The sequence below is a fragment of the Rhinolophus ferrumequinum genome, chromosome 5 (assembly GCF_004115265.2).
Source record: "Rhinolophus ferrumequinum isolate MPI-CBG mRhiFer1 chromosome 5, mRhiFer1_v1.p, whole genome shotgun sequence".
Taxonomy (NCBI): domain Eukaryota; kingdom Metazoa; phylum Chordata; class Mammalia; order Chiroptera; family Rhinolophidae; genus Rhinolophus; species Rhinolophus ferrumequinum.
Window position 1 is genome coordinate 1,734,552 of NC_046288.1, and position 72,089 is coordinate 1,806,640.

Consider the following 72,089-nt stretch of genomic DNA (forward strand, 5'->3'; position numbering starts at 1 on the left):
GAACAGAAGAGATTCTTGTCCTAATAGAAATGATTCCCATGATTTAAGGCCTGTCCAAAAGCCCTCTGTGTTCTGACGTGCCTGAATTACTCATTCTTTAAGGGTCTTTTGTAGTTTTGTTTAACAAAAACATTGTTAAAATATTATATTTTTATTTAGAGAGAGAGAGAGAGAGAGAGAGAGAAGGCTGGGACTGTTGGTGACCCTAATTACTATTCTACACTTATTTACAGCCTTTTTGTGTGTGTCTTGGGCAAACTGTTTAATCTCTCTGTGCCTCAGTTTCTTCACCCGTAAAATAAGTGATGATAATTGCTTACTTTATCAATTCTAAGATAAACATTTCCCCCATATTTTAATATCTCTGAAATCAGAGTACACGTCTCCATTGACAATCAAAAGGCATTGTGCCCTAGATTAATCGGCAGCATTTTTCTTAGTGGTGCATAAAATAATGGTGTGTCTTATACTGATGATGTCTTAAACCTGGTGAAATATGATAATGATACCTATGTCCTAGGGTTTTGCGGGGGTTAACTGAAGCAAGAAACAAAACGCTTAGAATCATGACTATTTAATATTAATCACTTAATAAACACAATCTATTAGTATTCTAATCTGTGGATGGATTATACATTAACTAGTCCCTCTTTGCTGGACCTTTAGATTGTCTCCAATATTCTTACCATTATATACTGCATTGAATCTTTGTATGTAAATCTTTATGTGCATCTCTATATCTATCCTAAAATCTATCCTAAAAGTGGAATTACTAGGACAAAAAGCATGAACATATCGAAGAGATACACTTATAACCATGGTGACTAGAAAGTCAGTCAAACCTGCGTTAGAATCACCACTTACCCTGTGATCTCGTTCATTTACTTAACCTTCCTACATCTCAGTTTTTGCACCTATAAAATGGGAATAATAATTACATTCACAGGCACATCGTGAGGTTCCAATAAAATGACGCAGTTAGACACAATACAGTACTGGGCTATCGTAAGTTCAAAATCAATGTAAGCTATTTTTATTAGGACACTGAGACACCAGCCGCACAGCACAGCTTCATACAGGCTTTGGAGGAGTATGTGCTGCATTATGTAAAACCACTGGTTTTCAACAGTGACCCCGTGTGGCCATAATAGAAAGAGCAGAAGCAGAAAACTGCTGCTTCTGGTTTATCAGTTCTTTCTCCCGGTTGACAGGACTGTCCATCTGGATGGCAGAAGCCTGTGCCTGAGATAGACAGACTTGGGGAAGGGATAATGAATATGAGAGCCTCAGTGATTTAAATATTGAAAGATGATCTATTTAGATAGCGTAGATAAATATGAACCGGCGAAAGAGTTCACCATCATTCCTATAGAAACAGCATAGGAAAATTTGATCTCTCCACATAATATAACCATGAGAAGTCACTTTGGCAATTTTATTTGTACCTTAGAAATCCAGGGAAACTCTAAGACTGAATGTCAGTCAACGGTTAGGATTGGCATGCTGTCAACCAAGCTCTAATTCATGAAAGGCCTCTGGCTTCAACATCAGGAGAAGTGAGGTGGCCTAGTATTTATAAATACAACCAAAAGTGTTTATATAATGAGCACATTGAATATATGAAATAACTGGCTTGTCAGCTGATGAATTTACATATTTCATAAATTTTATTTCAGAGAACATTATGTCAATCTTAATTCCATGGTTTCTACAATCTACTCTAATGATTAAATAAAAGAAATATGATTTTAAAATAAGCTTTTACTTTCTTTAGCCTATAAATATCTAGAACCTATAGAGCTGCAAGTAACAATTGAAAATTACTTTTGGTAGCAAAACCATAGAAACCCAAAGATATGGATGTGATTGATCAGTCAATTATAATAAATTTAGAATATATAATTATAAAGCTTTATATGATTTTTAAAGTCAATTGACCATATTTAAGAATTTATATAATAACTGCATTAACCAAGTTATACGGAAGACCTAAAGAACTTAGTTACCTCATTTTCCCCCTGTATATGTATGTGTATATATATATATATATATATATATATATATATATATATATATATATTTTGTACCATATATATATATATATATATATATATATGGTACAAAATTAAAAGGGTGCATAAAAAGGTAGACAGTAAAAAGTCTCCCTGCCTCCCCTAATCATTAGATACTCAATTCATCTCTGAAGCAAACTGTAGATCTGAAGGCATTTTACATTTTTAATGAAGTATTTTAAATCTTAAAAATAAAATTTAGAATTATAATATGATTAAAATCTTAAAAAATTCAAAGATATAAAAAGCATAAACAGTCCTCTTTCCACACTTGTCTTCCCGCCTTTCAGTTTTTTCTCCAAAGTCAACCAAGTCAACTATCCAGAGATAGTCAGTACACATATAGGCAAATGTGTGTGTGTGTGGATGTGTGTGTGTGTATACGGTGCTCTAGCCCTTGTTGTTTTACTTAGCAATTTTAACAATATATCTTAAAGATAGTTCCAGATTAGTAAATAAACACCCTCCTCATTCACTTAGGTTATTTCTTATCTCTTGCTATAAGAAATCAGCTGCAAGTTTGAGCTAGTATATCTATACATTCATAGGAGTAGAATTGCTGGATGAAAGCTTATATGCATTTGTAATTCTGACATTTATTGCCAAACTATCTGAAGGACATTTTTAAAAGGTGTTCTTCAAGTAGTTCAAAAAAACTCAGACATAGTTTACACTTTAATTTTATTACAAATCCTGGTTTCATAAATAATGGAATGGGAAATACACCCCTGGAGGGTTTTGAAAAAGGAATGGCATTATCACAACATTTTAGCCAGTGGGCTGAGAACAGACTGAGCATGGTAGAAGGAGACGAACCAGTCAAGAGGTTATAACAAAAATATAGGTGAACTGAATGCAGCAATATATAAAAGGGATTATATACCATGACCCAGTGTGATTATTGCAGGAATGCAAGATTGGTTTAATGCCTAAAGATCAATTAATATAATATACCATATTAAAGGAATAAAACCCAAAATCATCTTGATAGCTACAGGGGGAAAATCCCACAACATTTGACAAAATCCAAGACGCTTTCATGATAAAAATGCTTAACAAAAAAATAAAAAAACAGAGGAGAACTTCTTCAGTCTGGTAAAGGGCATCCGCATTAACACCCACAAGTAACATCATACATTAGGGTGAAAAACTGAATGCTTTTCCACTAAGGACATGAACTACATAAGGATGTGCATTCTCACTACTTCAACGCTGTATTGGAGGTACTAGCCAGAATAGGTAGGCAAGAAAATAAAGTAAAGCTTCCAGATTGTAAAGGAAGAAGTAAAACTGTCTCTCTTTGTAGATGACATGATTTTGTATACACAAAAATCTAAGGAAGCTAAAAACAAACAAAACCCCAACAAACTATTAGAACTAATAAATGAGTCAGCAAGGTTATATGATACAATATCAATATACAAAAATCAATTGTATTTATATACACTATCAACAAACAATGCAAAAACAAAATTGAGAAAACAATTCTGTTTATAATAGCATCACAAAGAATAAAGTACTTATAAATAAATTTAATAAAAGTATAAGGCTTATACACCAAAAACTGGAAAACATTTGAAAAAAAATAATGAAGACCTAAATAAATGGAAGGGCTTCCCATGTTCATGTTTTAAAAATTTAATATTGTTAGGATGACAATACTCCTGAAATTGATCTAAAGATTCAACACAATCCTTATCAAAATATTTTTTTGGCAGCAATGACAAGCTGATCCTAAAATTGATGTGGAAATGCAGAGAACCTTAGTAGTGAAAACAATCTTGGAAAAGAAGAACAAAATTGGAGGACTCACACGTCTCAACTTTAAAACTTACTCTAAAACTACAGTAATCAAGATAGTGTGGTACTGGCATAAGGATAAACATATAGGTCAATGAAATAGAATTGAGAATCCAGAAATAAATCCAGTTGTCTATAATCAACTGACCTTAGTAAATACACCAGTACCATTTAATGGGGGAAAGAAGAATCTTTTCAATGAATAGTACTGGGACAATTGGATATCCACATCCAAAAAATGAAGTTGGACCCCTACCTCATACCATACACAAAAAGTAACACAAAATGGATCAAAGATCTAAATGTAAGAGTTGAAAATATAAAAGACTTAGAAGAAAACATAGAGGTAAATCTTCACAATCTTGAGTTAGGCTATGTTTCTTAAATATGACACTAAAAGCACAAGCAATAAAAGAAAACATAGAGAAATTGGATTCCATCAAAATTAACTTTTATGTTTCAAAGGATACCATCATGAAAGTGAAATTCAACACACAGAATGGGGTAAAATATTTGCAAATCATATATCTGATAAGGGACTTATATCTAGAATACATAAAGAATCTTAAAACTAATAAAAAGACAAATAATCAAACTTAAAAATATCCAATCTGCATAAACATGTCTAATAAACATGTCTCCAAAGAAAACACACAAATAGCCAATAATCACATGAAGAGAGCTCACCATTCAGTGGGGAAATGCAAATCAAAAGTGAGAAACCACTTCATATCCATTAGAATGACTATCATTAAAACAAAACAAAACAAAACAAAAAACAGAAAACAGAAAATAAAAGTGTTGGCAAGAATGTGCAGAAATTGGAACCTGTGTACGCTACTAGTGGGAATGAAAATGGTGCACCTGCTTAGGAAAATAGCCTGGCAGTTCCTCAAAAGATTAAACATAGAGTCAGCAATTCCACTACTAGGTATACATCCTAGAGAAGTGAAAACATATGTTCACACAAAAACTTATACATGAAGGTTCATAGCAGCATTATTTATAACTAAAGGATGTAAACAACCCAAATGTCCATTAACTAATAAGTGGATAGCCTTGTGTGGCATATCCATTGTTAAAAACAAGGCAACAGGCCCAAAATGGATTTTATGCTGGCCACATGTCACTAAATGTAGACTTAACTACAGTTTCAGCTCTTCCAGAAATGGAATCAAACCAGTCAATCAGGGATCGCCTGATCAGCACTAGTTAGGTAATCTGCTGATAGACCCCTGCCATCTCTAAAGAGAGGAGCTTTGCAATAACCAACCCACTTTTTTGCCTACTATAACTTCCTTGTTTCTGCTCACTTCTGCCTACAGATGTCTTTCATTTTGTACAGCTCCTCAGAGTTCCTTTCTGTCTCCTAGATCGAATGCTTCCGAATTCGAATTAATTATTGCTCAAATAAACTCTTAAACATTTTAATGTGCCTCAGTTTATCCTTTAACACCATACAATGGAATATTATTTGGCCGTAGAAAGGAATCAAGTACTGAAAGATGCTACAACCTGGATGAGCCTTGAACCTATTATACCAAGTGAAAGAAGCCAGTCACAAAGAAACAAGGTATTGCATGATTCCGTTTATACGAAATGTCTAGAATAGGCAATTCCATAGAGGCAGAGATAGATAAGTGGTTATTAAGGGCTGGGGGTAGTGTGGCGATTGGGGTGAGACCACTAATGGACTTCTTTTGGAAATGATGAAGTGTCCTAAAAATAATTGTGGTGATTGTCGCACAACTTTGTGACCATACTAAACACCATTGAATGGTGCACCTTAAGAGGTGAGTTGTTTAGTATGTGAATTAAATCTCAATTAACTTGTTACAAGAAAAAGAAAAAGGGAAAATAAACCCTGTAGCAGACAACCTAAGTTTAACTCCCATCTCTAACCCCTGACTGGCTGTGTAACGTTAGGAGTGTTAGTTGTGTATGCTTTAGTCTCCTCATCAATAAATGGAGATAACAGTAGCTCCTGCCTCACAGGGTTGTAAGGATTAAGAGTCAATACATGCAACGCACTTAGAACAGTGTCTGGTAAAGAAAACATGGTGTCACTTATACTCGAGATTCCCAAGTCGGTCAGTACTGCTTCTTCATGACCTTGCTTTTTGTTTTTCTTGTCACGACTATTCGAAAGAGTAGGTGGCATGCTCAAACTATTGGTGTCTCCTTTTATAGAACTGTCGGAGAGTGTAAATAAAACACATCTGAAGGCTCAGGCGTCTGCATTCGGGACTTCATTTCTTTTTTAAGCGAACCTCTTTCGCCTAGTTTGACCCTCTAGGCTTCCCATGCTGTTCGCCTCAGCGCGCATGCGCAGAAGCCGTGTGCCCTTTCGTCTTAGTGTTTGTTACATCGGCAATGGCGGCGCGCGGTGTGGGGCTGTTGACCCATTTACCGCTTCGTGCTCAGAGAAGTCAAGTCCTGCGTCCTATCCACAGGCTTCTCAGTTGCCCAGGAACTGTGGCCGCAGACGCCAGGAAAGAAGAGCAGTCCTCCGGGAGCGCGGAGACAGGTAATGGTGCCGTGTCCTCGGCTTACTGTGGAGCCCCCACCCGGTGCAGGCGAGGGAAGGGGGAGGAGATGGGGATCGCGGGCGAACGCGTGGCCCGTGGCGATGGCCGTGGAACCTTTGGCAGTAGGGTGAGGCTGTGTCCCGGGCTCCTGATCTCGCTGGGGGAACCTAAGGCGGCCCACCGTTGCTCACGGTGCTGGGGGTGTGTGGGACGCCGTTTTCTTGGCGGACTCCTGTGCCCAGTATTGAAATTATTTGAACCTCTGTGAAGCTCAGGTCAAGAAGTAACAGTGATGCCACATACCAGTAAGTTACTTCATCATCTCAAATGTACCTGATTTTCACACTCACAAGTTGCTGATGGAAGCCAAGTATACGGAAGCCTTGAGGGCTCTACCTATGAAATTTACTGCCCTTGACTGTATTCTTTTAGCCATTTTCAGCAAAATCAACCTGGTAACATATATACACCCACGGGACCAGGCTATTGTGCTGCAGACGTTCTAAATTTATTATTGAGAAGCCCAATATTATTGAACCCCTCTTGTGCCCAAGAGCTGTGTATACGTTGTGTACAATTCTTAAAACAATCTAGCAAGAAATATGTCACTGTTTCCATTTTACAGATGTAGAAAGAGGCTAAAAAGAGTTAAATGACTTGTGCAATGTCACGTAGTTGAGTTAATTTAGACCTCGAGTGGAGCTGTTAAACAAAATGTGTTGGTTTCTACCATTTCTTGGAGCCATAGCTTTAAGACATGGAATTTTTTCTGGGAGTAGTTCTAAAATAGGCTAAACAAATATAATATTTTCCCCTAAAATAAGTGATAGGATTTATTCCCCTAAAATAAGTGTTACTTACTATGACATTTCATTCAAATACTGATTGGATTGTATTTAGTAGAAGCTGCTTCTGTTAAAAATTGTTAAATAACTGGAAATTTGAGTAAGGATTCTTCCAAAGAAGCTATTGTAATTTAACATTTGTATAGTGGTTTAAATTTGAATTTTCATATGCTCTTTGAGAAATAAAACTCTGTAAAGTAGGTATAGAAGGAATTATTGTTACTCCATTTTATAGAAGAAACAGCCTAGTCCAAGTGTCTATTTCAAACTTGCCCAGCTAATCAGTACCTAAGATAAGAGTAAAACCTGATTCCAATGCTATACTCTTCACTTATTGCAACTTTGTTGTTTTACTTAGGAAATGTGTTTCATTTTGTATTGTTAGGATAATATAACTGGCTAAGTATTCAGGGACCCTTGTGAAGCATAACAAGTAACAAAATCCGCATTTGCTTTTTCTTTTTTTAAAAAACAAGGTAACTACACCTTGTACTCACTTAGAAACATATAATTTTATAATTGAAAGGAACTGGAGAAATACCCAATTTAGCTTTTAACTCAAGGTGAGAACTTGTTGCCAAAACATTAGTAACGTTTTCTGATAACAAGGAACACAATTTCACAAATCAGCCAATTTCATTTGGTCAAGCTCTAATGTTTGAAAAATGTTTATAATGAACTAAAACCGACTAATTTCCCATTTCCGTGTTAATCTTAGTTTTAACCTATCTTTCATCTGAGTAGTGGAAAGAACCCTGATTTAGGAATAAGAATATGTAGTATATTATTCAGGATTCTTTTGGGTACGGGTCACAAACTAACATAAGTTAGCTTAAGTAGAAAAGGGAAGATATACCAACCCATGTAAGCAAACTCCAGAAAGAGACATAGGTGCTTTAAGATTGGATAGATGTGCTCAGTGTGAGGTGTTTTCCTCAGCTGTTATTTGGTGGCCTCATTATCTCAGGTTCTACATGGGGGTGTTAATGGTGGGGGGGATGGCCACCAGCAGCTCCATGTACTCATGCTCAAAGCTTTCTCTAAATGAAAGAATAAAAAGAATCTTTTACCTGAACTTGAAAAATTCTAAGAAACAGCTTTTGACTGATCAGACACCCGCCCTTTGGGCCATGAGGAGCTTTCCAAAATAGCAAAATAGTCTGATAATCCTGGCCTACCTCATGGGGCGAAGATAAGTAGGTAAGTGTGCTGGGGAGGATAACTGTACCGAGAACCCTATACAAGCAGGGTTGTGCTGTTACAGAACAAGGGAGGATGCAGCTGACCCACAGCTAAATTCTGCAAGACGCTACCCAGCTTATGAGATGCTGGACTTTGTGCAGTGTTTGTCCTTCAGTAGTGATACCTGCTCTGTCTATCTCAAAGAGTTACTGTGAGATTCCGAAGACAGTGTATATGTGAAGGTGCTAGAAAAACTATTAAGTGCTGCACAAATAGAAGGTTCTCTGTTTTATTTGAGGACAGCTCTCATTAGTTTTTTTCCAGGCTGTAAACCTCCACTTGAGGGTTTCCAGGAGGGAATTCCCGCCCATTCTCAGGAATTTTTTTCGCTTTCCCATTCCCAAATTCTGAGATATAAACTTTTCAGTTCTCCAAGATGAAGTGTTTCCACAAAGTGACGGCCGATACTACCAACCACCTGGGTTCAAGGAGCTGATTTTCCTGATTTCCCGACCAACTTTTCTTGGGATTCGAGAACGGAAAAGCAAAAAAGATTCCAGAGAACGGGCGGGAATTCCCACCCGGAAACCCTAGCGATAAATAGGAAAAATGTCTAAGAGATACATTGTGAGTAGTACGTTTATTTCCCATTGTGGGTATTGTGGGGTTCAAGGAGCCAATTTTCCTGATTTCCCGATCAACTTTTCTCAAAATTCGGGAATGGGAAAGTGAAAAAAATTCCTGAGAACGAGCAGGAATTCCCGCCTGGAAACCCTACTCCACTCTATGTACAGTTATCAGTTTCAAGACCTTTTATTTCTTCTCTCTGGATGCTCTGTGGTTCATTCGTATCTTTTATGTCCAGAGCAGAACATATACTCCATATGTGGCCTGACTAATAAATAGTAAAGAAGTGCTGTTAACCCTTGAATTTAGATTTTTAAAAACATTTGTCTGAATAAAGCCAAAATTTTATATATGTCTGTTCTCTCCCTATTTTAGCTCAGAAGTTAAGACACACTTTGAGAGATTTTGACCTTTCATCAAATCAAACTTCTAGGCCTCTTATATAACTATTATTAGGTTGATTTTTCCCCCCATAATGTGCTGTGTCTTTGTTGTTTTTAATTCTAAATGCAAGGCAGTGTTTAGTCTTTAAATGCAAGACAGTATTTAGTCTTATTTTTGTGTGTGTTAGTTTATGCTTACCAGATTATATTATCAAGACCATTGCAAATTTGAGTCTGTCATAAAATATTAGTACTTACTAGTTTTTCCTCTCGACTTTGTGATTGTAGATTTGATACGCGTTTTGTGAGATGATAAACTTAAACTACCAGAACTTTTGACCCCTCCTTCACAACTTTGTCATGTCTACGTCATTCTTACCTACTGTTGGTCAAGGCCAGCTGTTAATGTTTTAGATTCTGCCTATCCCATTTTCTCAAGCACATTGCTCCATCTTTTATCAAACGTCTGTGTCTTAATCTCATATTCAGTTCCTGCTCCTCCCCAGTAATCCAGCTGCAGGGGTATACTTGCGTAAAAGTGCAAAGACATTATATACAGATGACATTGCCGTATTGCTTGTAATAGTGGAAAAGGTAAACCACTTAAATATTTATCAGTAGAGGACTGGCTAAACTATGATAAGTATACAAGAATACTTAATACAATTATTTTTAAAAGGAGGTAAATACAGAGGGTGCCAAAAAAATGTATACACATTTTAAGAAAGGAAAAAACTGTATTAAAATTGTAATACTCAATATATACTAATAACAAAAGATGAATACAAGTCATGTGTATACATTTTTTAGCACCCCCGGTATATATCTACTGACATACTGAAAGATAACCCCAATGTATTAAATTTTTCAAAGCATGTTACAGAGCAGAATATATAGTACGATTTTACTAATTTCAATTGTGTAAACAGTGTTTGTGGAGAGATACAAATGTATATGTTTATATATGCTTTGGAAAATGTCTGGAAAAGGAAGTGCCAAATTAATGTTCGGGTATTGTTGGATGGGGAGAACCCGGGGAAGAATTTTACTTTTGCTTCATAAAATTTTACAACTTTACTTTTACAATAAGCAGTTGGACATCAGTCTAGTTTCGGTAAATATCAGAGACAGGAATATATAGGTGGTAATTACAACTGGAAAAGTGGGTAAGGTGGTCCAGGCAAAGCCTATACCATAAAAAAAGAAGGAAGTAGGGAGCAGTTGGAAGGACTATCGTAGACTGGTATCAAAGTGAGTAAGAACATGGGGGAGAGATGTTCTTCCACATTGTTAAGTAAATGCAGCACCATGAATTACATTCTTTCGTAGATGTTGAAATAAGGTAATACAGAGGTGGAAGAGATTCTACCATGGAGAGTGAGCAGTCTTTACAGCCCTGAGCAAAATTTGGAGGATGAATGGGAGTTTGAGAGGCAGAAAATGAGAAGGTGGGCATTGCAGCCAGAGATCAGAAGACATTAATAGTCCATAGTGTGTGTGAAGAGGACCATGAGTGAACAGTGCAAAAGGAGGAAATGGTAGGAATTGACATTGATGAGGAGAGATGGGACAAGATGCCAGTAACTTCACACCCATGCTGTGGAGTGGTCTTGAACCTGGTGGGGAAGCCACTGAAGGGTTTTAAGCAGGGAAATCAAAGACTAAGACTTTTAAAATTACACATTTTGTAACGATTACTTTGGCAGCCATGTAGAGAATGGCTTGAGAAGGACAAGACTAGAGTGAATGAGACTGTTTAGGAATCAAGCTATTGTGGTGACACAGGCCTGAAATAAGCGATTGATGTTAAAGGATTGGCATCCAGAATGGAGATGAGGACACATGCTTAAGAGAGAGATTTTCAGCATCTAGCACAGGGAGTGTAGGAAAGCCATTCAGTACTACATGTTTGATCCGTCGTGAGAAATGGAGAGTAAGTCAGGGCGCTGAGTTCTCTGGTTTGCCAAGAGAAACGTGCCCTTAGGTCAGTGCTACTGAACGGTTTAGGGCTAACCAGCCTTATTGTCGTGAACCCACATTTCTTTGTCATGTCTAAGAGGATGGCTTGGAGTTTGCTGAAATCAAGGTGCAGTATTTTGCTGTATTTCTTTTATCCATCCGTTTTGTAATAACCTTTTGAAAGAAAAATGAGGCTTAAAAAAAAAGCCTCTGTTGATTTCCATGCATTAGTTACCTTTTCTATTTAATCGCTTTGGAATTTTGTTGAGGATATTGATACAAGACATGATGGTTTATAATCTCCAGAATCTGTCATTCCAGAGTGTTAGAAAAAGCGCTTTTAAGTCACTCAACTAGAGGTTAAATTTCTTGGGGGGAAAAATGAGTTCCTAAGATTTAGTGTTTGGCTTTAATATACTCTTAGAACTTGACTGATTTCTTTACTCCTTATACTTGGTTCATTTGTTAATCTTTTTTGTTGTTGTCAGTGGATTAGTCAAGAAGATGAAATTAGAATAAAGTTGGTTTTAGTTAGATATCAAATTCTTGTATATCTTATCAAAATATGTTTTAAATTTTACATGGGTATGTGTGTTTGTGTGTTACAAATGATTTTGTCTCATTCATAGGCTCTGAAGACAGGACTCCCAAAAAGAGATTCTCTGAGGTACAAAAAGAAAGACGAGAACAGGCACAGCGGAGTGTTTTAATACATTTCCCAAATAAAATCAGTGAAAAAAAGTTTCTCAAATATTTGTCCCAACATGGACCTATTAATAATCATTTCTTCTATGAAAGCTTTGTAAGTATTTGAAAAACTGTAACTTACTCTTTGTTGTTGTTATTTCTTGCTCTCTTGTCTCTTTGCAGTATGGTAAAATTAGATTTTCTTTTGCTATCGTACATCTTTCCGTACCTAAATTTCTTTAATGAGGTTGGTTTTTTTTGGATATGAGAATAGGAATCCTTATAGGAGTATGACAGAATTATAAGCAGTTTGTAGCTGAAGGATTCCATTATTTGAATACTTTAAATAATCCCATTATCTTAGATAAAGATAAAGGTCCAGTGGGAGGGATCTTTGTTTTGCTTTTCAATTTTCTGTTTCAGCATTCTTTTCAGCTTCTTTTGACTATTACCATTTTACAATGTTCCTTCTCTTAATCTGCTTATAATGGTTAAAACCAGTGCTTGTGTTAGAAGCAAATCATTTGTAAATTTTAAAAATTAATATTTTTTCACATTATAATTGCTTTGAAATATGAATTAAAATACTACGTTAAATAGATCATTTTGCTGTGCTCTGTTTTTATGTTTTGGTATAGGGTCTTTATGCTGTTGTAGAATTTTGTCAAAAGGAAAGTGTAGCTTCACTGCAGAGTGTGACTCGAACCCCGAGTATGGGCACAGAGGCTGCGATTCCATTCAGATCACGGTGCTTCCATTTAAAGTTGAAGAATGCATCAAACCAGACTTCAGAACAATCATGTATAACACGTAGTAATCAGTCACCTCCTTCAAGCAAGAAGCTTTTCGAATTACTTTGTGATGCAGAAAGTGTAAGTTTATAGGTATACTCCCCTAACTTTTAAAAATATGTGTATATTTGACATTATTTTGTATAAGTCCTTATTATTAAATATTTAAACTATAGAATACGTTGAAAGAAACGTGAAATAATCCTTCCTCACTCCCTGCCATACATCCCATTGTACTTCTCAGAAGTAACCACGTTTTTCCAAAGTTTTGGGCCTTTGGAATATTCAGGATTTCTTTTGTCAATATAATGACATAACTTGCACATGGCCTTGTTCTCAAATTTTAAAATATCTTATTTCTGGTTTTATCTCTCTCTCTTTTTTTTTTTTTTTGCTCTAATAATGCTTACTATATTAGTTTTGGTTTTTTCTTAGACTTGTCAGCGGTTTAGCTAGTTTAGTAGTAGTCCTTTCAAAGAATGAATTCATAGTTTTATTTATCATGATACTGTTTTTTGGTTCGATTTTCTAATTTTTAACATTTTACTTCTGACCTTTTATATTTTCTTTATTTTTGGTTGAATGCTTAGTTCAGTTATTCTTAATATTATGTTCAAATGTGGGCATATAAGGCTGTGATTTGTATTTTAAATATTTTACTCCAGTGCACACCGTTAAAATGTGATCATTTTAGCATCAGTCTTGTTTGAAGTATTGCTTATTCCTGGTGTTTCTTGCCTTTAGCATGAATTCTTCTGTCCCCCCAACTCCTTTTAAAATGTCTATTTTTGTGGTTGTTTTGACCTTTTCGGGAGCATTTTACTATTTTCATTTTCCTAAAACAATACTTTATACTCATCACTTAAGAAAAGTAGTAGTTTTAATTTTATTTTGCTAGTGTTATCATTCCTCAGTGCTTTCTAAAGGGTGTTTTTTAAAATGTACTTTTAAGGCTGAAATAAAAAAAGATTGCATATTTTTAAGGTTGGTCTCCAAAACCATTAAATCTTTAGTAGTAAAATGACAATTATTTTATATGACCTGTACATTTTCTGTATTTTGTTGTTTTTGATTTGGCCAGCTAGATAGATGATCAGCTAAACACTCTGTTGAAGGAATTCCAGCTAACAGAGGAGAACACCAAGCTCCGATATTTTACCTGTTCTCTCATTGAAGACATAGCAGCTGCATATTTTCCAGACTGTGCAGTCAGACCGTTTGGCTCTTCAGTGAACGGTTTTGGGAAATTAGGATGTGATTTGGACATGTTTTTGGATCTGGATGAAATTGGAAAATTCAGCGATCACAAGGTAGTTATATTTCTTTAGATCACTGAAATTAAGATATTTGAAAAGCTGACTGAATAAAATTATAACTGTTGATTTCTAAAGTTAGTAAACATTGTGATTATAGAATATGGTCTATTTGATATTGATTCTTTGGAATTGTAAGTATTTCTTTGTGTTTGTCTAATATATGATCTTTTTTGGTGAATATTCTGTTCATATGCAGTAAAATAGTTGTTTTTTCAAGAGTTCAGAAATTTTTCATTAGGCCAAGTTTACTTTTTATGTTATTCAAATTAACTGTATTTTAACTATTTTTTTTAAAATCTGTGTGATCTAGTTATTGAAATATTTTGAAATCGCATGATTTTTGTCCTTGTTAATTTCTCCTTAGAATTCATTTGATTTTTTTTCTCAAAGGTATCTTAGGTACATATAGGTATATAGGTGTATGATTATTATGTCTTCTTATTGGGTTCATTTATCATTAAATTATGTCCATTATCTCTGTAAATGCTTTTTTCTTAAATTCTTTTTTGTTTGTTTAGATGGCCACTTACTAGTTACTTCACATATCTTCTTCTATATCTTTATTTTCAGCCTTTATGTATGTTGTTATATTTTAGGTATATCCCTCAAAGGTGCTCCCACAGTCCCATATAAACTCTCACTTAGATTATTACAACAACATCTTGCTCTCTTTATCTTATTTCTTGTGTCATGCCTTGGTATTCCAACCTTTAGTCTGTGCTAGAGTTATCTTAAAACACGGTTTGGGTTTTCTCACAAACTTAGAATTATTTGTCTCTTTGGCGTAGTATTGAAATGATCTGCCTCTTAATTTTAGTAATCATTTTTCATTACGTATTTGCACACAACTAGTTTTTCAATTATATCATTTAGTTATCATTTCCAGACTTACAGAATATGAGTAACAACGAAACACTTGTTCTGTCCCTTCAGAGAGGAGTGCTCTTTTCCTCCATTCCCTGACGGTTTCTTGTAGCTTTCAAGTCCTGATTACCTTCTTGAAACCATCCTTAATTTTTTTTTCTCCAGTCCAGGCAAAATTAATCACTTTTTAAAAGTATCTTGCTTGTATTTCTGTCTGCAAATCTCACGTGATGTTTAGTTAGTAATATGTGTCTCACTATTTCATAAGCTCGGATAGGACAGGAACCACGTCTGTTAATTTTCCTATCCCACATAGTGCGTGGCGTAATTAATATGCTCAGGATACACTTACTGAATTGAAACTGACCAAGGAATACTAAACACATCAAAATGAAATGGATCAATCTTATACTAACATGTACTTGAAGTTATATGAAATTCCTGGGAAAGATACTTAAATCGTGCTAGGCTATTTTCAATAAAAGACTTCACCGAATAACCAAGGAGCATAGTAATGTATTGTAATGGTTACAATCTAGGTTCTGGAGCCAAACTGCTTTAGTAATTCTACTTACTAGCTGTCTGATCCTGGTCAGTTATTTACCATCTCTGTGCCTCAACTGTCCTAGCTGTAAAATTTGGACATTGTTGTAGCACCTGTCTCATTCGATGCCTGAGAGGATTGATTGAGCTCATATATGTAAAACAGGACAGTGCTTAGCACTTTGTAAGTGTTCAAATGTTGACCACCGTCAGCAGTAATAGTATTAATATGTCATTATTACACAAGTAGGAAACAGAGAGATCTTTTCTGTTGGAAGCAAAGGGAGGAATTGGAAACTTGTAGTTGGATCTTAGATTTCGGAACTGCAGGTAGTATTTAGAAAAAGATATTTTAAAAGATAGTGCTCCAGTCTCATCAGACAATATTATTTTGTGTGTAGGTTTAACTTCCTCAATGTTGTTATGAATGGATACTTTGAAACATTTGTTTAAGGTAACAGCTTTGCTAATAGAAACATTAGAAGTGAAATACAATGAAAAACGGATACACTTTTAAACATCCAGTGAATCTTCATCCACTACTTTGTGCAGTTGTGAGCTCTTCCTCCTTTCACCTCTGGTGCTTTGTGTGTGTTTTGGCGCCCGTGTGTGTTTTGGCGCCCCAGCGTAGTTTGTAATTTGCTTTGTGCTGGTTTTATTCTGCAGTCTGAGTTGGGGCAGCTGCGAAGAGTGTTCGGCCCTGTCTGTCTTACAGCACCTTGTAGACTGTCCTGTGCAGCACAGGCACTAAACGATGCTGTGCTAATGACTACACGAAAGTTACCTACTATACCTGTCAGTTCTCATAATGTTTTAATGTGTGAAAGATGCTTACGTATGAAATCTGTATCCCAACTTATCACAAAAATCATTTTAGCACAAAATGCTAAGCGAAAATCTGCCTTTGCTCTTTCCTTTAGTTTTCCTTTTGCTATAATAATAGGTTTCAATATCCTAGAGGAGTTAGGTAACAGAAGTAAAAATTGGTGGCTAAGTACCATTTTCTGGTACCTAAATTATTCCTGTGGGTCAAGGTGCTTTTCCTATGTTTTGTCTTTTATTAGATACTGGCATAATGCTAGAGAGATCAGGAGGAACATGCCATAATATTTTAAAATTTTACCTGAAACTAAGTCGTGCTAGAAGGAATAGCAAAATAATAAATGTTTATTGATTTAGTTGTCTATGAAGAATTTTTCTAATTTTTATTTATCTGATAGAGGAGAGTAATTTTTGAGAGGATCGTATCTTTGCTCACAATAGATGTGTTTTTATTATCTGTCCTTTCATAATTGCACTGTTTTATTCGTGTGCAGAATCCACTTATCTAATTACCTCATGTGATTCTCCACCTCTTATCATGTCAGCCAGATTAGGCTAGGTTATGCTTTGGTAATAAACAACTCCCAAATCTCAGTGGCTTAACACATCCACTGGTTATCTCTTACTGGGACTGTGTGGCCAGAGCAGGTCAGCAGAGACACTCTAGATATTTATCTCTCAAGCACTCAGGCTGACCAGGGTTTCATCACTGAAGCAGTGGAAAGGCAAAGTGGACGATTGAGCTCTGGCTCTTTAAGCTTCCACCTGGAAGTGATGCTGAAGCCTCTGCTCACATTTCATTGGCAGAGCAAGTCATGTGACTGTGCTTAACTTCAGAGGGGCAGGAATGTGAGTGATACTATAAATGTCAGAAAAGCTGTAACAACTGTCACATTCCTGCTCATCACAGTTTCGCCATTTTCCTGGCTCTACTTACATTACTCAGATCTGTTTTTCTCTGGTGTCATTTCCATTTCTATTACCGCAATGATTTTATTCTCTCATTTATATTATTTACTTTTTGAAACATCTCATTGTCTTCTTTCTTCTGAGTGTTTCTAACCTTTCCTTTGTATCTGAGTCCAGCCTTACTCCCCTCCTGTCTAGTCTGATGCTACTTGCCCTATTGCCTTTCTTTTGCCATCCTGAAATGATTTGACCCCAAATATGTCTTTTTCTTCCCGATCTGCTTAATTTTAATAGAGGGTGTTTCTCTTTCTTTGCTTTTCCATTAAGGCGCTCCATACTTTGTTTGTTCCTCCTTTCATATAAATTGGTGTGTGTTTGTGTTTTAAAATAGAATGGACTAGGACAATGAAAGTTATAAAGATGTTGCAACAAAAAGGGGCTAAGTTAGATTTTTGAAATTTTAATGATTTTAAAGGAAATCTATTTTTTATTTTCTTTAATATAAAAGTTTCCTAGTAAATAGAAATCTGTATAGATAACAGAAATCAATAGAGAAAAAAGTAACATGTTGATTTGTGGAGATTGTTTGTATACATGTCACATTTGTATAGTTTTTAAATTTTTTTTTTCCTGATTTAAAGTAATAGTTACAAAAATGTATAATGTGAATATCTTTGAAGGTCCCACTACCTGCAGAGATAACTGTTGTGGATAGTTTGATTGGTTTTATCCTGGATTTTTACCCTTTGCATATAGAAATGCTTTTCGTTAAACAAAAATTTAATCCTTATAGACTATAACTTAATCTGTACAGATTATTACTTGATTTTTTTTCCAGTTAATACTGTCTTGGCAATTCAATCTACTGAATCTTTTTCAATGGCTGCAGAATATTCCGTGGAATGAATGTACCATAGTTTACTTAACCAGTCCTTTATTTGTTAGACAGTTAGGGTGGTACCTTTTTTCCCACCTTTATTGACAACTATATTAGATGATACTCTTTGGTTGTACATGACAGAAACCAACCCAAACTAGCTTAAACAAAGGAAAGAAAGAAGTAGAGGAAGCATCATAGAACCCAGGTCAGGAATGTAGATGAGTCCTAGGAAAGGACTAGAACTAGGAAGGGTAAACTCTCCAGAGCCCTTGAAGTGTTTTCTCTCCATAAATTTGCTTTAGTTATCTTTCTCCCCTTCTCTCTCCTCTCCCTCTCTCCCCATGGATTTTCTTTACGTTTTCATCCTTGTGGTATTGGATATGCCTGCCTCAAAGCTTCTGAGTCACATATTTCAGCCACATGGTTGCCTCTGAACCTGAGTTCCGATTCCTAGTAGAGAGCTCTGGATGAATGTGAGTGGTGCGCTCCTCCAGTGCTCGGATCAGCTGCCCACGCTCGGTCCACTCAGGTGGGAGTAAGGGGGTAGGTCTCCATGTTATACATTGCTGGAGTCTGAATCTTTTTAGTAGGAACGAGTTCTAGGAGAGGTGGTGGTTGTGGGTAGGGAGCCTAATTCAGCTCGATAGAACTCTTAAAAGGTGCCTGCCACACAAATAATGCTGCAGTGAGTGAACAGCTTTGAAATGGACTCATTTATGCAAGTATCCCTTTGGGATAATGTCCTGGTGTTTTAATAGCTAGTCAAAGTATTATACTTTTAAAGTTTCAGTAGACGTTGAAGTTGTCCAAAAAGTATGTCCCGGTTAACACTCCCACTGATAGGCTGGGCATGTTCCCCTACACACACCAATGCTGGTCCTGTAAGCCTTTTAGTCTTTGCCAGACTGAGAGAGGGATAATCGCATCGCTGTTTTAATTTTTTTAGTTTGTAGAAAGCAAGAGCATCTTTTACTATGTTTCTTAGCCATTTTTATTCTATTTCTTACTCTTTTTTGCCCATTTTAGAATTAGGTGGGTTTCCTCCCTGTCATTTGTATAAATGCTTCATAAATTAGGGAAATTAGCCCTTTCTGTGATATGTCTTACTTTGTCTTTTATCTACTAGTGAATATATGCTTTGCGTTAAGATGGCTTTAAGTTTTATTTAATCATATTTCTTTTGTGTGTTGTCATGCTTAGAAAATCCTTTTGCGTCCTGCTTAGAGAATCCTTTTCACCCGTTGTCTTCTCGTACTTTCCTGGTAAAACTTTCTACATTTAAGTCTTTGATCCGTGTTGAATTTACTTTGGTGTTTGTACCAAAGTAGGGATCTAGTTATTTTTGGGGTTTTTTGTTTTTAATGGTCGCTTGACTCATTTGTTGAATAGTAATTTTCCCCTAGTAATTCGCAGAGTTTATTTTATTAAATATTTAATTCCTGTATATGGTTAAGTCTGTTTATACTGTCTATTTTCTTCTGTTGATCTGCTGTTCTCGTGCAGGTGCTGTCAAGTCTGCTTTTGGCTGTGTTTTGGTTTTGTTTGTTTGTTTGGTTTTTGCCAGAAATCAGGTTGAATTTCCTTTTGTGAAAGTTTATGTACGAAATTCCTATTTATAAAACGCTCCTATTTACCAATGTTTTTATTATTCAGACCTTAGGAAATTTTCTGATGGAATTTCAAGTGAAAAATGTTCCTTCAGAAAGAATTGCAACTCAGAAGATCCTGTCCGTGATAGGAGAATGCCTTGACCACTTTGGCCCTGGTTGTGTGGGTGTACAAAAAATACTAAACGCTCGATGTCCGCTTGTGAGGTTCTCACACCAGGCCTCTGGATTTCAGTGTGATCTGACTACTAACAATAGGTATGGTCTTTAAAGTTCATCATCCTCAGTGTGAATATTATAAGGTGTTAGCATCATTTTTCTTGTCCAGAACAGTCTAGTGGCTTTGGACTCTTAGACATACTTTAATAATTTTTTAAAGATTTGCACACTTAGATTGAAATACAGGAAATACTTTCTCTTATGTGTATCAGTGTTTTGGTATTCAAAAAAAAATGTTAGGATATGGTGTTAAAATGTTATCATACCTAACTAATAACATCTTCTGGAAAAACTGTATTTCATTGTTCTTGCTTATGTAGCCTGAAAACAACATAAGAGTACCTATAGCATACAGTCTTCTTTATATAGTCTTCTAAATATACTTAGAAAATGAAGTAACAACTTGAGTTTGAGCTCTGAATTACCTCCAGATATAATCAGCTTTGTGTTCTAAATAAATACGGTGTTTGCATAAGTCAGAGTTTCCTAAGCAGCTTTAAGACTGCATAGTTTTTCTTTAGCATATTTTTATTCTATTATCCTAGCAACCTGTTTGCTTAAAAAAATGGGTTGAGAATGACACCTGATTACTTTTTTTTGGTTCTCAATAGGGAAAAAAATCTTGAGTTTATTTTTTAACTCTAGTATTCTTATTCTCATTGCATGCATTTGATTTCACTATATCATTTGTTACATAAATAATCGTAACTAAAAATAGATTGAGAAAATCCTTTCTAGAGCAGTTTTGATTAAAATAGTTCTGATTAATAATTCTTTGCATTGTAACATTCTGAATATAGAAAATGGACTCTGAAGTTTGATTTCTTAATAGACGCTTTATCTTTGTGGGTTTTTCAGTAATTGACTTAGGTAATTTGGCTGAACTCGAAGACATTTATACTTTCTTGGTAAAATAAGTAGAATGTTTTCCTCCGTTTTCAGGCTAACGTGTCTACCAAAAGACTAGCTAACTAAGGTGTGAAACTGAGGCGCAAAGCTTCTCATTTACAAATGCATCTCTGTCTTTATTGATAATTATTAAAGAGCATGTATGTAGCGTGTTTCACTTATTCTTGAAGTCATGTTTAGGAACTTTGATTTAAAAATTCTGAGTTTTAGAACTACATCGTGATTGTCAGTATTTAAAAGAATATTTTAATGGTAATGAGTATTTGATATTCAACCATTTACATTACATTTTATATTGCAAATACAGAACACTTGATGTCTGATCATGATGTTCTGAATACGTTCAGATGTAGGAAGACATTTAGACATCTTTCCAGGTGTGTGTTTTATTCTATCGTGGGATCATAATTTGGGGGTTGAAAATTCTTTTATTTTTCTCCTTTGAAGGATTGCCTTGAAAAGTTCTGAACTCCTTTATATATATGGTGCCTTGGATTCACGAGTGAGAGCCTTGGTGTTCAGTATCCGGTGTTGGGCTCGCGCACATTCCTTAACGAGTAGTATTCCTGGTGCTTGGATTACAAATTTCTCCCTTACAATGATGGTCATCTTTTTTCTCCAGAAGAGATCACCCCCTATTCTTCCCACACTAGACTACCTAAAATCCCTAGCAGGTAAGACTAGTAGCAGTCTCTCTATTTCCTCTTTCTCACGTTTTGAATGAATATAATTTCCATCTGTTATCAAAGTCATGTGTGTTTATTAGTCATATAATTTGTCTTCTGTGTATTTAAAGCCTTGTGAATCGAAAATTTAAAGTGCGTTTTATTTTTTTAATGCCCACTAGAGGTCATGAGAGCAGATGATTTGCCAAGCTGAGGACGTTAGAATTTTTTCAGTGTTCTGTCTTACTTGTGTCAGTTGGCAGGTAGTTTACAACAGGCATGAGCCTCTCCCTTAGTTGATTAAGTTTGGAATGACTTTGGGGAAAAAGAAACATATCTCGGATACAGCTTGTGATTAGATCACAGCTTCAAAGATGCCTTTCTAAAGCTGAACCTATTTCCAGGTTTCTATTAGAGATGCTAAAAATTGTTTCATAATGTTTTAAGTTCCTGAACTTTTTTAGATTAAAGTTTATAAGCAGTCTTAGATGAATTATTTTAAAATGAGTATGCTAAATTTAATTTATATTAAAATTAAAATTTTGATAGGATGCTGGAGGAGATACTAAAGTATTACAGTCCTAAATTTTAAAAGGGAGATAATTCAGGGATACACTCAAAACGTATGTACTCTGCACCTTTATAAGTACATCCCTGAATCTTCCCTGTTTAAAATAACTTTAAAAGGGATTTTACTCCCTGTAGACTAAACATCAAACAGTTGCTTAGCTTGTTGAAGACCACCCATCCCCTATGTAGCCCGAACCCGATTTGCCAGCCTCTTCTCCCGCCGCTCCTCTTCATGAGTTCCATATTCCTGCCAATACGTACTGTGGTTACTCTCATAACATTTTGTCTTAGCCCCTTTGTTGACACTTATTTGGTTTTTCTGCCTGATTCTGCAAAGTCTATCTTCTATGCCTCTTTCCCTTATTATCCAAATTGTAAGTAAACTTTTCTTTCCTGAACAATTTTAAGTGTTGGTACAGCTTGAAAGTGAGCTTGCAAAAAGCTCATTGTGATAGATTAATGAAAATTAGGGAGTTTTCAGGAAGGTAGAGTGGTAGTCACGTACCTTACTTTTAAGGTTGAAATAAAGGGCACCATCCGTGCCTGTGCTCATCTCATCATTTGGTGTCATTTAGTCACTAAATATTTACTGGTTACTTACTGGTGTCAGGTGTTATTTTGCATCAGTGAGATACGGACGATGTTCTCGGGTAACAATCTAGTACAGAGGTACGATGTACATAAACAGAAAATATGGGTAGATCCTCACCGGTAAGCAACCTGTAAATACTACTTACTTCCTGTTCAACCCGTGCTGTGGGCACTGATGCTTAATACTACTCTCATAGAAACCGTTTTGGGGGGAAATGGAACTTTTGGAGTTCAGGAGCTAAGAAAAAAATAGAAGTGGTAAAAAGGAGGAAGAATTGAGGCAGGTTTATGTTAAGGGCAGACTGCTAACATCTAGATTGCTCTCTTCCATTCTTACAAATACTGCCACTTTTGCCAGACTCTGGCCCTGGTGTCCCTTACCGGGGGAAGTTGGTACTGTCTTCTCTTTTTACCCTCATGTGCTTCCCACCAATCCATTCTTAGACTAATGGAGTGATTTTCAAAAAATTTATATCTAATTCTATTAGTCTCTCTTTTGAAATCCTTCACTACCTACCTAGTACGTTTCTTTTTAAATTCTGTTAATTATTTTAGAAAAAGAATAGGATTTATGCACAAATTTAAAATGGTATGTTGAGTTTTTATTCCAAATCTATTTTAAAATAAATTTAAATGTATTTCATACCTTATGGCATCAAAACAGATCCAATTAGTTTTGGAATTCTTTTCTTTCTATTTCAAAATACCAAATTGGTTCTTAAAATTATTTTTCATGTTTTTAAACATGGTATAAATTTTCAGGCTTTATTTTGCAATTGCTTCTCTGTACATAGTACATTGTACGTGTGAATTGCCAATAAATGCAAAGATAAGTTGATATAATTATTCCTTTGATTTTTTTATCTTTGGTGTTTAAAGTTCTAGAGATAACCTCGAATTTGCTATAGAAGAATTTTTCATGTTTGATATTCAGATAGCGGCTGTCAATTTACATTTTTTTAAAAAAAGAAAAAATGTTTAGCTTACTTGCTTGGTAGTTTTTTTATAGAAGGCAGCATGAATTTCTGGAACACCTTCCAGCACTTCTAGGACTTTGTAAACCACTGTTTGGAACCTAGAGTCAGTTCAAGTCCAGACTTGATAGTGGTGTATTTAGGGCTCTTTGTGAGCTTCCTTTTGCTCCTCTTTTCAATCCATTTGTTTGTACAAATGAGGAGCTTCAGCATTCCGAACTCCTTGCTGATCCTAAGATGTTTGTCCTTTTTCATGTCTCTGTGCCTTTCCCTGAAATGGCATTCTCCCTACCTCCTCTTTTTACTTGAAGAGCCTCTTCAAGATTAAGCCAGGGAAGAGAAGACAAACCCAGTCCAAAATCATGTCATTCATTCTTCGGACCTTTTCTGCCAGTCCTCCCTCCTCTCAGGAGATAGCGCTCTCTTGGCTTACAAGCACCTGGGACACACCTGTATTGTAGCAGCTGTTAGATTGTTGTAGTTCTTTTATCTGCTGGTCTTAGCCAAGCTTTTCTAGGGCAGTCTGTCTTTGACACGTCTTTGCATCTTCTGTTCCTGGCATAGTATTGGGTCCTTACTATAAGTTTAGTAAATAGATTTCAAGTGGGTGGATGAACATTTTAGAAGTTCAAGGCTGTTTGGACTGAGCATGATGGCAACTGTTATATTTTGGTTACGCTTGAATTTCTTTTTCTTTGTGTTTTCTTAAATCTCCACTACTTGTCCCCCATGTCTCTTATTGTCTTGTGTGTTTCATCCTTGTTTGGGCTTGCTACTTTTGTTATATTTACTTCTGTGCTTAGTGCTTTTATATAGCATTTTCATCGTATAAACAGTTGTTTGGTTAGAGTTTTTTGTTTAGGATCCCTGTTCTTCTTTCCTATGAGTAATTAAGGGCTTGAGGAAGAAACAATGGGGTAGCATCTTTGGCAAATTTGATGCAGAGACCCAAGCATAGAAGAGAGCTCTAATTGGTAGCTCTGGGTAGACCCAGTGACAATTTAATGAGTGCTAACTCTGTGCCAGGCACTTGGATAAAAAAACTTATGCATCGTCTTATTTCTTCCAACAAACCTTATGGGCAGAATTACTATTTTCATTTTATAGGTGAGGAAACTAAGGCTTTGAGAGATTATCTAAATGTCCTAAGGCCCCATAGTTAGAACATGCTAGAACCAGAATTCAAACCCAAGCACTTTTCAGAGCTTATATTTTTTTTTTTGGCGGACACTGATATTCATAAACTGAATGCATCCATGTAACCACCACCAGATTGAATAAAGCACCATGGACGTACCAGCCAGGCTCCCTTCTGGTCACTGCATAGCTTCCCCCACCCCCAGCCTCTCCTCACAGCATAGATTAATTTGTCCTGTTTATGTCTCTTATGTAGAAGTTGTCATGTAGTATGTTCTTTTGTGTCTGGCATTTTCCTTCTTGGCATTGTGTTTAGGAAATTCATTCATATCATTAGTGTATTTGTGGACCATTCATGTCCATTGCTATGCAGTATTCTGTTACATGAATAGACCAACAATTTTTTTTAATTCTCTTTTTGATGGGCATTTGAGTAATTTGTAATTTGGGACTGTTATAGGCAGTGCTAGTGTGACCATTCGAGCACATTTCTTTTGGTGAACACAGGTACTCGTTTCTGTCAAATATATACTAGGAATGAAATTTCTGAGTCTTAGGACTGGGGTATATTCAGCTTTAGTAGCCATGTTCCCGCAGTTTCCTGAAGTATAAACTCCCACGGGCATCGTATACGAGTTCTAAGTGCTGCACGGCTTTGTAGCACCTGGTAGTATCTTTGTCTTATGGGAACTGTTCTTAATGCACTAGAGTGACATCACGGTGTGCTTTGTTTTGCTTTTCTCCAATGACTAAAGAAGTTCAGCACCTTTTCATATATTCATTAGCCATTTGAGTATCTCTTGCGAAATTTCTTAAGTCTTTTTTGCCAATTTTTTTGTTTGGTTATCTGTCATTTTATTCATTTATACGAGTTCTTTATATATTCTGCATATGCGTCCTTTGTCACGGACTATGTATGTATATATATATCTCAACTATATGTATATTATGGTTCCCTTTTCACTCTCTTAATGGTGTCTGATGGAAAAAAGCTGTGGTTTTTAAAGTTCAGTTCTATCAAAGTTATAGATACACATAAAGCGTGAAAATATTCTGCAAACTTCGTAACAGTAACTCACCTGAACCTGTGCCCTCTTCTTCTTTTGCCTTTCCCTGTGGGCAAACACTTTTAACTCAGACAGCTGATCTGTTTGATATTGTAAATCATATTTCCAAAATAAAATGCTTGAATTGCTGTTTCTTGACTTTTATGGAAGAGGAGGAGTTAACTCTTTTTCTGCCGTGGCCCCCACCACACCCCCCTCATATTCTGAATATGGCTGTAGCATACGAGTACTTCTGGTTTGGTGTTCTTTACGCTATTACAACTATTTAAATGCTATTCATATCCGATCCATGGAGTAAACTGAAATGAATTTTCTTTCCTGCCTAACTTTTTATATTCTTGGGAGTTAATCATTTTTAATACTACTTATTTTCTTGTGTTTTTGTTTGTTTAGTTTTTTTATGTACTTAACATTAATTGAATCTCCAACTTGCCACCAGTTGTCTAAATAAGTCTTTTCTCAGAATAGAAGCATCAAATATTTTATTAATCAATTATTCTTTTCCTCAGTTTTTTCTAGATCGTTTTTCATTTTGTTTTGTTTAGTGTCATGTGAGAGGCCTTCCTTAGGTGTCTAATGATCTTTGAATTTCTGTTCATGTTTGAGTTGGAAACCAGAAAGCTAATTTGAATCTCAGCTGCGATGGGGCTTGTTGACCATGCCATTCATTGTAGGGTAATTTGGCTGGACTGTTTCATTTGGGGGAGCTCAGATGGCACTATCTCTGGGTCATTCCTTTTGGGCTATTTATATTCCCCAGAAATGACTGTTTAAATCTTTTTTTTTTTTCCTTTTTCCCCTGGAAGAATAGCCCTGGCTACTAGCATGCTGAAACGTTGCCATTTATTATTGCTTTTAGGACATTGCTCCTGCCCTCAGCTGTGTCTTGTATCTCCCTGACTGGAGATCCTTTCTTTTACCATCTCCAAAGTAAACCTGAAGTTTTCTGTCTGGGAAGAAGCGACCTCGGGGAGTCTTAAGTGCTTTAACCATCAAGCTTGCAGTCATCCATTCGGACCTGGTGCTTCCAATGGCTGAGCCGTCGGGGGGCTCTCCCTTGTTTATATCTGGTTTCTTCTTGGCTTTCTTTTTGCTGGTTTAGGATTCAGTGTTTTAAAATTTCCTATCATTGGTATTAGTCCATCTGTCCGTCAACTTAAAATGTTTTGATTGCTCTTATCTCTTCTGTTCTCTGTCTTTAAGATTTTATATGATTTTACTGTTATTTCAGTGATTTTGTAGGAGACGGTAAAGATAGATGCTTGTGTTTTTGTTTCACCATCTTTAGCCTGTGCTCTTAACCAGTATATAGGCTGTCTCCCAGAGGGGCTGAGTGTTGTTGGAGCACAGGGCATGGTGGGAGGAGCAGGGAGGACTTCACCTGGTCTGTTGATTAACACAACCTTTGCTAATTTCCGTCTGGAGATCATATATAAGCATTCAAAATCAAACATCAGCAGTCTTTCAGATGATTGGCTATGTGCTTGCTATGCGTTAGGTGTTTGTGGACTAGACTAGGAAGGTGAGGCAATAATGAACAGGACAGTGCTTCGAAGTCCCCGACTGGGGTAGGGACTCCCCCTAGGGGTAGGGATTGCATGCATTGACAGCATGCATGCAATCAAAAGGCAGTCAGAGGAGTGCTAAATGATAGGGCACCAACTTGGAGTTAGGATTTTGGTTTGATTTTTTGAAGAGTGGGTGTTTGCCCGCAGTATTGTACAGTGGAAGGTAGATTCGAATGGGTGAGGGATTTTATGGTGGTTGTATATTTATCAATAATTAGGGAAATTATTAGCTCTAAAGATATAAATGCTATTAGAAAAGAGGAATGCTTAAGTCCAGCATGCTGTTAAATCTGTCATACCGAATTCTAATCTCTCTAGAGTACTGCATTTTAGAAATTACCTGAAGTTTTTAAAAACACTTACAGCATTCTATTTGTGTCATGGATGGATTGTTGAAAATAAATACATACCAAGATGATAAGAGTGGAAATAAAGATGTACATTAAATATTAATGATCAAAAATGGTGCTAAGATTTGAGTTGGTGAAAGATGAGAACTGTCTACATTTTTATTTATAATTAGAAAACTGATTACCTCAAAAGATAGATGAAAAATCATTGGTTGTTGATAGACAATTCTAGTACGCTAAAGTAAATGTAATGTTAATTTCACCGTAGTATAATTAGTCTAAATCTTTTAAAATGGAGTTTTAAATTTTATTAACTAAATATGAGTTATATAACACTGACTAATAGGAAATGTTAATCTGTGGCTTTGGTTTGTTTAATTATAGATTTCTGAAGTAGGGAATATCTTTGAAATATAATGTGAAATATTTTTCATTTCTATTTATGTAAGATGCAGAAGATAAATGTATAATAGAAGGCCACAACTGTACATTTGTTTGTGACTTGAATAGAATTAAACCTTCAGGAAACACAGAAACACTAGGTAGGTGTTCTGTCATTCTTTCTTTCTTTGTGTTCTTTTTTAGATTGAAACAGATTTTTCTCTTATTTTCCTTGTTTTATTTTCTTGCAGAATTACTACTGAAAGAATTTTTTGAATATTTTGGAAATTTCGCTTTCAATAAAAATTCCATAAATATTCGACAGGTAAATAATATTTTAATATTTGGTGATTAGTATCTGGTCTCCTACTGTACTAATATTTAATTAGTTTTCAAAGCATTCTAACAAATGTTACTGCATTTCACCTCTACAGTAAGAGATACTCATAAGGAAATTGATGCTTAGAGGAGTTACATAACTTCACTAAGATCTGTCCCCTAGTTATTTGAAAGAGCAAAAGCTAGCTCTTTCAACATTTAATACTGTATCCTTCAAAATCTGGTATGTATTCTGAAAAGTTTTCTGGGAAGTATAATTTTACATACAGTTCTTTTTCAACTGGATTTGTGTTCCTAAGGAAGAAATACAATACCTGGTCCCAAAGATAGATTTTAGTGATTCCCTCAGTTAGAGCCCTTAGGATTTAATATATTTAGGCAAGTAAATTTATGATTTTGGTTCATCTGAGTAGCTGGAATGCTAGACATTTTTCTGGAAAAGAAAATCAGAGCAGAACCCTAGACAAAAATGGTTTATAAGTGGGTAATTGAGATAGCTCTCTGTTTGGGTTTATTCTCTTTATCATTTGGACAGTTGGTTAAAACCATTACAAGATTGGCTACATAAAACACATGCTCAGATTTTTGTTGTTGTCTCTTCAGTTCTCCTTTGTTCATTCTTCCCTAACTTTTATTCTGCTGATGCGAATTTTGTTTTAAAAAAAAAAAAAATGTGGGGGGAAGAGAGAGAGCAGAGACCCAGAACTGTGGAATGCAGTCTGGTTTGTAATTAGATTCCTGATGAGAAAAAGGTCACCGAACATAGGAGGTTCTTTATCCTTCTTGTACTCTTACCGTACGGCTGCGAGATGAGGACAGGCGGGAGCCCCTCCCCACTGGGCAGGGGCATGAGAGAAGTTGGGGAATAAACGGGTGCCTGCTCACACTGGGGAAAGCTGACCATGTGTGTTGTAATTGTTAAGTAATATATGTGATATCATTTGAAAGAAGAAAAGATTATATAGACTCGTGGATCACTGCTGTTCACGAGTCATGGCTTTAGCTTTTTTTTTTTTTCCTATGAGATGTCTTACCTGGCAGAATCTTATTTAAGCGGGCTCTGATGAAATAGAAAACTTCTGTGTTTTAAAATGACTAGTGAATAATCTTTTGTTCGTTCTTTTCCTTTCTGATAACTATATTTAATTTAAGGATTCTGATTCTGTGTGCTTCTATTCCCACTATAATAAATATGTTTTTAGCAAGTCTTAAAAATAAGTATCTTGATCTTAATTTCTGCCATTTTGCTTTTTTTGTTTATTTTTCTTCCCAGCTCTATCCTGTTAGGTAAAAGTTATGTTATTTTAAAAATACTTTTTGTTATTCGTTGACTTAGTCCAGATACCTCTCATCTAAGCCTCATCATCCATAGCTCATAAACCTAATTTATTTTTCTCTAAAGAATACTCATAAAACTACAATGAAAAAAAAGTCAGAGGCACACACGCACTTATACACAAATACATAACATGCACATGCCAAATTTGCTTTAGTAAAGAAATTCTTTACTCTATAAAGTTAATGCTGGTATTTTATGTGTTTTTGACATTTTATTAAACCAAACTGTTCCTATATCCGATCCCTTCTTATATTTTTTTCTTCCTTGTGATAATCTATAGGGAAAGGAACAGAACAAACCTGAACCTTCTCCACTGCACATTCAGAATCCTTTTGAAACTTCCCTCAACATCAGCAAAAATGTAAGTCAAAGCCAGCTGCAAAAATTTGTAGATCTGGCTAGAGAAAGTGCCTGGATTTTACATCAGGAAGTTAATGGTCACCCTTCCCCATCAAGTAAGCTGTGGGGGCTGGCAGCCCTGCTGCTACCTTCCGTAGCAAAGAATGTGTCTCAGACCAAGAGGAAAAAGAAGAAGCCTGCAAGTGAAAGAGTTAAAAACTTGTTGGAATCCATAAAAAGTAGCAGTACAGAAAATTCCACAAACACCAATGGAACAAGAACAGTTAATACTCAGACATAATGGCTGTTGCTTTGCTTTAAGAACTGGTTTTATCCTATAAGGTAATCTTGGAATTCCTGGAGGAACTGGTGTGGAACTTTCACACATCTCAGCTTGCATCAGACGCCTCTTCAGGACCTTCGGTCTTCTCATTGGGCCTTTACCTGGTCTGAAGTTCTGCCACGTTTTCAGACTGATCAGTCTGCTACCCTGTGGCATTTTCTGAAAACATCAGCCACAAGCAACAGGTGAAAGAAGATTGGAATGTACTTTAAATAGATAAACTATACAAAGCAAATAGCAAAAATCAGCTTTAGAATCACAGCATTGTTGATATCCTTATCAGTCCCTGGGTTTGTACATAGACGGTCACCGAACATAATAAAGCTTCAGATTTTGGTACTACTCTTTAGTATGTATTTTTGTGTTCTTTAAGCCAAGTGCTCTTATTCACATATGAATTAAAACAGGTTGGTAATGATTTCTAAAAATGTTCATGTTTTTTAAAGATGAATGCAGACACTTCAGTCACAGCATTGTAGGGATTCTAAACCATATTGATACATTGTATTCTAAATATCATTTAGCTGCTTTTCCTATTTTAAAAAATAAAACCGTTTCTATTCATATGTGATATTACCAGTATTCCTTCACTTCCCTTTTGAGAACTCCTTTATCCCTGTAAGAAATAGATGTGTATCGAAATACAGCTCTATTACATTCCCCATGGAGAAACTTCCAGTTTAAGAGGCAAAAAATGTAGTGTTTGCAAACACAGGCTTGAACCACACTGGCTTCATGGTATGTTACTACTCAGTCTCTCTGGGCCCCAGTTGTTTCATCTGTAAAATGGGGAGGATAATAGTGCCTATTTCACAGATTGTTGTGAAGATTAAGTGAGGTACATAGAGTGCTACGTCAAGAGCGTGGCACATAGTGCATGTTACTTCCTTTAGCTATTACAGTTTTGTGTTTGTGGTATGTATGTAATTACTATTCTTGCGACTCAGAATTCAGATTTAGAGTGTGTAATGGTTTTCAAAATAGTTTCCCTTGTACATTTTAGGACAGAGACTAAAGTAATGAGCTCTGCTTGGGGTATTTTGGGAAACTCGCTAACAGAATTGTTATGAAGCAAGTAAGTTTTGAGCATAGCCAACATCTGAAACCAACAAACAAGTATCAGTGTTCTTTATATAAACAGTGTCTTTAAATTAAAAGCTGGTTTTCCTTTTGTTTTTTAACTAGGTTTATTATGTTGGGCTAGAAATTTGTATTAAGAATTACAACGAGGTTTTAAAAAAAGGATAAATATTTAAGAGTTTCTAAATGAGATGAATTTTTTCTGTTCATTTGATTGGACATTTTCTCTTTTAGATTGGCATTAAGTCTAAAATGGTTATATAAGTACATAAAGTATATATGTATTAGCACTATTTTTTTTTAATTTAAAAGACAACTTTGACACTATGTCTGTTTTACTTTTCAGAATGAGATTTAATTTTGATAAATTTTAATCTACAATGATCTTTCAATATAAAGTTTTAATTCTAGCTAACTGAATATGGACTACAAATAAACTTAATGTTTTATAAGTTCATTGTATCACATTCTAATTTTTTAAAAGGTAGTTTTTATTATATCTTAGGGATAATGACCAATTTCTTGGCATTGCCATTTCTTAGTTAAAACTAATTACAGTAATAAGATAAGGAAAATTTTTTTTCAAGGTTTTTCTTTTCTAGCTGTAACTAGGCTTTCATTCAGTAGCTTTCACCTACAGTGAGTTTTACTCAGTGTGTGCAAGTAATTTTGATCTGAACCTACCTAGATCAGATTGATTTCAGTTACACATCATTCCAGATTTTATAGCCCTCTAGTCTGATTCCTGGAGTTGTTACCCATCTTTAGGAAATTAGAGAATTGGCCAGAGACATTCCAGGAAAACAATGTATATAACCTGTCTCATCCACAAACCTGTAGTGATCATAGAGGATAAGAGAGAATAAAGACAACTGAAGTAGGGTTTTCTTCCTGCTGTCATGTTGTACTTGCTTCTTCCTTTTGCTCTAGGGCTATAGTCAGGTGAGAACAGAATTTGATTGTTTCAAGTCACTTCACGTTCCTAGAAATTCCTGGCCTAAAAAGTACAGTTCTATTCAGTTCCTTATAGCCGTGCTAGTGCCATCAGGAAAAGCTACATTCGCATGTATAATTGAAGCCACCCCAGTGAACCTCTGCAGCAAGCCCAGCAGAAAGAGCATCACGTAGTGGCAGCGTGTCAAGGTAGCAACCCTCCGTCCGCTTCCCAGACTTTGGCATGCAGTTGGTGAGCAGCTGTCACTGTGTTTTAATTCCGTGTCTTCAGGAAATATTGTAGGTGCAGAGCATTCAAAATCCTTTAGAAATTCAGAAGAAAGCGTTTCTGCCTGAGACGATCAGAAAAGGCATCATGGAATAGGGTAGGGTAGGTCTTGAGGGATGGCAGGTAGACTGAGGGAGGGACACAGGGATTATAGTGTGGGGAAAGAGTACAGGGTCATAGGACTCAGGGCGAGGGAAACGTGGCTGGAGAATCAGCAGTTCAGACTGGCTGGGGGAGAGTTTTCACTGTTACTCAGAAGAGTCCAAGTGGTGAGGGACTGAGAGATGGTGAAGGACTGCCATGGCACCTTAAGGAGGTGGAGCATGTTTTCAGTGGTGAACGACTGAAGGGTTTTGTGTAAGAGAAAAAAAATGAAAGCAGTGCTTTTAGATGATGAATCTATTGATACCAAGTAGTTTTAGACCACTGCTCTTTTTTTGCCCCCAAATTTGAGTACCCTAGGTCTCATCAAGTTAGATGGCTGTTAAATTTTCCATAAAGGTTCAGAAGTTAGCTCTCTCATATACCTCAGAAAAATCTTCTTAATATTTAATAAGGAAATAAAGTTTAAGTAGTTTAAAGGTATCAGGAAATATCAGGTCATAACGTACAATTTTATGTAAAGGCTTATTAATGAGAAATTCTTTGTAATATATACTTGGAAAGGAATGACAACATAACCAGAAATCAATTTTCACCTTGGGATGATGTTGGACAATTTGTTTTGAATACTTGAAAGGCTTATTTTGGTTTCCATGCTGAGTTCAATTACTTGTGGATACATACTCCAAAGAATATAAACATTACAGTGTTTCTCTGGAATTCCCATGGAGCAACTCCCAGAAAATGTCCATTTTAGATAGAATCTTTACTCAGAAGTAACCATGATACTAGATACATAAAATCACCAATTATTTAAAAAAACAGTTTTTAAAAAATTTTTTTTAAATGTGATTAACTGTCTGTATGTGTATCCACCCATCTTTAGAACTCAGTGGAGTCAAAGCTAGATTAAAGGCATTACTCACTTTTTCTCTCCAAGGTGAATACATTTAAATTTTTTTTTTCACAGCGATGTTTCTAAGCTCTTAGAATGTGGTGCTGAGACATTTTAAAGAACATTTGGAAAGATACAAGTTGGAGAAGTAAATGTTACACTGTGAAGAATACATAGTATTACCTAATTTGTAATACTATTAGTAATTAGAAATTCTATAAATACCAAATTAGTAATACCTAAATTGGAACAGGACAAGTCTAAATTCATGAAAAAATACAAATTATGGATTGTTATTTTTTTCTGGGTTTATTTTAAAGTATGGCACATTGAAAACTTACTATAATGGATGTTGTCAAACAAAATAGAGCAAATTAATGAAAACATTACAAATTAGTTCTGTATTATCAAAATTCATGAACATGTTAAACTTGTTAGGGACAATGAGTGTTAAATTTTTGAAGCTTTTCCTGTTACAAAGTTACTGGTACTTGGCTTAGATTAATGCAGCTTAATGATTAGCGTTTTAATTAATATTTGCTAAGTTTATACATGGAGTTGGAGAGTAGTATAGAATAGCATATTGGCATGCCCTTTCTCTTCTCAAAAACTGTCTCAAAAAAGTAAAAGTGGATTACGAAACTGGTTGATATCTTGCAATGGAATTTGAAACTCAAAGCCTGATTTTTTTTAACTCCCTATAAAATGTGTATTGTAATTCTATTAGGTTGATGCAAAAGTAATTGTGTTTTTTGCAATTATTTCTAACCTTTTAAACCGCAATTACTTTTGCACCAACCTAATATAACTACACACATCAATATAAAACTAGCATAAGCTTCACCTTGTTTTTCTTCTTTGGCGATTTTTCTAACTTTGGTGATTTAGAAAGGCTGTTTGATAATCACTAATGTGATAATGTCCCTTCACCACCCCCCCCCCCATTCCACCAATCTCTAATTGAATCTATAGAAAGCATCTTTGGAGTTTCTGTGCTTGATTTTTTGGTTATTACTGGTTATAAATTTCAGTTATCAGTATTGAGTGGTTTCCTTTAGCTTTATATAATTGAGTTTTTAAAAAAGATAACCATGCACTTTTTGCATATTTTTATATTAGATTTGTTTACCTTTTTAAAAAAAGGAGTAACTACACTTAAAGTAACAGTGTGCAGTAGCAGTTCATTTATGTATTGTAGGGGGGTAAGGTGGGTTCAAATAAACACATTTCTCAGATAACATTGATTTCCATAGTTTTGTCATCACCTCTGGGCATACAAGGTTGGACAATTAGGTTCATGAACTTGTTGCAACAATGTTGCTAACCTTTTTTGATATCAGAGGGATTATTCATTATGAATTTGTACCAACTGGACACACAGTTAACCAAGTTTACTGTTTGGAAGTGCTGAAAAGGCTGCATGAAAAAGTCAGACGACCTGAACTTTTCGCCAAAAATTCATGGCTTTTGCGTCACGACAATGCACAAGCTCAAACGGCACTGTCTGCGAAGGAATTTTTAGCCAGTAAACAAATAACTATATTGGCACACCCTCCCTACTTATCTGACCTGGTCCCCAATAACTTCTGTCTTTACCCAAAGATAAAGGAAATGTTGAAAGGAAGACATTTTGATGACATTCAGGACATCAAGGGTAATATGACAACAGTTCTGATGGCCATTCCAGAAAAAGAGTTCCAAAATTGCTTTGAAGGGTGGACTAGGCACAGGTGTTAGTACGTAACTTCCCAAGGGGAGTACTTCGAAGGTGACCATAGTGATATTCAGCAATGAGGTATGGAGCACGTTTTCTAGGATGAGCTCACGAACTTAATTGTCAGACCGTGTATGACTGTCAAATAATTATCTTAGTCCCACCCTCTAGAGCTTCATCTTTATTGTGCACTGGATTTTATGCTTTTAACACTAGTTAAAGAACTAGTGTTCTTTACCTCCAATTCAACCTGTTTTAAAATTATTCCCTAAAATTGGCTAACCTCCTAATTTGCCTATTTGTTAGTGCCATTGTTTTCTGCCACTGTAGCTCAAATTCTAGGGTCCTTTTAGACTCCTTTTTCCTTCCTTTGTTTGATTAATCTTTTTCTCTCTATTTCTGTTGCCATTAGCTTAGTTCATGTTGTTATTATCTCTTTTCCTAATTTAACACAATACTGATCTATTAATTTGTTTCCCAACTTAATGGTTTCCCTCTTCTACATACCCATTTAAACCATCAATTTTCAAAGGAGTATGATTCAAGAATGTACATCTTATGGTAAATCAATATTAAAGTATGTGTTTGTTTATTGTGATTCTAAAGATACCTTGGAATTACACAGAGTCTTAAGGTCATTCTAAATGTCAGTCACATTTTTGTACAGGTGTACAAAGTAGATACTGATTAAAGGTTCAAATTAGTAGAAAACACAGGATATTTTCTGTAACATCCAAAAGGTATTCTGTTTATAACTGCACTGACTAACATTTTTAAACTTCTCTAATATAATACTTAATCCCAAAATACTGGTGCAGTGGAGTCATTCACTCAGTAAATGTATACCTATGCTTACTACAGGTACTAGACACCATAAATCAAGACACACTACTTACTAAGAGATATGAAACATTTGAATTCCTGGAAAACTCATTTTTTTTCTTGAATAGAAAAGCGTAGTAAAAGGGTAACAGTTCTGCCTACATAGGTTTATCAGTTAATGATATTTTACCTATAATCCTATATTAAAATTCTATAATCATTTTTAAAAGAAATTTGAAAGTCATCACAAGTGCATCTGGAAGAATAATTACTCAAGAATAGCCAGGACGAAAAAAGTTCAATTTTTGAAAGTAACATTAAGATATAAGACAAAAGTAATTAAAACAGAATGCTACTGGTTTGAGGTAGACCAATCAGTGAAACAGTCCGGAAATATACTCAAGATATATGTTGGAATTTAGTAATATGCTAAAGGGCAGCATTTCAAATCAATAGAAAGATGGATTATTCAGTAAGTTGTGTTGGGACAGCTTATAGCTATTGGGAAAAAGTAGTTTGATCCCATTCTCGCTCTTACACCCAAATAAATATCAGATGGGTTGGAATTTAAATGTGAGAGCAGGGAATGAAATCATAAAGTAGAATAAGTCATGGATGAATATTATAAACTTGGAGTAGGGAAGTATGCCTTTTAAAGTATGACATGTATCTGTAAAAGAATACAGTTGGTCCTTGAGGAACATGGGTTTGAACTTCACAGGTCCACTTATGTGCCAGTTTTTGTTGTTTTTTTTTTTTTAAATTGACCTGTGCAATTCAAACCAGTGTTGTTCAAGGATCATCTTCATTGAAGAGTTGAGAATCCATGAATATGGAGCTTGGACTGTAGTTATACACAGATTTTTGACTATGCAGGTCGGTGCTGTTGTTCAAGGGTCAACTGTGTATGGATATATCTGACTACTTTAAAATGGAAAGTTACACACACAGAAATTCTGATACAAAAATTCTAATATAGGGTTATTTTTCTAATAAATAATGAGCTCTACAAATCTAAAAGTAATAGGCCAAAACAAAGGCAAAGATAGATCATTGAAGCAATTAAAATGGACAAGTAAACAGTAAAGATTGCCAAGCTTAACAATAATTATATAAATCTTTATTATGGAAAATTTTGATCACAGGTACAAGTGAACTGTAAAATATAATGAACTTGGATAAATCGATCACTTTTCAACAATTACCAAATGGCAAATTGTCTTTAATTTGTAACCTCATTTACTTGCCCCTTCGGTATTATTTTAAGCAAATTCCATCATTTTACCATTTCATCTGTAAATATGTATCTCCAAAAGATAAGCACTTTTTTCTAACATAATCACAAACCGATTATCAAACCTAAATGGAACAAACAAAAAACAATAATTCTTTAATATCACCATATTTAATTAGTGTTCAAGTTTCCAGTTGTCTTATGGATATCACAGTTGTTTTCTCCCAGGGACATTGGTTTGAATCGGGATCCAGTTACTGTGCGCATATTGTGATTGGCTGTTCTGTTTCTGAAGTCTTTTCAGTCTTGAGGTTTCTGCTTCATTAGTCTTTTCCCTTGCAATTTATTGAAGATAATGGAGTCATCGTAAGGAATAATTCCCAGGTCATGTGTTAAAAAATTCCACAGTTGTCTTAAGGAATTTCACATATGGAGTGTGCTGATTATATCAGCATGTGATTATGGCTGTGGAGTTGTTCAACATTACTTAAAAATATTTTTTATCAGTTTTAGAAAATTTCAAACCATATTCTTTCATGTGTTTTCTGTCCTTTTTTCCTCCATTCTGGATATTTCTTTCTGAACTGTGTTATAGTTTACCAATTTTTTTCTTCAGCTGTGTCAAATTTTTTAAACCCATTCTTTGAATTACCAATTTCAGTAGTTTTGTGGGTATTTGTTTTTCTTCAGTTCTAGAATTTGCTCTTGGTACTTCAATTTTTTTTTCTAATTTTCTGACAGAATTTTCCATCTTGTATTTCCTTGCATTACACAGTTACTTTGAAGTCTGTGTCTGGTAACTGGATTATCTGGCTCCTCTGTGGGTCTCTTTCTGTGTTTCATGATGTTGATTTCTTCCGTAGTACACCTAGTTGTTGTTATTTTATATGTTGACATTGTAGGTGAAAAATAGTAGAGATTATTTCAGGGAGAGTGATGTTAATCTTACTTCAATTGATTGGTTTTGCTTTGGGAAGGCAGGTAGGGGTACTTATGTCCTTGGATTTCCCTAATCCAGAAAGGTCTTGAGATTTTTGGAGTTGGATTCAGTTCCAGATTCTAGTTCATCTTTACTCAGAGTGAGGCCCAGTCCAAAGCCAGGAGCGTTTACCAGGATCCCTTCTCTGGTAGTCCCTAACCCCAATTTTTGGTCCCTTTTCCCTGTGAGTCTTTTGAAAGCTCTGCTCAGCTCTGAATTTCTGAATTGCCCCATCAGCAAATGGCCCTATGGGAAAGGCAGCTCCAAATGCTAAGTTTACTTCTCCACAATGCAGTAATTTTTCACTGCCTTGTTAGCATTTGGATTTTGTTTTGCCCAGCTTTTCTAGTTGTCGTCAGAGTATATTACCTAGTCTGCCATTACCAGAAACCATTGAGTTCTTTTGATTCCAGCTTCTGATCCTCATATATAGTAACATTAAGGGAATGACTGTTCATTTGGTTTGCTTTCTTGTAAAGAGCTTTCGAATGCTGTCTCACTTGCCAGTGTGTGCATGTCGACTTAGGCTTTCGGTAACAGTGCAAATCCTGGGCTAGAAAGAATGCCTAGTTCACCACTAAGGAAAGAAGGTACTGCAAATGTTTTGTCCTCTGCGTCAGAAATCAGAAAGTGCCAGCTTTTATTTCTGGACTGTGATTTCTTCATAGAGGATTTTATACACGCCAATTCAAAGTTTAAATTTATGCCATGTGTGAATGAGTGCAAAATGCCCAAATAAGAATGGGGAAAATATTTTCTTTTTCCAACCATATTGAGACACCTCAAATAACTTTGAGATACAATTTTCTTCCAGTTTTCCAAAATATTTATCTGGGCTGAGACCAAGAATGAAGCATTTTAGGGCAAAGTGCTTCTTGAAAATTTTATGATTTATAAGAGAGGGTGTAGAAATTCTCTTTTGAACTTTAAGCCTATGTTATCAGGACATCTTATTCATGAACAAAATTTTAGTGAATTTTTACATCAGTAAAGTAATTTAGGTGTTTCTATATCATGAGTCAGTTACTTCTCTAAGGTTTGACTATTTCATCACAGTTTTTCAACTATTATCAGCCTATGTTTGTTTAGGTAACAGAGAAATAGCAAGTAAGAATATCTCTCATTATTTTGGGTTTTCAGCTTACATTTATAATTTGCTACTTATACACTAGCATCACTATATTGCCAGAGACTTTCATTCAAGTCTTTAAATATTTAATAAAATCATTTTTGAAAACTGAAATTATTTGATGTTTATATCTTGATTGCTCTGAACAAAGACCGTACTTCAAACTTCTGATGTTTCAAGATGAAAGTTGTTAAGTAATATTTGAATTTAAATTGTGGTTTAAGATGTTTCTTGATTCTAAAGCCCTTTGTAGTTCCCATTTTCTAAGCATTATTAGCTCTATTTGATCTTCTAGATGAAGAAAGATTTGACTGTGATTATGTACATATAAATATATACAGTACCATCCTGGAATACATTTTATTCATAGATTAATAAAGTATGTACAGATGATTTAGGACAAAATATTTTAGGTCATTACGTTTAGTTACATAAGCTACAGTCTGTTTTAAATTCTGTGCAACTAAAATCTGTTTTGCTTTTTTTAAAAAAACAACAAAGTTCATTGCACTGGGAAATATAGAATATTTCTTTTCCAAGACCATCAAAAACATACCCAATCACACATTAAGGAGAATTTTGAAATACTAGTTTAGTCTTTCAACATACAGAGAGTTGTTATCATCATCTAATTTTCTTACCTGTACTCAAAAGCGTAAAGAACATTCTAATATTTGATTTGGCTACATGTTTCTTATAGTACCTCCTTGGTTCCAAGGCAGTTCTTTTCTCTGATAAGGAATAAATTATAAAGAACCTAGTACGTATTAAGTAAATGGTACCAAGAAAAATGTAATCGCTCAGCTTCCATGTAAATCAACTTCTTTTTCTATAGGAAAGATGAAACTGAACGTGTAGTGTTGTGGGCAGAGTTCCGTGGTTGCTCTCCAGATGCCTGCCACCCTTGAGTACACATCCTGTATGATCCTCTACCCATGAGTGTGATCAGATCTGTGAATATGATGGGATTGTCACCCCCCTGGGTTGGGTTGCATTAAAGGGCAATGGTAGTGGCTGAATCATTCCTCTGACTCCTTAGCAGACTGGAGAGAGAAATCCCAAATTCCTGCTTGCTTTGAAGAAGTAAGCTGCCGGGTTGTGGGGCGCCACATGACTAGGACCCGAGGGCAACTTCTGAGAGCTGAGAGTAGTTCCTGTCAACTGCCAACAAGAAGTCAGGGACCTTAGCTCCAGCCAAAAGGAGACTATAGATAAACAGTCGACCCTTGAACAACGTGGGTTTGAGCTGCACAGGTCCAATATAATGCCAACAGGCAGATTTTCTTCAATAAATAACCTTTTGTATCTACAAGTTTTGCATCTGTGGATTCAACCAACCACATATTGATAACAGTACTTTTGCATTCCCAACTGCAGTTTCCCTATTTGGGCGTTCTAATCTAAAGCAGCTTTCAGAGGAAGAGACCGAACAGAGACACAGACCCACAAAATTATTTTCTGTAAACCTAAGAAATATACAACATGTCCAAATTCAGTTTTCTGCTATCTAAAGTAATGTTTTTAAGTCAAAAGCTTTTATTTTTTTTTAAAGAAAACCTAGACCCACATTTCCAGTTGTGCTGTTTCCAATCCGTAATTAGGATGCCTGCCCAAGTTTCTGTCCTTACTTCTGTAACTGCTGTAATTATATTAATATGAGCCCATAATGATGTAGTACACACAGTAGGTATTTTCTTGAGACATGTAAAATAGCTTAGTGGTAGTGGATACTTGTGAACACATTCAAAATTAATTTTTTTCCTCTTACAGGGAGAGAAAAGGTGAAAGATGACTTCATTAAGATCCATATAAAGCACTTTCATAGTATGCTAAAAAAAAAAAAAAACTAGAATACCTTTTCAATTAACATATTTGTCATCATTAAAATGATTTTTTAAAGGCCAAAGAAATACCTTTTTTTCTTGGGCAATTATAAGATTATCATATTCGTTTAGTTTATATAGGGTAATTGGTAAAAACCAAAATTTACTAATAAAATCCAAATTGAATAGGTTAAAAAATTATAACCCTAAGCCATTATATGACTTTTATAAATAAAAGCATTTTAATCAAAAATGGCTTCCGCTTCCAGCCAAGATAGAGTAACAGGAACTGGACTTACTTCTCCACTTAAAATAACTAAAATACCAGACAAACTATTAAAAAAAAAGTTTTCATTACTTTGGATCTAAAGGAAGAAAAGAAAGCCCTGAGAGACAGGAAAGAAATGAAGTAAGCCCTATGTTTTTCCCAGCTTACTGCCTTGATAGTTTCCCAGCTATAGCTCTGGGAAGAAATGAGGACTTCCTGAATCAAAAAGATGAAGACCCAGCACTGTAGTTTGCAGTGCAGAATACTGGAGAAGATGGAGGTACACAGACTACACACCATTGGATCTTGTTTCTAATCCATTCTGCCCTCTCTGCCTTTTAATTGGAGAGCTTAATTTATTTTCATTTAAAACAATTACTGGTAAAGTACTTACTACTTCTGCCATTAGGCTATGTTTTTATATGTCTTATCTTTTTGTTGCTCAATTCCTTCATTATTACCTTCTTTAGTGTTTATTTGTTCTAAGATACTATTTTGATTCTCTTATTTACTTTTCTTTATATTTTTAAACTTACTTTCTAAGTGGTTTTCCTGGGGATTAAAATTAACATTTATAATTTGTAATAATCTAGTTTGAATTAATACCTATTTAGCTTCAATAATATATAAAAATCTCTGCTCTTATATAGTTCTGTCCCCTTTATATGTTAAAACTGTCACAAATTGCATCTTTATATATTGTGTACCCATTACATAGATTTATAATTATTTTATGCATTTACCTCTTAAATCATATGTAAACTAAATTAAGAATTACAAACAAAAATACTGGCTTTTCTATTTACCCATGTAATTACCTTTGTTGGTGTTCTTTATATGGCTTTGAGTTATGTCTAGTGTCCTTTCATTTAAGCCTGAAGGTTCCCTTTAGCATTTCTTGTAGAATAGGGCTACAGGTGACTACCCTGTTTTCCCGAAAATAAGACCTAGTGGAACCATCAGCTCTAATGCGTCTTTTGGAGCAAAAATTAATATAAGACCTGGTCTTATTTTACTATAAGACTGGATCTTATCTAATAATATAATATAATATAATAATATAATAATATAATGTAATATATAATATGATATGATATAATATAATATAATATAATATACCAGGTCTTATATTAATTTTTGCTCCAAAAGACACATTATTGCTGGTGGTCCCACTAGGTCTTCTTTTCGGGGAAACATGGTATCTGAGCTTTTGTTTATCTGGGGGAGTCCTATTGCTCCTTCATTTTTTTGAAGAATAGTTCTGCCAGATACTGTATCGGATTTGGCAGATTTTTTTCTTTCAGCACTTTAAATATATCACCTATTGCCTCTGGCCTCTGTTGATTCTGATAAATTAGCTGTTTAATCTTATTGAGGATTCCTTGTACACAATAAATTTCTTTTTTCTTGGAGCTTTCAAGATTCTCTCTTTGGCTTTGATGGTTTAATTATAACATGTCTTGGTGTGAATCTCTTTCAGTTTATCCTACTTGGACTTTGTTCAACTTCTTGGATGTGTAGTTTCATAACTTTCATTAAATTTGGGGAATTTTCAACCATTATTTCTTCAAATATTCTTTCTATCCCCTTTTCTCCTGTTCTCTTTTGGATTTCCATTATGTGTATGTTGGCAAGCTTGATCAGGTTCCACAGATTTGTCAGGATCTGTACCCTTCCCCTCATTTTTTTTTCTGTTCCACCCCCCCCCCCCCCCCCGCCCCGCTCTCCAGACTGGATAATCTCAGTAGATCTAACTTCAAGCTCACGGATCCTTTCTTTTGCCTGCTCAAACTGTTATGTCCCTCCAGTGAATTTTCAGCTCCAAAATTATTTGGTTCCTGTTTATGGGTTTTATCTCTTTATTGATATTCTCTGCTTGGTGAGATACTGTTCTCCTGGTTTCCTTTACTTTTTTGGTGTGAAGTTATGCTAGGCTGGGGGATGGAGTGACACAGGTAAAATGCTTTCTATGCTGTTCTATGCAGTCACACTGGGTTTTTATGTTCCACTGGGTTCTGCATCTTTTTAATTGTACTCCAGAGTCTCCCCAGAGCTATTTTAGTCAGTGAGTAGTTGTTAAATAATTTTTTGTGTGTGGAGATCTAGGGTTGGACCTTGTAGTCTAACACCTTACTGATGTTCTATTTATGTCTTCTTTATTATATTATTATTATTGTTGCATAAAATACACTTTTTTAGTTTTATATATACTTTATATATTCTTTAATGAAGTGTTTAGTTATCTTTTACAATTGAAAAATTGAATTCTTTTTGTTTTTTTTAGTGAGATATAATATGTAACTTTGTGTAAGTTTAAGGTATACAACATATTGATTTGATACATTTATATTATAATTCCATTGTAGCATTAGCTAACACTTCCGTCCTGTTATATAATTTTTGTTCTATGGCAGAAACAATTAAGATCTGGTCTCTTAGCAAGTTTAATGTTTATAACATACTTTCGTTGTCTATAATCACTACATTGTGTATTAGTAATCCAGGACTATTAGTTGCCAGTCTGTACCTTTAAACATCTCCCGTTCCCGCCCCCCTCCATCCCCTAGTAACTACCATTCCACTCTCTGTTTATTTAAGTTCAGTTCTTTTTATATTCCATACATAAGAAATATTATACAGTATTTGTCTTTTTCTGTCTGCCTTAACTCACTTAGCATAATGTCCTCAAGGTCCATATGTGGTGGAGAACACATATGAGCCCTGCTCATTTAATGATGGATATTGTTTTAATTTTGCCAGTATAGGTTGCAGTTAGGATGAATAACAAGATTATATATATACTAGATGTGACACTAGAAAAAATAATGCTTCAAACATTATAAAGTAATAATACCTGGTCCTGAAATGCATCAATAAACCATAATATATTTTTGATGTAATATTCATTATCATGTATATTTCCTGGTATAAGTATTAATCTACAAAGAGTTTATAGTTGTGTTTAAGAAGACGGTTTACATAATTAGTCTTGGATATGAAAATTTTAGAAATGAATGTTATAGCAATATTTGCTAATAAGATTTGCAGCACAGGGCTGGCCCAGTGGCTTAGGCGGTTGGAGCATCGTGCTCCTTACTCCAAAGGCTGCCGGTTCTATTCCCACATGGGCCAGTGGTGTCTCAACCGCAAGGTTGCCGGTTCAACTCCCGCAAGAGAAGGTGGGCTGCGTCCCCTGCAACTAGCAACGGCAACTGGAGCTGGAGCTGAGCTGCGCCCTCCACAACTAAGACTGAAAGGACAACAACTTGGGGGAAAAAAAGTCCTGGAAGTACACACTGTTCCCCAATAAAGTCCTGTCCCGCTTCCCCAATAAAATCTTAAAAAATATAAAAATTAAAAATAAAAAAGAGTTGCTGTGTGCAGCACAGCATATCCATGCAGAAAAGCAATGGAGCTTCCTGCTTTTTGACAGATTACCTTTGTGGCAGGCACTAAGGCTGGATATTGGTCAATAGGTCAGAATCAGAATGTCAGTATATGGATAAATTCAAGCTATTATTTCGATTTTGATTGGGTGGTTTTAGAATGGTGAATGGATACATGGATGAATTTAGAGCCAAATCAGACATATGACAAAAGAATGGCATTTTGCTTCATTTAAGAGTATCCTAGTACATCTTTTCCCCAACCTTGACACTCATGTGTCTCAGCTTTATTCCTCCCAGCCAGGAGGAAAGAGAATTAAACTAGAAAAGAACACATTCTCTCCTTCTGTGCAGAGGTTAGTCAGCTACAGAAGGCACCTGGAGGGCCAGTTGTGTAATGTCACATTACAGAAGCTATGCGACACAGCCAAAACAACAGCAAACTTTTGTTAATAAAAAATAATTCTGTATAAAACCTAATTCTTTCTGTTTTTCTCTGCTGCTTAAGCATACTGTGCTACTTCTGTTGACTAGAAATCTTATTCTTGAAAGAGCTGATGTTCTCTGAAAATGTAAAGGTAAAATGAGGGCTGGCATTAGGATCCAAAGTAGTGGCTTCACAGAGCTTTCTGGAAGCTCATTAAAATGATATGTGCTCAAATGATTTAAGAGCAATATGGACCTGTGTCAGAATGCGCATTCTTCCTCCCCTGAGGGAGCAAGTCATCAGTTACCGTGTGGAGGAAGCATGGAGGAGGTCTTATTTTGGTAGTTGGGGAGAAGCGGCTTATGTCTCTTTCAGCTCTCTACAGGTGCTGTTGCCTCAATTTACTCTGAGATTTTAGGATCCTATTATATTGTAAAAACTACATTACATAATACTACTATTAAATGAGTATTTATATAACCTCACTGTTCTTTCTGTCTGAAAATATCTTCTGATTCATCTTCAAGTTTATTTCTAGTTTTTAGCCAAGAGATATTTCTTAATGACCAAATTAAAAATGGAAAGTAGGCCTGATTTATTTACTGACCTATATATCTAGAATTTGATTCCTTCATTTCCCTCATCCTCCAGCTCCAATCCATTGGCATATCGTGCGGGCTGCTTTCCAGGTCATAGCCCAGATGTGTCTCTTCCCATCATCGCCACTACTAATGCCCTAGCTCAAGCTGCCGTCATCTCCTTACTGCTCTCCTCACTTCCAATACTAATTTCCCTCTTTCCATTTACACACAGTAGGTAAGTAGTATGTTGGTCTGCTAGGGCTGCCATCACAAAATACTATAGACTGGGCAACTTAGACAACAGAAATTTGTTGTCTAAGATGCCATCAGGGTTACTTTCAGGGGAGAGCTCTCTACCTGGCTCGTAAATGGCTGCCTACTCACTGTGTCCTCACATTGGGGAGAAAGAGACATCTTTGGTGTTTCTTCCTCTTCTTATAAAAACAGACGACAGTCCTATTAGATTAGGACCCCTCCCTCATGACCTATTAGATTAGGGCCCCTCCCTTCATTATCTTCCCTAAAGGCTCTATTTCCAAATACAGTCGTGAGGGATAGGGCTTCAATATAAGAATTTGATGAGGATACAGTTCAGTTCGTAACAATTGGTTGGATCTTTAAAAAGTTCAAATCAAATCATGTTTTTTCCCTGTTCCGAACTCCCCAGTGGTTTTTCATCACTCTGAAAACAAAATCCAAACTCTTCACCTTGACTTACAAAGCTGTAGGTACTCAGAACTCCCCATCTTACCCAGGGCCATGTTGCACAACTCCAGGAGTGGTGGTTCCCATACAAAAGAATCACTGATAAGCGGACCCTCGTCTATACTGCTTTCAGTAAGTCTTGTCAGGAAAGTTCCCCGTTTAGTTGCCTGCAGAGGCAGATGACCCTCCTCACCCAATATTTGGTTCAGATGTCCAGACTGATGATGCCACATACACCACCCAGGCCAGAGGGTGTGACAAGGTTTACTACTGACCTACTTGAGGTCTTTGGGGAGAGCAGGGCAGGCTTCCCAAGCAGATCTTAAAGGGATTGAGAGAGCAAGGAAAGGAGAGTGGGCTGGGCTTTTATTGTGGTTAAGGAGTGGGGCTAGGGTGGCTAGGATAGGACCTTGCCTGGTTTGAATTTCCTCCCAGCATCAAAGGAGGGGGCACCCAGCTTTTCTTATCAGCTTCTAGATGTGGGCACGAGGTACAGAAGGAGGGGTGAGCCTTAGACGTTCTCAGCAATCAAAAACATCAAAAAAACAGAGTCAAACTTCTTATTACACTCCACTAGCTTCTTGTTCTTCAAAAGGTCTTGACTCTATTGCCCTTTGCACTTCCATATAATTTTACAGATCAGTATATCAAGTTCCACAAAAAGCCCAGTTAGGATGTTTATTAGAATTGCATTGGCTCGATATATGAGTTAGGAGAATCTCTGACAGCTTTAGGAGGTTGAATCTTTCTATCCATCTAAGAACAGTGTGTATCTATTCAAAAATTTTAAATCTTTCAATAAAAATAAGTTTCTCCAATCTTTTTGTAAGATTTAGTCATAAGCTCTGTTACATTTCTGGTTGCCTTCATAAAATTCTGTTAAATTACATTTCTAACTGTATCTTAACTTGAACACATTGATTGTGTATTCAGGGACTATGTTCAATTCTCACTTTATGTGTAGATTCATTTGTATTTGCTGTGTAAAGAATAATAGCATCTGCAAATAAGGACAGTTTTGTTTCTTGTATCCAGTGTTTGTACTACTGATACCTGTTTCTGTCTTGCTGCCCTGGCCATGCCTGCCAGTACTTTGTAGAAGTGAAGTGGTGCTAGAGGGCATCCTGGTCTTGTTTGTGATCCTAACATGATGAATGTGTTTCACCATTACAAATGATGGTTGCTTTCCGTGTTTTGTGAATGCCCTTTATCAGGTTAAGGAAGTTCCCTTGTATTCCTAGTTTGCTAAGAATATTTTATCAAGGATAGGTATGAAGTGATCAAAACTATATTTTTTTTGCTTATTAGTATGCCTTGTGCTTTTTTGTTGAAAGCCAGGCATGATGTGCTGGGTAAAAGGAACTCTGGTCCATAGGCTTTTAGTAATGTAGTGGTAAAGTGTGGGAGGAGGGAAAGCGTTCTGTGGGCCTATGGTTAGGTCCCAGTCTTTCAGTAGTCTATGACCTTGGGCTGTGAACTTCAGAAGTGGTCCTCAGATTTCCCTCCCTGCCCCTCCACCCGCCCTTAGGTGGATGACTAAAGAAGCCTGGAATTGTGTTTTTCCCATCCCCTCCCTGGAAGGCTAGTGGGGCCTGGATTTGGATATTTCCCTTGTCTCACATGGATAACTAGAGATGAGTGAAGTTCCTTCAGGTTAGTCAGGCTTAGGTAAATCTCCCAATAGGTTAGGCTCTAGTAGAGTAGTTTCTCTTGAGGGCAGGCCTTGCTATGAAGAACAGAGTGTTCTGGTCTATTTCAAAATCATGACTTTTCCCCTCTCCCTGCCAGAAACAGGAGGGGATTTTTCTCTGATGTTTACTGTGAGAACCTGGGAGGGTTTCTGGTGGCTAAAATCACAAAAATGTGCACCCCTCCTCCCCACAGAGTTTTAACTCTCAGACTTGTCCACACTGAGCCTCTAGCAATTCATCAATTACAGTTTAGGATTTTTCTACTCTGGTACTAGTTCTCATGGATGTTTTTGCTCTCTAGTAAATTGTAATTCTCCATATTCACCCATCTTTCGCTCCAATTTTGGAGCGTGGGGGGCGGGCACCAGTTTGTATGTGACCTCACTTCTCTGACAAATGTAGGGAGAGTTGATTTTTCCATTTGTTCAGCTATTTGTTCAGCTTTTTACTTGTTAGATCAGGGTGATGACTTCCCAGCTCCTTATATGCCAGACTGGAAAACAGAAGCTGTTTATGTAATTTGATGCTATTTTTTATTTGCTTAAAGTTTAGAATTATTATACAAAGTTTACCTTTATGTAGTGACTTTCTTTTGTCCCTAATAGTATAATAATACTTCCTATTCTAGTGTATTTTGTCTGATAATATAATAATCTCAAATTTCTTTTGAGTAGTATTTTATTGGTATATCATTTTTCCAGTTTTTAATTTTCAGTATTCAAAATTTTCAATATTCCTCTGTCCTTATGTTTTAATTTAAGTGTGTTACCTATAGACCGCTATAGTTTTTGTAATCTTGTTATCTCTGTTTATTAACTGATGAGTTTAGTCCATGGGCATTTATTGTGATTATTTATAAATTTGAACTTGTTTCTGTTCTTTGTTTTTGTATTTTTTTTTTGCTCTTCTATGTTTTCCCCCTTTTTTGAATTGAATATTTATTATTTATTTTTTGAAATTTAATTTTCTTTTATCTACTCTGACATTTATACAGTATTTCTATTATTTTAGTGGTTACCCCTACAATTTTACCACATATATTTAATTTAACAAAGTCTAAACTATTGCAAACCACACAAAATACTTTAACTTTGTTTATTCTTCAGCAACTTGTATACTCTTGTTACCCAATATTTTAGTTCTGATTCTTGTTTAAGTCTACAAATTAAACCTATTATTGTATATAGATGGTACTTATATCTAAAATATGTTTACTATTTTACTTGTTCTACATTCCTGCTTGCATTTCAGAAATGCTATAATGTTCCATCTTTCAGAGTGTAGATGTCTTGGTAGAATTCTATCAGTTGACTGTATGGAAATATCTGTCTTTTACCCTAATTCTTGAAGTATCAGTTTGCTTACTTCAGGAAGGTTGTGGTTATATTCTTTCAGCATTTTGAGGATATTCCATGGTATTCTAGTATCTGGTGTTGGTATTGAACTATTTGTTGTTAGTCATATTACCAATCCTTTCTGAGTGATCGGTTCTTCCCTCTAGCTCCTCTCTCTTTTAATTTGTTTTAGGTGTTCTATAGTCCATTACGAAAGGTTTATGTGTGTAGTTTTCTTAAACTTACCCATCCTAGAATAGATTGTGTTTCTTGAATCTGTGGATTCATGTGTTTTTATCAATTCTGGAAAATTCTCAATTTCTAACCAAATACTCTCTCCGTCATATCCTTGTATGCCCTTCCCCACTTAAAAGATTGATTAGATATAGAATGGGCATTCTCTTTTTTATCCTCCATATCTCTTAATCTCTGTGATGGAAATAGCCATTTGTTCACATTTTCCACCTTCCCTTGCTTTTAAGTTTGGCCTGAGTTCTGGCCAGTGGAGTTTAAATAGGCATAAAGTGAGCCATTTCTGTGCACAAAAATTTTCCATATGAAAACATAAACAAATATTGGCAAATTGAATTCAGTAATAAGTAAAAAATATAATACATTATGACTAAGTGGTGTTTATACCAGAAATGCAAGGTTGGCTTTACAATTTAAGATCAGAGTAAAGAAGCAAAAAAAAAGTTTGATCATCTCAATAGATGTAACAAATTACAGTTAACATCATACTTAATAGTGAAATATTGACTGTTTTCTCCCAAATTATAGAGCAAGATACGAATGTATACTACACTTTTATAAAATATTACCTTGAAATTCCTATCCAGTGTAATTAAGCAAGAAAATAGAAGTTTGAAAACCATGAGGAGAAACTAGTTAAGAAGTAGAATCCTGATGTGCTTCATGACATTGTGTTTGCCAATGATTTCTTAGAAAAGACAACAAAAGTGTAGGTAACAAGAAAAAAATTGATAAATTGGACTGCATCAAAAAAAAACCCAAAAATCTATTATGCATCATAGGACTGTATGAATAGAGTAAAAAGGCAACCCATAGATAGAATGGCAAAAAAGTTGAAAACCATATATCTGGTAAAGGACTAATATGCAGAATATATAAAGAACTCCTAGGACTCAACAACAACAACACAAACTCAACCCAGTTAAAAAAATGGGAAAATGATTTGAGTATACATTTCTTCAAAGAAGATATAAATGGCCAATAAGCACAGGAAAAGATACTTAACACTAGTCTAGGGAAGTGCAAATCAAACTACAATGAGCTACCACTTTAAACCCATTAGGATGACTATTATATTTTTAAAAATGGAAAATAACACATTGGCAAGGATATGGAGACATTGGAACCCTGGTACAATTCTAGTGAGAATGTGAAATGGAGCAGGACTGTGGAAAACAGTTTAGTAGTTCTTCAAAAAGTAAACATAGAATGGTCTTACCATATGCTCAGCAATTGCATTCGTTGGTGTGTACTCAAAAGAATTGAAAGCAAGGATTCAGATACTTGTATACCAATGTTCACAGAGGCATTATTCACAAGAGCCAAAAAGTGGAAACAATCTAGGGGTCCGTGCACATTTGAATGAACAAACCAATTGTGGTATATACATACAATTCAGCCTTAAAAAGGAAGGGAATTCTGATGCATGCATGCTATGACATGCTAAACCTTGAAAGCATTATGTAAGTGACATAAACCAGACACAAAAAGTCAAATATTATATGATTCCATCTATATGATATGCAAATACAATTAAATAGAGAAAGGATAGTTTTCAACAAATGGTGCTTGAAAAATTGTATGTCTGTATGCAAAAAAAAAAAAAAAAAAACAGTGAGTCTTGGACCATAATTTACACTTCATCTGACAATTAACTCAGAATGGATCATTGACCTAAATGTAAACTACAGAAGTATAAAACTTCTAGAAGAAATCATACATGAAGTTCTACTAAACCTCTAGAAGTTCCACTAGAAATCATATATGAAGTTCTTATGTACATATGGTTTATTTTAAGGATTTGGCTCATGTGAATGTGGAAGCAGGGCAAGTCGAAAATTTGATGAGGAAGACAGCAGATGGGAGACTCAAGAGAGTCACAGTTCCAGTCTAAAGGCAGTCTGCTGGCAAACCAGGTTGAGCCAATATTGAAATTGAAGTTGGAAGGCCATCTGCTGGCAGAATTCCTTCTTGTTCAAAGGAAGTCAGCCTTTAGTTCTACTCAGGCCTTCAACTGATTAGATGAGGCCCACCCACACTATGGAGGACAATCTGTTTTACTCAAAAACCCCTGATTTAAATGTAAATCTCATCCATAAAACACCCTAAAAAAATCCATAATAACGTTAGACCAAATATTTGATCAATGTGGCTCAGCCAATGTGACACATAAAATTAACCTTCGCACCTCCTGTCCCCCTGGCCCATGTGGTCATTGAAGCAGAAGTTCAAGTCTCTAAGTCTCAGCAGAAACATTCTGGATAAAATCCTGTTTCATTATATTTCTGACTTCTGAGGTTTACTTTCATCCATGCCAGTTCAGCAATTCATTTAAAATGATTCTTAAAACATTTTACTAAGACTTTTGTTGATTCATTCGGGAGGGACTCTCAGGCTCTCCACTCTATCTTATTGCTAGAAAAAAAAATGTTCATTAGTTCCTCTTTCAACTTACTGCAGCCATTTTCTTTACTTTAACAAACCAAACTGTTTCTGTTTAGGAAATCTGCACTAACCATCCCTGTGCCTAATATATTCATCTCCATTTTTGAAGATCTCCTTGTCATTTTTCAGCTTAAGTATCACTTCTGTTGTATATAACCCTGAAAGCAACAAATAATCAAGACAAGCAAACAGACAAAAACTCAGACACAGACAACAGTTTAGTGGTTACTAGAGGGTAAAAGGAGAGAGGGGTGATAGATGAGGGTAAATGGGATCAAATGTATGGTGATGGAAGGAGAACTGACTCTGGGTGGTGAGCATGCAATGTGATATATAGATGACGTAATACAGAATTGTACACTTGAAGCCTATATCATTTTACTAACCAATGCCACCCCAATAAATGTAATAAAAAGTTTTTAAAAATCACCTCTGCAGAGGCCCTCCCTTACCACCAAATCTAAAATATCCACTGTTTTTATTGTTACCATGTATGTTATTTACAGTCTCCGCACACTGCTTAATATTGAATTCTGTTTTTTGTCTGATGATTTATTTATTTGCTTATTAGTTTTATTTGCTGTCCCCTACTCTCCTATGGAATGTAAGTGCCTTAAGTGAAGAGACCATTCCTGACCGATTTACCACTCTTTTCCCAATGTCTAGAAGAGTAGTCTAAATATTTGTTGAATTAATGATACATTTTGAAATTACCTGTTAAGTAGTGACATCAGCATGCAGATAGTTAAATCCTTCTCTTACATAGAAATTAAAATTCACATTCAACTCTCAGGTCTCCAAGTCGGATGTAAAGAGAAGCAAAGAGCTATTTAGCTAGCTGAAGCTCAGATATTCACTCATCTATTTACTTAACATTTATTAAGCATCTATGACAAGGCTAAGTTTTATATATATATAGTTTTTAAAATTTATGCATACATGTATACATGCACACACATATAAATGAAAGTCTGTATTAAGTACTATAGGAGCACAGCTGAAATGGAGGGTGTGTTGGGAGCTCCTTCATGGCTCATGAAAAACTTTACTGAAGAGGTGATACTTGTGCTGAATATGTTGTGAGATTAGACACCACAAAACTGGTGCAAAAGTAGCAGGAGAAGAAGACTCTAGAGCAACACTCAGCGCTAGCCAATAGAAATATGATGTGAGCCACAAATACAAGCCATATATATAATTTAAATTTTCTAGTATCCACATTAAAAAGTAAAAAGAAACATATCAAATAATTTTAATGACATATTTTGTTTAACCCAGTATATCCAGAATATTATTTCAACATACAATTATTATTGAACATGTGAGATTTGTATAATTTTTCGTACTAAGATTTGAAATCTGGTGTGTATTTTACCCTGACAGCACATCCCAACTTAGACTAGCAGCATTTCAAGTGCTCAGTAGCCACATGTGGTTAGTGGCTGCCACACTGGACCCCAGAAGTCCAGTGGCACTTACAGTCATTCTGGCTAGGTGAAAATATAGACCAAAACAGCAAATCTCTGACTATCTCTGGTGTAGGACCAGTGTTTTGGTTTTTTACATTTCCAACCTGTTTGGGACTGACACTTTTGTAAACTAAAATAAAAAATGTCTACTAGAAAAAATAAAAACGAAATGTAAAATGCATTCTTAATTTTTAAATACCAGATTCAGTAGGCATAATATTGTACCTTCTCACTTTCAGTTTCTATACTTACCTCACCGTGAACCAATGTAGAATGTGGTGATGCTTGTCCTCTGACTGATCATATTCATTCTCCCATATTCATTCTCCCATGAAAATGTGTCCTTTTCCGTTAGCTAACAAGATGGTATGCCTCTGGCAATTTGGTGCTTGGAATCACCCAGCTAGGAGGTTTAGCATGGCTTCCTCTTGAAAATAATGACGCAGGGCTGCCATAATTTCTCCGGTAAACAAATCTGTTCATGCACACCACAGTTGTCCCAACACCAGTTATTAAGTAACACATCTTTCTTTCATGGATTTTAAATCCTACCTTTCTTATATCATAAATTGCAATTTGTAACTGGTGTCTATTTCTGACTTTCTATGATAGTCTATTGGTTTGTCTATTCATATGCCAATACTGCACTGCTTTAACATTGTAGCATTATAATTTGTTTTAATATCTGAAAGCTTATTTTTCTCTTGTTACTCTTATTTTTCAGAACCTTCCTAGCTAATTTTTGTTTACTTACTTTTTTATATAAACTTTAGAATCAGCTTCCCAAGTTCCAACAAAACTTGTTTTTGTTGTATTTTTTACTGAGCTTGTATTAAATTAATAAATCAATTTGGGAAGCATTAATATGATGTCGAGTCAGTGTATCTAAGAACATAGTATATACATTTCCATTTATTTAGATTCTCTCTTCTCAGTAGTGTGTTTAAAGTCTTCTTCATAGAAATCATTCCATTTTTTCATTAAGTGTATTCTTAGGTAGTTGACCCTTTTTATTGCTGAAAATGGGGACTTTTCCTCCATTACACCTTCTGACTGGTTTCAGTGTTCCCATTTTTACCAATGAGCAAACTGACAATAAGAGAAGTGACACTCCCACTGGCAAGTGGCAGAGGTGAAACTTGAGCCCAGGTTTTTTTTATTATACCCCTTGCCCCCGCTTGTGGATGGAAACCATCCACTCTTTAAGATATACTTTGATAGCAAAATATATTATTACTATCACATATTTGTTTCTTTTTCAGTGAGACCTTAAAGGAGTGTCAAGACATGGTCGAACCCATTCTCATTTTACTGGAGACGGGAGAGATGCAGGGAGACAACCAAGGAGCAAGGAGCTGACTTCAACTTACAGGTAAAAAGGAAAAACAGATCCTGTGTGATTCTGTCACCCTGCTTTCCCAATTCCTTTTCCATAAAGCAGCCTGAGCACTTAAGGGAGCTGGAAATGACAGCTTGCAGCCCTGATTTTGGCTTTCTAACTGGTAATGCTATTTTAATCACCCCCTGCTGAATTTTTTCACGGAACTGAAATTACAAGGGCTGTTTCTACTTCTTATACTTGGTTAAAGTACTGTTTTGCTCGGCTACCATAGAGTTCACATGAGGAAGGTTTTTGTTTCCTTTTTATTTTACTTTTTTTGTTTTTTGGTGTCAGAACATTTAATTTCATTTTGAAATAATAGACGCTTTGTTGACTAGGGTCTTGGATTCTTTTAAGGAAGCCAAGAATGAAAGGTGGTCAGTTAATACTATCATAGACCTGCAGAGGGAGCTCGGTGGATTTTTTTTTTTTTTTTTCCCCTCCAATGCTTCTGCTGGTCCCTTGGTGTATGTAGAAGATTTTAGAGTTGTGTTTCCGTCACACAATGGCTTACGCACTATACATTTTTAGAAGGTCAAGGTAGTTTTCCCTTTCCCTATCGCTTTGCTGGAAAATAGATTACCACCCTGGGAGTGGGGGTTCAGTGCATAGAGGGTTTTAGTCAAATGAGCCCCATAGTGCTTCTGAAATGCTCCGGAATACCGTGTTTCCCCCAAAATAAGACTGAGTCTTATATTAAGTTTTGCTCCAAAAGACGCATTAGGGCTTATGTCCAGGGGATGTCATCCTGACAAATCATGCTAGGGCTTATTTTCTGGTTAGGTCTTATTTCCGGGAAAACATGGTATCTCCCTTTAGACACAGACCACAAGGAGTCTTCTGGCTTCTGGAGATCTCAGCATCCTTGCAGTCTTTAGGGAGAGCCACTACCTTTGCTACATAGTCCGCCCTTCCCTGCCCCTGTTTAAATTAGGTTTTTCAAGTTATAAATATAATACATGCTCATTGTAGACAATTTTTGAAAATTGAAAACACATTAAAGAAGAAGAAATAATATAATCCATAATTTACAACCCAGAGCTAACCACTGTTAATGTATTTCCTTCTAGTCTCTTTATAGAGAACAAAACTGTCTAAAATATTGTAGGCTCTGCAATTTCCTTTTTTGTTTTCTTGAGGCACACCTGAATTACAATATTACATCAGTTTCAGGTGTACACAGTAATAACTTGATATTTATATATATTGCAAAATGATCGCACAATAAGTCTAGTTAACATCCAACATCATACATAGTTACATTTTTTTTCTTGTGATGAGAACTTTTAAGTATTCTCTTAGTACCTTTCAAATATGCAGTACAGTATTATTAATTATAGTCACCACGCTGTGAATTTCATTTCGGGACTTACTTATTTCATAACTGGAAGTTTGTACCTTTGACCCCTTTAACCCACTTTGCCTAACCCCCACCCCTGCCTTTGGAAACCACCAGTTCTCTGTATGTATAAGCTCATTTGTTTGTGTGTGTGTGTATGTGTGTGTTGGTGGTGTTTTTAGATTTGACATGTGAGATCATATGGAATTTCTTTCTCTATTTGACATATTTTACTCAGTACAAGGTCTTCAAGGTCCATTCATAGTGTCACGAATGACAATATTTCATTCTTTTTTTTAATGGCTGAATAATATTCCAGTGTGTATATACAGCACAGTTTTATTTATCCGTTCATGTATCGATGAACATTTAGGTTGTTTCCATATCTTGGCTTTTGTAAATAATGCTGTAATAAACATGGGAGTACATATATCTTTTCAAATTAATATATTTATTTTGTTTGGATAAGAACCCAGAAGTGGAATTGCTGGATTATATGGTAGTTGTATTTCACTTTTTTGAGGAACCTCCGTACTGTTTTCCATAGTGGCTGCACCAATTTGCAAAAATTCCACCAACAGCGCACAAGCGTTCCCGTTTCTCCACATCCTCGCGGACACTTGCTATTTCTTGTCTTTTTGATAATTAGGCTCTGCAATTTCAACTTGAGAAATCATGAGCATTTTCCCCCTGAAATCCATGGCAGGACAACTTGTTAGCTGGAGAAGGGTCAGGGGAGGAATGGCTGCTGACAAACACGACATTTGTTAGTACCCACGGAGGGCTCTGCAATCGGAATCCAGCTTGACTGAAAACACAAACCTCTCCCTCGGTCCCCTGGATTCTGCTGATGACCTGGAGGTGAGCGGCTTGGTCAAGAGCTGCTGTGGCTCCGTTTCCCTGCTCGTACCCAGATATGAAAAGGCCAGCTCATGATTCTCTTACTACCTATGTGACGACAAAGTTTTGGTCACAATTCTGAGATTCCATGTGACGTGGCAAAACATGTTTAACTTATCAGGAAACAACTGTTGTACTGAGACCTGCACGCGGGGCACAGCCCACTGAGCCTGTCCTTTGCACCATCCATCCCACCTGTTGCTTGTGCATGTGGAGGAGGTAAAGAGGGTGGAGACATGAGCACCGGAACTTGCTACCGTCTACCACCGAGAGAAAAACAGGAATTTCTAAAAACTTGCTGCCTACGCTTCCCTCAGAGAGGAGATGTTTCTTTGCTTCAAGGAAACTAGAAGAGACAGAAAAGCATTGAGCAGCAGGGGACTCCAGTGAGAACTGAGATGCATCCAGACGCCCGTGTTTCCGTTAAATTTGTGACGTGAGGTTTATTCGTCTTCCAGCTTTGAATGAACGGGCCCTTCAGATCGCTGTGGGCAGGATGGCGGAGTCTGACTCCCTGATGCCTGTTCATTCTTTATATGAGGGAGAAAGTAGGCGGAGGGCGACAGGGATGAGGAATGACCGTGCCCCTCCATTCCTTGGACCAGTTAAATGCCATAGAGGACTCGATTTTATGGGGCGTATTCCCTTCTTTTTAGTGTTTACTGTGTAAGAAAAAAGTCATTCTTTTTCTTTTAGTTAAAATTATTTCACATAAGTCTTTAATATCTATAGGGAACTCCCTCAGGATAAAAACACACAAACAGAAAAGCAGTAATCTATTCAGTCTTTATGTTTAGTTTAGATCAGTGAAGGGGTTCTAAGGAAGTAAAGTTTATGATGACTTAAATCCTTTCTAAATTAATTGAATGAAATAAATAAATAAATCACATTAAAAAATAATGTGGAACACAGGCAAGGGAAAAGGAAAATAATTATTTAACAAACTTTATTTGCATGTTCTCAGATTGATTTCTCGTTGATGAACTGTTTTCCTGCTCGATTAAGTGAGGTCTCCTTAGCATCTCACCAATTAAGAGTGTAAAATTCATGAGAGATGAAAAGCTAAACTTTATTTTAAGAGCAGCATTTTACTTCAAGGAGTAGTACACTTTATTATAAAGGATTCTGGACCCTGCATTTGTAGGAAATGCTAGAAGGTCCTAGATGATGAGCCAGGGAAGGAAAAATGTGATGGCTCTGAAGAATTCCCCCAGGTTTGCATCCAAAAAGGCTGAGGTTGTTTCCTGAGGCAGGGGTTGAACCTGAAAGGGCTGTCAGCCTCTGTCAGACTGCAGGATTAGACTTGGGCAAGTTTGCGATGAAAAATGTGCTTCCAGCAGGAAGCATTTTCTAAACTTCCATAATGCAGGATGTTTCCATCTAGATGAGACTAACAGCTTACTCATTGCTTAAGTGAGACTAGAAAGTAATATTGTAGTGAGACTAGAAAGTGAGACTAGAAAGTACTATTGCTGCCACCTTTATTTCATTTTGGTGGTGGGAATGGATGCTGTAAAGCATGACTAAAGACTGAAGAACTCAATTAAGAATCTAAATGAGACCCAATCAAATAATTACTCGGACATTTGTTAGTATGCATGAGCTTATCCATGGATCAGAGAAGTCTTATTCTCAGATGTAGAGCTTTTATAAGTTTGCCCAAGGATATTATGGTTTGTATTTATATCAAAGGCAACTTTATTGTTACGATCTTTATTTAAAAACAAACAAACACTAGAGGAGTGTGTTGAAAGAGGCGGATTTAGTTTACTGTCCTTGAATTCAAGGTAGCTTGACTTTACTTCCTTAGAATCCCTCCACTAGTCTAAACAGTCAGTTGGTGTGTGTCACGTGGTGGGTGCTCAGTAAACAATTGTTGAATGGATTCAATGAATTGCCATTGTCTCCCACTATGGACTGTACACCTGGGCCCATTTCCTCAGATGACATAAAGGAAATACTCATGGGACTCCTCCAAGTAATTCAGCATCTTCTTGGATTGGAACAAGAGAACAAAGACTAGGCAGCTGACCCAGGACAACAGATAGCTGCCAAGAGATGCAGCTGGAGATGCCGGGAGTTGACAGAAAAGAACCTGGCTAGCTTGGGTGCTGGGGACATGTGGCCTCAGGCTACAGGGGACCAGGAAGCCTCAGAGGGGACCAGGAAGAAGCTTCCTGCTGCGTAGGCGGAAGATGTCATCTCTTCTCTCTGACTCTGACTCCCACCCCCACCCGCCCAATCCAGCCACATCAATTTCTTTATATTTGAAATTACACGTTGTTTCAAATTACATGAGTAATGTATGTTCCTTGTGGAAATAACCAAAAGTAACAAAACAGAAGTTCCTCATAATCCTGGTACCCAGTGCAGAGATTGTTAATTTTTCAGTGTATGATGCATCCATGCTTGTTCTTGCATCTAAATATGCCAACATAAAAATATGATTTTTATATTAACATATGTGTGTGTTTACAATATTAGGATTGACAGTGCCTATTGTTTCATATATTTAGTGTTAACGAAAACACAATATTCCCTAGAGCATGTTTTTTATTGGCTGCATAATCTAACAAACACATGTGCCATGGTGATTCTCGAGACCCCACCCAAGTTCTCGGGAGGGGACACAGATTCCACCCCTTCATGGGTGAGTGGCAGGATTCTGCAAGAGCATGTGAGATGGGAAAACACCGTTGTGGTCTTTTGTGGGAAATCTGCTGCACTGTGTTCAAGGCTTGGACTGGCTATCACGCCTGCTTCCTAATCCTGTTTTCCAATTTCCTTCTGTCTTCTGCAAAAGGTTAATCACTGGAATGATGTAAGATTAAACAAAGGTGACAAAAATAATACAGCCTGGCTTGGACTGAGGGGGGGAACTCAAGGAGGGTATGAACGTGCCGTGATGCTTATTACCAAATTCTCAGCATCATCTGTCTGTGCTCATGGCCTTTGGCTGTCATGGTCTTTGAGCGTCCCCCATGAGTATTTTGAAGTGGGAAGGGACAAACCACTAAAGCAGGAACTTCCTTAGAAAAAGAAAGTAAAAGGGGGAGGGGGGCTCTTCCATTTGATCACTGAGTCACTAGGCAAATTACTAAATTCTGTATGCCTTAATTTTCTTATCTATAAAATGAGAATGATTATAATACCGATCTTCTCATATAGTCATAACAGAGATTAAATGTGTTAATCAGTCAAGCATTTAGAAGAAGGCCTAGAGGGTAAAATACTCTTGATAAATATTATTGTTTATTAGTAGTAGTAGTAGTAGTAATACCAGTAGTAGTAATTTAACGACTCTCTTAATTGTTGGATATTTAGGTATTATGAAATCATTAGAACATCCTATAGATACATTTTTACACACATGATCTGATTGTTTCCTCAAAGTATAATTGCTAGGTGTGCATATTTTAAGGCTTTGGATACGTGTTGCAAACCATACCCCATACATGTAAATTTTTTCCAATTCACTTTACAGTCAATATTTTAAAAGAATGCCAATTAACCTACTCCCTTCAGCACTCAGTGTTGTCATTTTAAAATCCATATGTGAATTCATTGTTTCTTTAAGTACTAGTGAGGTTGAGAATTCTTTCCACATGCTTATAGTTAGTCATATTAAATCTTTTGTGGGTTGCATCCTTTTCTATGAACTGAGTTACATATCTCTAACATAACTAATCCATTTATAGTATACTTACTGTTATATTTTAATATATATTTTATATATCCCATATTATGATTTAAAAACTTTATTCCTAGCATATTGTTTTACATTTTCTGTTTATAATATTTATACATATTACATGTAAATTTCCTTTTCTCTTATTTTTCCTGTTCTGCTTTCTGCTAGAATGATTGAGTTTTCTTAATTCCCTTTTCTTATTTTGCCATTGCTGCTTTGGAAGTTATATATTCTATTTCTATTCTTTTAGTGGTTACCACCCAATTTTTAACTTCTACCTGAATTAAGAAAATCTGTGCTCAGTCGTTCTTTCTGCCGTTCTCTCACACAGTGCACAGACCTGGGAGTGCTTTATTTTCCATCCCTCCTGACTCTCCTCAATCAAACATGTTATTGTTACCTAGCATTGTATTCCACTTTTTGTACCTCTTTTCTAAAATCTGTCATTGTTTTTACAGATGATTCTTGTCTAGATTTACATGAATGCTTACCAATTTCATTGCTTATTATTGCTTCTTCCATCATGTTTGTTTCGTCTGGATTTGATTACTTCTTCCTGAAGAAAATCATTTAGTAATTCCTTTAGTGAGAGTTAATGGGCTAACTACTTTCAGTCTTGGTTTGTCTGAAAATATTTTTAACTTTTTCTCACTCTTGAACAATAGTTTCAGTAGATATAAGAATATAAATTAAGAGTTATATTCTCTCAGCACTGTTAAGATATTATTCCATTGTCTTTTGGTTTTTATTGCTGCTATTATCATATATCTACTCTCTGTCTAAAAGACACACTTGCTGGTTGCTTTTAAGGTTTTCTCTTTGTCTTCTGATTTGCAGTTTTACCATGATGGATGTGTCCGGGTGTGGACTTATTTTATTTATTTTGATTAGAGTATGTTGCTCTTCCTGAATCCACAGATTCATGTTTTTGATAAATTCCAGAAAAAGTTCAGCCATTCTTTTTATGAATACTGTCACTTCTCAGTCTCTTGATTCTCTCTGCAACTTCTGCTCAATATGTTTGAATAGCTTCATTTAATTTAAATATTTCTTAACTTCTCTTAGGTATTTTTCATCTCTTCATCTGTGTAGTGCATGCTGTATAATTTCCTCACATTTGCTTTCCAGTTCACTAATTCTTTGATCATCTGTGTCTAACCAGATGAAGTCTATCCACTGAGTTTTTAATTTTAATTACTAGATTATTTATTTCTAAAATTCTTATTTGATTATTTTTCATTTTAGATATGTATTATTTTGTTATGATTTGAATTCTTTCCTTTTTGACATCAATCATGTAAAATATTCTTTTTTTACAATCTATAATATTATATAATTACCTGAAATTCTTGGTTTCTAATATTATTGTTTATTGTGTCTGTTGGCTCTTAATAATGGCAGATTACTTTCTCAGGAATCTCTGTGAGCTCAGCCTCTGTGAAAATATTTTGGAGCCTGAGGTAAGTGCCTGAGGGATTTTTATTGTCTGAAACAATTTTCATATTCTTTTTTTTTTTAATTGGGTTTTCCTGAACCATGCTGTCAGTGTGAAATTGAACCCAAAATATGCATGACGTATAATTATAAATTTCTAGGAAGTGTTTTTTTTGTTTTATTTTATTTTATTTTTTTCTGACTCCCAGTGCACTAAATGACACACAAGCTTTCTTCTCATGTCTCTGTAATCTTATATGGACATTTATCTACTGTAATCTTTTATGGAAGGTGCTTTTTTTTCTAAGGGCCCCCACTTGCTGTGGGGGTCTTGTTCTCTTTACTCATGTGGGACCAAAACTCTGCCTTCTGTCTTGGCAAGATTATTAAAATTCAAGCCTCAAGATGACGGAGGCTGACAACCATACCTCTGGGGCAGTCGCAGGATCAGCTCACATGCTCACTGCTCTGGTTTTCAGCTTACTCTTTATTTCTGACCTCTGAGATTTCCTTTACTTTCCTTCAAGCTATGCTTAAAAGTTACACTTGTCCTGTTCTATTTTGCATTACCAAGTATTTGTAATGGTTTAGTTTCCAAACTGTTTCCCTAAAAATGGAGGCCCCCACCCCCCACCTTTTTGTTCAGTTGCAGCTGCTTGTTTTCCTGTAGGATGTACTGGAGTTTGAAGAACCCCCCTATGCTTGCTCCCCAATGTCCTGAAAGCTTGAATTCAGATGCAGTCTTCCGGAATTCTTAGGATGAAGGGAGGGCCTTCGTGTCACACAGAGAGCATGACGACGTGTTCTGGAGTTGTACAACATGCTGGCCTTGTGTGAAGGTCAAAAGGCTCAGCTCAGGTCACATATTAAGACTTGATATGATGCTGCTAAGTCACTAAGAGGAAGGAAAAAGCAATGGGAGACTTATCTGAGCCCCAGTGCTTTGAAATGAGTGCCATCCTTCTGGAAACAAAAGTCCTATGAGGCAACTGTACAAAACCAAGGTGTCCTCGGCCTTGGACAGGGTAGCTTACATAATCTGCGGGGTGGAGAACACCAGCTGAGAGATGCAGATACAGGACACCCACCTTCTAGTCAGAAGCTTCTAGGAAAACAGTTCTTGCCAGTCCTGGCTCCGAGTCTGAATCTAGTGTATTTCAGTTCAGAGGAAGATCTGTCAGAGATGTCATACTGGTGACATTTTACAAGTAATGCTCATCCTAACTTGCAAAACTGCAAACCACATTTGTGCTAACCCAACCAATGAAGGCAAACTTAGTATGAGAAAATATTATATGTAAAGGACCATTGGGTTATTTGCTATTTTGAATTAGTCTCATTGATGCTTTCTGTGTTCCAGAAAAATACTCATTACTTGTTAATTTTAAAAGATTGAAGTGTAAGACAGGTTTAGGAATAAAGACAGTTTTAGGAAGAAAATTTAGGTCTTAGAGTGACAAGTATTTCTACTAATTGCAATACGGAGGGCCCGGAATGAACTGAATCACATCAAACTTTTGGAAAAGTTGCTGTTCAGAAAAAGTACCAGTAAACTGTTCGATAGCTCAGTGATTTAGGGAAGAATCTCTTTAACCTAACTGAAATATTGAAGTGGGTCCAGATGTGCGCTGGGGCCCCAAGCAGCAACGATCTCATCATTTCATCTTCCAGAAATTAGTGTCAGTAGCTTCGTAGGATTTCCTGGCCTCAGGTGATGTGGCAGAAAGTGCGATTCTACAAGATCTGTGTTTGCCTCTTCTTCCCGAACATACAGCTGGACTTGCTTTTCCAGACTTCTTTGCAATTCAGGATGATCATATGACTGAGTGACATGAATGGGAAGTGAGCGGGAATATGTGTGTGTCCCTTCCAGGCCTGGCCTATAAAAACTTCTTCATTCTCTGACATGCTTTCTTCCTCTTCTGAGTGATGGGGGCGACAACCCCCAGCTGACCTTGGAGGCCACATATTCAAGATGGTGGAGCCACCATCTGCCTGGATTCTTGTTTGACTACGTGGATTAGACGCCTACCCGGACCTCCAAGGACGGTGACATTTTTACTGTGTTGAGCCGTTGCATGTTTGTGTCTATTTTGTTATCCCAGCCTGGCCCACCTGAACTATAACAAGGACACTAAGGGAATTAGGCGCCATGAGACCCCTGTGTGTGTGCTTCCAGATGTAATGCTTTTTCCTAATGTGACTTATGCGTGGTGCTCTCCTGGAGAGAGGTCCTCTGCAGTCCCTCTGTCACCAAGAGCCCGGGATCTGTGCTCGTGGTCCCTGTCACCCATGGCAGCCAGGTCAACAGCCAACAGTTGCCCTAAATGCACATAGGTTTTGGATATCTGATTATTTAAAGCCTTGGTCATATTAAACCGGGCTATGTGTTCCCCTGCCACGCCTTCCTGGAGCACTGTGCTTTATTTGAAGATTTTGGAGGAGACAGAATATTATTTTCATATTAAAATAAACATGAATGGGCAGAATGCAAAATGGGATGAATTTCAAAGACCAAGCATAAGACTTCAAAAAGATTTTGCGTTTTCATTTGCAGTTTTGGGTCAAGTGCGTAGACCTCCCTGCGGGACTTGTCCACTGTGCTTTATTTATTGTTATTCTAAGAGTTTTTAGGTTTCAGTCCAAGAGCTAAATATTTTCTTCCAATGAAGTGAAGACACCTAATTCAAGGGTTGTCAGATTTGTTGTTGGCCTCCCTTTCCTTCCCATTCCCTCCCCACTCCCTCACAGAAGAAGGAAAGAGATAAATTTACTACCCAAGCCTATAATCTGTGAAGTAGGTTTTAAATGTGTCTCCAAGACAAACATCGGGGAGGACCAGGCTCCCTTTCAGCCTGTGGCCTCACAGGCCTCTTTCCCTCTACACGATGCCCTCCCAGCTCCCTCCCAGTGCCCCCTACTTTTTATGAACATGGGAGGCATTCTCAGGCCCAGGTCCCACTGCATTTCTTCATCCTCAGCCCTGACACGTCCTGAGCTTGTGAGCTGGAGTTGCACGTGGTCTGGCTACCTGGCCCAGCATGGCCAGCTTCTGCCCTAAGCAGTCTTGTGTTTAATACCCGTGCTGGGCCTAATTTTATATCCCCAAAGCACGTGTCCTCTTCCGATGGCCAGTGTCCTTTCTGTCAGCACCCACAGGGGAAGGAAACAACTTCTGGATCTGGCAGTAGTTTAGCAAAGACCTTCTCACTTTCTGGGGGTGGACACTCCATCAGCAGTTCATGGCGGGCTCGTGGTGCATGTCTCTTTTGCACATTCACAGTCCTGCTTCGTGGCGTCATCCTCTTGGAATTACTGGACGTGTGTTTACTTGACTCTTTTGAGAATAAGGAAAACTCCCCCAGCGTCAGGTTCGCTTCCAGAGAGAGCCAGAATGAAGCAGTGGTGTCATTCCACCTTCTGAGAGGCCCAGAGCGAAGCTGGAGTCGTGGCCTTGCCTAGAGGTGGGAGAGGCCCATGAGGCCTGAACAGTGAGCCATGGTCAATATCAAAGGAGCGGGGACCAGATTCCCCAGGTCTAATTGCTGGGTGGGTTCTTTTGCAGGTATTCCTCATCTTTGAATGAGGGGAATGTTCCTTGGGCCAGCTTTTCCCAGGCTTGTGTGATGAAAGGATTAGAATTATTCTCCAGGCGAGCAGGAATCCTTTGGCCAGGGTCTGTGAGTTCCTGTAACCTTTTTCCCACTGACTCCTGGAACCATGCCTTGTCTATGTGTTTCCCTTTCAGTGCTGCCTCCTGGGCTTCTCTAGATCTCAGGCTAAGCTAGGTCCAAGGAAGGGCCTACGCTGTCCCAACACCTGATCCTGTCATCTCCAACAAGGGACTGATGGCTGTTCCTCTCGGGGAGCTAGAGCTGAGCGGGACCAGTGTTGCCAGAGATCTGTGCCCCTCTGCCTTTTCCTTTGGAGCTTCATGTCTCTTCTGGACCTTCTTTGCTTTGGTCATTCCTTCCCTCCACACTGTGCTTTGGGTGACATTCACTCTTAGCTGTGTTTCTATTTCTTATTCTCCTGGTTGTGTTGGAGCGATTTCCAAAAGGAGAAGGGGGTCACCATATTTATGCCAGCTCCTACTGCAGAGCCTCGTTCTGTCTTCAGGTCAGTCGAGTGCCATGTACCACTGATGGGGCTCTCACCTGCAAGCCCCACCTCTGAGGAGGAGAGGCACCTGGAGGTGGGATTAGTCCATTGCTGGTTGTCTTATGTACATTGAATTAGCATTTATTCATTTAAACAAGAAAAAGCAGGGATGGTTTCAGGGCTGGAACAGCTTCAGGGGTGGAAGAGACGTGGCTTCGGCACTGGGGATCCGTCCCTCCCAGCAGCCCACACTCAGGTGGTGGGTGTGCTGTAGCAGCAGCAGCACCGCCCTGGGAGGGACAGATGGACTACAGAGGCAAGGGGGGCCCCATGGTTGGGGTCTCTGAACTCATCTCCTCTTCTGGCCTCTGTCTTACCAAACCACTAATTGTCAAGGCATAGTCTGAGGGCCACTTGGGGTCTGTAGAGCTGCTTTTGAGGATGACCTGGGTTATATTCCTATATTCAAACTGTATCCTAATTTCTTTGGGGAACAAATGGACGATTTCCGTACGATGACTTCAATACTTCAACAAAGTAACTCCAATCATGCTGGTCATTCTTGTCAGTTTTACTTCTGCCAGAAATGGAGGCACCTAAAATGACGTACATTTTGCCTCATGGAAGGAATCCACAGATTGAAAATTTGGGAAATCCCTGGCTTATCATACTCCTGTTATGTGGGTACACTTGAAGGACTGAGGGTAGAATCGGCCATGGGCTGGTCACCAAGGGTAACGCGAACTGGGAAAGATGCATCAAGAGACAGCCCACGTGGTGCACCTCATTGCACACGAGTGTGGTCTACCAATGAGACCATGCCCATGGAGTCAGCAGCCCAGGGTCAGGATGAGCCGAGAGTTTTCCTAGCTGTGTGGACTTCCTTCCTCATGTGTGCAACTGGGAGCATGGCCTTTTTGTGTGTTTTAAACAAACAAACAAACAAACAAACAAACAAACATTCTAGGTAAAGTGCCAAGTATACTATTAAGACTGAATAAATGTTCGTTTTCTAAATGAAAAATAATAGAGTGGTAGGAGTATGGAATTGCTACCACTGCCAAAGCAAAAACTCACTAATAAGAGTGAACAATTTGAAAAAAATTCTATAATACCTCATCTATATATTGCATTGTGTGTTCACCACCCAAAGTCAAATCTCCTTCCATCACCATGTATCTGACCCCCTTTTTCCTCTTCTACAACCCCTGCCCCCCCCGTTACCCTCTGGTAACTGTTGTCTGTGTCTATGATCAAAGAGTATTTTCACTGCCCTAAAAATTCTCTGTGTGTCACATATTCATCCCTCTCTACTTCAACCTCTGCAACCACTGCTCATTTTGCTGTCTCCATAGTTTTGCCTTTTTCTGATGTTATATAGTTTAAACCATACAGTATGTAGCTTTTTTAGGCTGGCTTCTTTTACTTAATAATATGCATTTTAGTTTCCTCCATGTGTCTTTTTGGCTTAATAGCTCATTTCATTTTAGCGCTAAATAATATTCCATTGTCTGGATATACCACAGTCTATTTCCATTCCCCTACTGAAGGACATCTTGGTGGCTTCCAAGTTTGGGCAGTTATTAATAAAGCTGCTATAAACATCCATGTGCAGGTTTTTGTGTGGACACAGGTTTTCAACTTCTTTGGGAAAATACCAAGGAGCGTCATTATGTATCATATGGCAAGAGGATGTTTAGAAGTATGCCAAGCTGTCTTCCATTTTGTATCCCCAGCAGCGGTGAGTGGGAGTTCTAGCATTCAGTGTTTTGGACTTTTGCCATTCTAATAGGTGTGTAGCGATATCCTACTGTGGCTTTAATTCGCATTTCCCTGATGACATATGATGTGGAACATTTTTTCCTATGCTTATTTGCCATCTGTATATCTTCTTTGGTAAGGTGATCAACCCTTCTAGGGCTGAAGAGCCGATGTTGCATGTCAACACTGCTGAATCAAACCATCCAATTGGCCCCATAGAAATTGTAGAGAGCTGGTATCATTTGTTCCTTAAATGTTTTGTGGAATTCGCCAGTGAACCTACCTGGACCTGCTGCTTTCTGTTTTGGAAGATTATTAACTATTGATTCAATTTCTTTAATAGATGTAGGTGTAGGCCTAATCAAATTCTCTCTTTCTTCTTGTATGACTTTTGGTGAGTTGTGTCTTTTAAAAAATTGATCCATTTGATCTAAGTTATCAAATTTGTTTTCATAGAGTTGTTGAAAGCACTTTTGAAACTATGAAGAACTGCATAAACCTGAAAACATTTTATTATTGTTGTTGTTATGACATTAGTCTGAGTTAGCTCATTATTGTTTAAGAAATTCATTCATCAGACATTTATGGGGAAGCTACTCTGTGCCAGGCATTGTTTAGACAGTATGCAGTGACCAGTTAAGATGTAGCACCTGCCCTCAGAGAGCTGGAAGTCTAATGGAAGAGATAAACAATAAATAATAATTATGCAGTGATAAAAGTTAAAGAACCACAGAGCAATAGCAGAGCTCCATAGCAGAGGCACAATTCTCTAGAGAAATTAAAAGTCCTTCTCAGAAGTGATGACTTAACTAAATTAAGAGAACTACCTGGAAGTCAAAGTCAGGGAGGGGACATGGGGGAAGGCAGATGTTCCTGGCAGAGAGAACTGTGCAAAGGCTTGGTGATGGGAGAGAGCGTAGCATAGATGAGAACTTAAAGAGACCGGTGTCAGTAACATCAGTATAGGAGAGGAAAAAGGGATCCAAAAGAAAAGGAAAGGATTTGGAGCTTTATTAGAAAAAGGAGAGCATAAAAATTCTCTTTGGAGGGGAAGAGAAATGCTTTAGGACATACCTCCTGGGACTGCTCTGAGGAATCTGAGAAGTGAAAAGGCACAAGCCCTGAAGCGGGTTCACTGAGGCTCCCAGGGGACCTCTGACTGTTGCATCCACTGATCAGTGCGATTTGCAGTGTTGCAGCCCTGGCTGGGAACCATGCCCCCCAGGGTAGGAGAGGGCACTCCATCCCGGCTTCTGCCTGAGCTCAGGGCTCCTTCATGGGGCTGACAGCACTGCGGCCAGCACAATGGTGGGCCCCGATGCTGTGGTTAAAGAAGTCTGCAGAATTTTTTAGAGTTTCCATGCATTTTTGGGACATTCACAGATGCCAGAGACCAAGATCTGTTCTTTGATATTTATTCACCAATTCTCACAGGGACCGAAATCAAACCAGGCAGTCAGTCACCAGGTGGTTCATTGCACACACACGGCTTTATGTTTTTAAGGTTCTTTTCCTCCAAAGGATTAAAATGCTTTATAAACTTCAGGTAGCAGCCTCATCAGGGATCAAAGGAGAAGTGACATTCATGCATGTGACATATGGGGAAATGGAGGCTAGAGCCCTGCCTGCGTGCTGCAATACGCCAGGACTCTGATTCAGCCACTCCAGGATTTTACCTCTCATTTGGCGATGTCTTGCAGCTATGTGACCTTGGGCAACTTATTTTCTCTGAGCCTCAATTTCCTTGTATGTAATTGGAATAATAATGTTTTATCACAAGTTGTCACGGAAACTATGGGGTGAGTGTCCAGCACAATTAGCTCCTGTTTCTCCCAGGTTCCTAGGCACAGACTGAGCATCATCAAAAGGTATGCAGACCTGTCTGAGGTGGGGGACGTGTGGCAGCACTGCCTTGTTCCTGGATGCAGTTTGTACACCGTAAGAAGCAGAGGGCATCTCCATTTATTGGTTTTCCTAACTGAGAGCTGCTCTCCAGGAGTTTGCTATTCTCGTGTTGAATCTGGCTTCAGGCCTGGTGGTCTTTGGCACCTTATCCCTGAAACTTGGCAAAGAGCATCCTGGGGCGGGTCACTACGAATTGAGAACATCCCAGAGCCTGAGCAGCCTCTGCTATGGCTTAGGTCGGCCAGGGTTCTATTCAACCCTTATACACCTCTGCATTCTAAGAAGGATTCCAGGCACCTTACACAGCTACAACCAATATAAAGTAACCAGTCATGCAAAAGTGGTACCCCAAATGCAGGGCCTATGGCTCAGATCACATTGGTAGAGATGGGCTGCAGATTTGGCTTGAGACACGTTAACAGCCCACGTGAGAAGGAAAGTAGATTTTGCGAGTTTCTGATATCATCCAACTAATATTCACCCAGCAAAGCCATATTCCCAGCACGAAAAGAAGCGTAAAGTGTTTTTAGGTTGTCTTAAGTGTGTCTATATTTAGTACCCATTGAGCCCTTGGGACTTTTGTGAAAATGGGTACTTGTTGGGTTATACAAAAGCAACCATCTTATGCTTGAACTCAATGCATTTATAATGTGATTTTTCAAGGAAACACATTTATGAAAAGTTGTAGTGGAAGATATTTTGAACTGATTTCATGGGAAGTAGTGAAGTGTCAGAGTGCCCTGGCCTGTTTTCTTCTCTGAAGGGCTCTTCAACCAGAATGAACAAGTCTTGTCCGCCCTTTATCGCACAGCTGAGCACAGAAATACAAATATGGGGTCTCCTACCAAAAGGTGAATGTCGGCAGGTGTATGTATTTTATATCAGCTTGCTTTGATTGCACGCTTTCAAAGTTGTCGATATTTTGCTTGTCGTATGTTAAAAACAGTCAATCTAACGGGGACCTTAAACAATACAGCAGTCTCCCTTTACCCGCAGTTTTGCTTTCCATGGTTTCAGTTACTTGTGGTCGAGTGAGGTCTGAAAATGTTAAATGGAAAATTCCCGAAATTAACTATTCATAAGTTTTATTGGGTACTGTTCTGAGTTGGGGGATGAGATCTTGCAATATTGGGCCCAGGACTTGAATCATTCCTTTGTCCAGAGTCTCCATACTGCAGACACTCCCTGCTTGTCAGGCACTATGTAGCCTCTCAATGATCAGATCATTTTGTCGTAGTATCGCAAAACAGTGGTACCTCGGTTTTCAAACATAATCTGTTCTGGAAGACCGTTCGAGTTCTTAAATGTTCGAAAGCTAAGGCACGGTTTCACCGTAGAAAGTAATGCAAAATGGACTAATCCGTTCCAGACCTTTAAAATCAACCCCTAAAACTGCAAATTTAGCATGAATTT

At 36.9% G+C, this 72,089-nt stretch overlaps 1 protein-coding gene across 1 annotated transcript; it reads left to right on the forward strand.

Annotated features, from left to right (window-relative positions):
• The first annotated feature begins 6,215 nt into the window (after positions 1–6,215).
• MTPAP (mitochondrial poly(A) polymerase) lies at positions 6,216–30,948 on the forward strand. The gene is made up of 9 exons (XM_033106690.1): positions 6,216–6,399; positions 12,026–12,198; positions 12,722–12,955; positions 13,960–14,184; positions 19,862–20,073; positions 21,391–21,617; positions 28,315–28,407; positions 28,498–28,571; positions 30,205–30,948. The coding sequence occupies exons 1-9, from the start codon at positions 6,246–6,248 to the stop codon at positions 30,562–30,564; spliced, it is 1,752 nt and encodes a 583-aa protein (XP_032962581.1). The 5' UTR covers positions 6,216–6,245; the 3' UTR covers positions 30,565–30,948.
• The last annotated feature ends 41,141 nt before the right edge of the window (positions 30,949–72,089 follow it).

Bases quoted from the DNA above. Each gene is read 5' to 3' on its own strand.
- MTPAP (XM_033106690.1), top strand. From the start codon at position 6,246: ATGGCGGCGCGCGGTGTGGGGCTGTTGACCCATTTACCGCTTCGTGCT. The intron at 6,400-12,025 runs GTAATGGTGCCG...TCTCATTCATAG, and splicing joins CTCCGGGAGCGCGGAGACAG to GCTCTGAAGACAGGACTCCC. The intron at 28,408-28,497 runs GTAGGTGTTCTG...ATTTTCTTGCAG, and splicing joins AGGAAACACAGAAACACTAG to AATTACTACTGAAAGAATTT.